The sequence below is a fragment of the Molossus molossus genome, unplaced genomic scaffold (assembly GCF_014108415.1).
Source record: "Molossus molossus isolate mMolMol1 unplaced genomic scaffold, mMolMol1.p scaffold_m16_p_1, whole genome shotgun sequence".
Classification (NCBI taxonomy): Eukaryota; Metazoa; Chordata; class Mammalia; order Chiroptera; family Molossidae; genus Molossus; species Molossus molossus.
In genome coordinates this window covers 206,105,660-206,168,274 of record NW_023425344.1, presented here as the reverse complement: position 1 = coordinate 206,168,274, position 62,615 = coordinate 206,105,660, and the positions used below count along the sequence as shown (strand labels likewise).

At 46.7% G+C, this 62,615-nt stretch overlaps 1 protein-coding gene across 1 annotated transcript; it reads right to left on the bottom strand.

Annotated features, from left to right (window-relative positions):
* Positions 1-10,210: 10,210 nt before the first annotated feature.
* Positions 10,211-53,912, bottom strand: PAQR5 (progestin and adipoQ receptor family member 5). Its single transcript, XM_036268329.1, has 7 exons — positions 53,748-53,912; positions 29,503-29,630; positions 26,473-26,678; positions 22,384-22,510; positions 15,632-15,728; positions 13,632-13,773; positions 10,211-10,625 (listed from the first exon to the last, which is right to left on the bottom strand). Exons 1-7 carry the CDS (start codon positions 53,796-53,798, stop codon positions 10,384-10,386), a joined length of 993 nt encoding a protein of 330 aa, XP_036124222.1. The 5' UTR covers positions 53,799-53,912; the 3' UTR covers positions 10,211-10,383.
* Between the last annotated feature and the right edge of the window lie 8,703 nt (positions 53,913-62,615).

Genomic DNA, 62,615 nt, shown 5'->3' with positions numbered 1-62,615 from the left:
AAATTTGGTCTTTAGGAACGTCCAGACCATTCTTTTCTACAATGAACTGGTTGGTTCTATCTCATTCTGACCTCTGCCCCTAAAGTGATGATTATCAAATATACATCTACATCTGTGTTCTCATGGAACTCTAATCCCATCTCTTTCGCTTCCTACAGGACCAGACACCAGTAAGGATAGATATAGTGTAATATGCAAGGCCCATATTTTTTGACACAAAGATGGTTCTGATCTTTGCCATTGCATAGTTACAGTGAATAAGCTTGGAATTCATAATTTTACACAATGCAAGTAAATCTGGAGGCTAAATTCCTAGAAGCATAATTGCTGCGTCAAAGAGTATATACATGTATAATGTTTTGAAGATATTGCCAAATTGTCCTCTATGAAGATTGCCCAAATATATAATCCCATCAGCCATATATGAAATTGTGCCTGTTTCTCCACAATTCTCAGACAACAAAGTTAATCTAATAGGTGGGGGAAAAATCACAATGTAGTTTAAATTTTCTTATTGCTTATGATGAATGAGGTTGGGTGTCTGTTTATATATTCTTTATAATTTAATTTTTTTATTAATTTATTTTTGTTACAGATGTTTCTCCTTTTCCCCCCACTGATTCCCTCCTCCTTCTCCCACCCCACCCTGTCCCCAGCTCTGTTGTCCATGTCCATTGTTCATGCATACATGCATATAAATTCTGTGGTTTATCTCCCTCTTCTGGGGATTGTCAGTCTGTACCCCACTTCCACGTCTCTGGGACTACCCCATTCCTCAGACTGTTATGTTCATTATATTTCACAAATAAGTGAGATTATATGATACTTGTCTTTCTCTGTTTGGCTTGTTTCGCTTAGGATAATACTTTCCAGGTCCCTCCATGTCGTCTCAAAGGATAAGAGATCTTTCTTTCTTACAGCTGCATAGTACTCCATTGTGGATATGTACCACAGCTTTTTTATCCATTTGTCTATTGATGGACATTTAGGCTGTTTCCAGATCTTAGCTATTGAAATAGTGCTGCTACGAACATGGGGGTACATATATTCTTTCTGATTGGTGTTTCAGGCTTCTTAGGGTATATTCCTAGAAGTGGGATCACTGGGTCAAATGGAAGTTCAATTTTTCATTTTTTGAGGTAACACCATAGTGTTTTCCACAGTGGCTGCACCAGTCTGCATTCCCACCAGAAGTGTACTAGAGTCCCCTTTTCTCCACACCCTCGCCAACACTTGTTTGATGATTTGTTGATGGCGGCCATTCTGACAGGTGTGAAGTGATACCTCATTGTTGTTTTAATTTGCATCTCTCTGATAATTAGTGATGTTGAGCATTTCTTCTTATGTCTCTTAGCCATTTGTATGTCCTGTTTGGAGAGGTGTCTATTTAGTTCCTTGCCCATTTTTTAATTGGGTTGTCTTCCTTTTGTTGAGTTGTATGAGCACTCTATATATTTTGGAAATTAACCCCTTATCTGATGTATCATTGGCAATTATGCTCTCCTATAGAGTGGGTTGCCTTTACATTTTGGTGGTGGTTTCTTTTGCTGTGCAGAGCTTTTGAGTTTGATGTAGTCTCATGTGTTCATTTTCTCCTTTGTTTCTGTTGCCTTAGGTGATGTATCAGTGAAAATTCTGCTGCGTATGATGTCTGAAATTTTGTTGCCTACATTTTCTTCTGTTTATATATTCAAGAGCCATTTGTGTTTACTTCTCTATGACCTGTGTTCATCTCCTTTGCCTCCTTGTTCTATTGAGTTGTTCATTTTTCTTATTGAATTGTAAAGCTCCTCATATATTCGAGAAATTGGTCCTCATCCAAAAATATGAGTTCAAACATTTTTATAGTTCATAATTGGTTTTTTTAATCCTCACCTGAGGATATTCTTCTGTTTATCTTCAGATAAAGTGGGAGGGAGGGAGAGAGAGAGAAGCATTGAAGTGAGAGGGACACATTGACTGGTTGCCTCCCACACAACCCAAACCAGGGCTGGGGACAAGTTGCAACCGAGGTACGTTCCCTTGACTGGAATTGAACCTGAGACTCATTTCATTGGTCCATGGGCCAATGCTCTAACCACTGAGAAAACTGGCCAGGGCCATAGTTTGGATTTTATTTTATGTTGTTTTGTGACAGCTTAGAAAAATATTTAATTAAGTTAGCCAGATCTAACAGTCTTTTCTTTATTGTCTTATGTTTTGTGCCATACAAGGAAGTCTCCCACTGAGAGAATTTTTAAAGTATCTTGTATTTTCTAGTGCTTTTATTGCTTTGTTTTTTTTTTTTGTTTTGTTTTTTTAATGTTTAAGTCTTTGAACCATTAGAATTTTATTTGTGGTCAAATGAAAAGTTGGGATCTGTATCATTTAGGAGTTGGGCTTTTCTGCTGGCTTACCTCTTAGTTACTCTGCAGTCTGGCTTTGGCTTCAGTCTCTCCATTGGAACTCCTCTCACTAGGATCACCACCTCCTTGATGCTAAATCTAATTGACCCTTCCCCACCCTTATCTTACTTGACCTCTTAATAGCACTAAAACATATTTCTCATTCATTTCTTTCTGTTGTTTTTTTAGAGAGTTTCTTTTTTCCTTCATTGATTTTAGAAAGAGAGGAAGGGAGAGGGAGAGAGATAGAAACATCAATGAGAGATGAGAGAGAACATCAATTGGTCACCTCCTGCATGCCCCCCACTGGGGATTTGGCCCACAACCCGGGCATGTGCCCTGACCAGGAATTGAACCGGAGACCTCTTGGTGCATGGGTTGACACTCAACCACTGAGCCACACAGTCTGGGCTCATTCATTTCTTTCTATGCCTTTGTTTTTTCTCCTAGCTCTCCATCCCCTCTTTCTTGGCCTCATTTGTGAGTTATTTTTTTCTCCCTTAAATGTTGTGACCTAGGATTTTTACCTGGTTACTAGCTGGGCACTCCCTGGGCACTCCTAACCATGTCCATGGCTTCACATTACCATTCATATTTGCTCTTCTAGGCTCGATTCATATATCCAACTACCTTATAAATTCTCCACTTGGGTGTCCCACAGGCACCTCACACTTAACACATCATAATCTCTTCCCTTGCACCTGCTCCCTCTCAGTGGATGACATCAGAGTCTACCCACCCACCCACCCACCCAATCCAGAGTCCAAGGTACCATCTTTAACTTTTGCCTCCCCTTCTATTCCAACATTCAGTTACCAAATCGTGACAGTTCTACATATAGCCTTCAAAACTCTCCACGTCTCTTCATCCCTTTAGCCACTACCATCTCTCATCTGATGCAACACTATCCTAACTGCAACATTATCCTAACAGGCCTCCCTGCTGCTCCCCTCCAATCCAGGATCCATTTTGCAGCCAGCTCACCTATAGATCACAGATCTGATCATGCCACTCCTGTGTTGGAACACCACAGTAGCTTCTCATTGCTAGAGACTCTCAGAAGGGCCCTAAGGCTCTTCCTCTTCAAGCTCATCACCTACCACTAACCCCTGCACCAACCCCCCCAGCCACATTGACCTTCAGTGTCCCGCATGCACTGGGCTCACACACCATTCCCTCTTGCTGTCAAGCTCTCCTTCCTCCCTTCCTCTGACAATGTCTCCTTATCCTCAGTTCTCAACAGATCTCTTGCCACCCACCGTGTTCTGGATGCTGGCCCTTTGCACTCCCCAGTCACTGCACCTGCTGATTTGCTTTGGCGTTCACTTCCCCGTTTAGTTTATTACTGTCTGGTCTTCATCTTATCCCTACAATCCACTAGATGGCACTGTTGCATCCCCAGTGTTCATCAGTGGCGGTAACTCAAAAGTTGGGAATCCAACCCTTCAGAGAACACCCCAGTCAGGGACTTAGTTAAATTGCACCAACCCCAGTTTTTCTTCAGGCCAGTTTTTTCTTCCTCCCTCACTTTTATCCATATTAAGTTATCTGGCTTATTAGTTTTCTTTAAAATGTCAGTTCATTATATAATTTCTCTGGGGGTCCCACAGGTACCTCACACCTACCATATCCTAATCTTTCCCTCCAAAGGGCTCCCATAACTAGTAAAAGACTTGCATTTAACCCTAGATTAGAGATCCAGACCAAGGTGAGGGTAGGAGAGAGTAGAACTGGGAGGCTGCTTAAAAAGAAAATAAATAAGATTTATGGAGGTATAATTTACACACAGTAAAATTCACTTTTTAGTTGTACTCTCTACATATTTGACATACACCATCCTGTAACTACCGCCACAATCAAATGTATAAAATTCCCATCACACAAAAACTCCCTTGTAGTCAATCACCCCCAAGCCCATGGCAACCACTTTCCTAACTTCCTTTGAGTTTTGTCTTTTCCAGAATGTTTCTTCGTTAATTCGGCATAATGCTTTTGAGGTTTTTCCATGTGTTGCATGTACCGGTAGTGTGCTCGTTTTTTTTATTTTTTTTTATCCTCACCCGAGGATATTTTTCTTTTCTTTTTTTTTTTTTTATCCTCACCCGAGGACATTTTTCCATTTTTTGCTCAGGTAGAGTGGGAGGGAGAGAGAGGAACAGAGAGAGAGAGAGAAACATCGACGTGAAAGGAACACATCGAGTGGCTGCCACCCGCACAACCAACCAGGGCCGGGGACAAACTGCAACCGAGGTACGCGCCCTTAGCGGGAACCGAACCCGGGTCTCTCAGGACCACAGGCCGACGCTCTAACCGCTGAGCCAAACCGGCCAGAGCCCGAGGATATTTTTCCATTTTTTGTACAGATAGAGTGGGAGGGAGAGAGAGGAAGGGAGAGAGAGAAACATCCACGTGAAGGGACACATCGAGTGGCTGCCACCCGCATGACCAACCAGGGCCGGGGACAAACTGCAACCGAGGTACGTGCCCTTAGCGGGAACCGAACCCGGGTCTCTCCGGACCGCAGGCCGACGCTCTAACCCCTGAGCCAAACTGGCCAGGGCGTGTGCTCGCTTTTTATTGCTGAGTAATAATCCTTTGTATGAATGCATGACAATGTATGCATTCACTCATTAGTTTGATGGACATTTACTTGTTTTCACTTTTTGGCAGTTATAAATGAAACTGGTATAATTATTTGTATAAAGGTCTTTATGTAGACATGTGTTTTCATTTCTCTTGGGTGAGATTACTGGTTTTGAAAGTTTAACTTTATAAGGAACTGCCAAACTGGGCTGGGAGGGTCTTACGCAAATCACTGAAGAGGAACCGCCACTATACAAATTTGAAATCGTAATTAATTCAAGCACCCAGATAAGCAATTCCAGCTACAGAAACTGAATAAACACTAATGACCAGAATCTGTCGAAGCCCAGAGTTTTGAGGGAAGGTGGTAAAATGGAGGCAGGACCACTGTGGGAGCTGGGACACACCTGATTCCCTAGGGAGAGAGTTCTTTCCCCACCTTGCTGTTCACTCAGTGGCCTTGGAAACATCATCTCACACTCCCGGGCCATTTATAAAATGAGTGATTGGAAGTCAATGTTTTATAAACTCAGAAAACAAATTAATAAAATCAACAAGCTTGGGGGGAAACTGTAAAACTGATATAAAATGAAACAAATGATCTGAACGATGTTTCAAATAAATCACATACACAGAAAGGGTGCTATAACTAATCAAGTAATGAAGACTACTTACTGTATGCCCTCAAGCTGAAGACAAAAAAAAATCTTGAATTATATATTGAATTCTAATCACTAGGCTTTTTTCAGACTTAGGTTAGTAATTTTGAAAAGACATTGTGTACATCCTAGAATTAAGCAAGTAAGTACATGCATTGTGGACAATAGGATCAGAGTTTCTCCGTTTATATAAATATAGAGAGGAGGAAGGCTAAAAATACCTGGGGATTCTTTGTTCTATTTGGCAATGTTTTTCTAAGTCTGAATTTATGTAAAAAAAAGAAAAGAAAGAAAGAAAAGAAAAAGGGAATGGTTGGACTAAATCAGTGCTTTTTAAACTCCCCTATATTAAAAATCATCTGGAGCTTTTTACCAAAATGTAAAACTCCAACACTCTCTTTCCAACCCTCTGGGTATTCATCTGATCATTTGGGCCTGAGAATGTGCATTTTACATAATTAAAAATACAGTTTTGAAAGGCTGGATTAAATTATCTTTGAGGTCCCTTGTTCTGTGCCTTGGAGGACACAAAAGTTAAGCCAGTTTTAGAAACCTCTTGCTAAGATGAAGAGAATGGGCATGACAACTCTTTGTCTGAACTACATTTATTACAGAGTTGAAGCATCATACAAGTACCAACGGGCATAGATAAGCCCCATTGGCAATCTCCCAGGAGAACATTCAGGAGAAATTCCAGAATTCTTCAAGTCAAGTCATCCAGACATCTCTCAGGAATCAGTGGCCAGAGTTCCATCCTTCCAACAGGACAAGTGCCTACTGGCCTTTGCTATTCTTGCTACCTCTACCTGAAATACTTCCTCCCACGCTGGCACAGCTGACACCTCTCTGCCCAGCAAGTCTCTCCTCAAATGTCAGCTTGTGACAGTGGCCATCCACTCTTACCTGCTTTACCCCACCCCACCCTACCCCTTCACCAGGCTTATTTTTCTTTATCACACTTACCATTATCTGAGTTTCTCATTTGACCGATCAGAACATCAGCTCCATGAGGGAGGGACAGTGTGGGTTTTGTTCACTTCTGTATCCCCAGTTCCTACGACAATATTTGCTCTATATACACCAGGCACCGAATAAATATTCATTAAATGATTTAGCAATGCACACATGTACAGGACTCTATTTCTCATGATGAATGAACATGTTTGCACTGTGGCAGATGAGATATAACCAAATCAAGTGGGAAACAGGACAACTGTATTATAATAAATAAAATTTATTTATTTCTCCCACACAGTTTAAGATAACCATACATTGGAAGAACATCTGAGTTTGGCAACGGTTTTTTGTCTTTTCATCCACAATGGATGTTAATTAGAAAATCAGAGGCTGGCCTTCAACTAATATGTCATAAAATGATGTTATACAGTATTAACTGGTGTTTCATATGAGAAGGGTATCATGGCCAAAACAAATTTGGGACACAGTAGATCCAATCTCCAAAGCAGCTGACAATACCATTCTATTCTACCCACCTTCCTCAGAACCTCTCCTATGAGCAGGGTTCCACAAAAAGCCCTTTGAAAAAGATTGCAGCAGATTACATATTTAAATCACTTTGTACTCAAAAGTTTCTGAACTTTCCACTTCTAATCCTAATCGACAATGACAAATTCATTTCTTTAAGAAAAAATATGGATCGTAACTCTCTAAAAACTGAGCAATGGAAAATGAAACTCTACAATGAATCAAGGGAGATGCAGTTGACTAAATGGCCTCATTTAAACACATTCAAGTTTTATCACAACTGTAAAGTATGGTAAATTTCAAAGTTACGTTCCTCAAGCAGGGGGAAGGGGAAGAGGGACATTCCATTGGGAGACAGTACCAGGGTGAGGAGTTGACAGCAATGAATATGGCACATCCCTTTAGCGTATTGAGTCACTAAAAATATTTTGAGAAACTACATTAAAAAGCATCTTCCCAGTGAGGTCTTCCTTCAACTGACCCACTGCCAACCTTCCTGACTTTCTGGAATGACTTAGGCAAAACTATACCCACATCAGATTTAATACTTAGTGATAATTCATTCATATATTTGAACTCATTCTCACTACATAGTAGAAGCTTCCAAATCAGTGTATTGCAAATTGTTATAAAATTTTAATTTGTAATACTGTCCAAAAATACATAATGGGACAAAATTTACCACACTTATAAAAACATTATGAAACACTTGATCTTATTTTGTTGATTTCACATTTCATTTTCATCATTAAGCATGACAAAAGTAACATCACCACAGATTAAATAATCTAAAAGCCTTCCAAATTAATCACTCAGTATTTTCCAACTATTTCTAAGCTAAATGAAGAACATGATTTTACTGTTATAAACAGAATTTGAAAGCCTTCATATCTTTGGCATTACTAAAATAGGGTATTCAAATGTTGTATCTTCATTTTCACTATAAAATTAAAGTGACAACAAGATGAAATGGAAGCCCACTTACCCAGCTGAAATAAAATTTCACTAATGATTTTAGATGGTTGCTAAAAAAGAGCAAATTGTGTCATGTAGTTTGTAATTAATGCACCAAAAATTTACCAGCCCATATAATTTTATCAGTCTACTTTCTCCAGAGGAAGTAAACAGATAATAAAACTAATGAAATCATATTTCTTGACTACTCTCATCCAATATAAATTTTTCCTTGTCCTCAGAGGATTGGACAATGAGCTCTTTACAAGGCCATTCAACCTGGGCCAGTAAACCACAAAGGCTGTGTTCTAAGATATGGGGGTGTTCCTGAGTCAGCAAGAGGATCCTGCATTTGTAGACAGCCCTTTAAGTCATTAGCAAGTGCAGATCAAGGGTTGATGGGCCTCCGTTAACAATTGCTTTGTGTCAGCATTTCTGTATGCTCCGAAAATACCATGAAATACTGAACTTTAATTAGTAATGCAACAGATGAGAAAATGCTCAGTGTTCTAGGACTAAGCAGAGTTGAAAGAGGGAACATCCTTAGGTGGTGAGTTACTGAAAATTACATCAATGAAAACAAAGCTGATAAGCCCAGTGCCTTTTGGAATTCCTGACACCAGCATTTTTTTCAAGTCTGGCCCGTGGCCCTTCTGCACTAAAATCATGCGGGGACTTGCTCCAGTGCAGATCCCCTCTCAGAAACCTACAGTTTACGTGAGGAAAGCAGAATCTCCTGGTTTCCCTGGGAATCTGCGATCGTCACAAGGTCACCATGTATTTCAGATTCTCAGGAAAGCTTGAAAAATCACATCTGACCAAACCTGTGGCAAGGTCTTTAGCATCCTCTGTACCTGAACACTAGAATTTGTAGCATATATGAAATGCTGAAGTAGCATCAAATGCATGACATCCCTAAATACAGTGCTGTCACTGATTTAAAAGGTGACAGATGAGGAATTAACTGGGCCAACTCCCACAGTGTGACACGTTTTACCTGCACTGCCTAATACAGTGATACCTCGGTTCTCAAACATAATTCGTTCCAGGAGGACGGTCGAGAACCGAACTGTTCGAGAACCGAAGCAATGAAACCAATAGGAAAGCGTGACTCCACAAAGCGTGACTCTCTCTCTGCACCCACACTGATGACGCAAGCAAGGCGCGCTGGGCCGAATGAACGCCATTCGGCTCAACTCGGCTCATCTCGGAAGTTCGAATTCCAAATATTTGTTCGGATTCCGAGACAAGTTTCTCGAATCTCCTGGTCGAATACCGATTTGGTCGAAAACCGAGGCGTTCGAGAACCGAGGTATCACTGTACTTTGCAGTATCAAACTGGCAACAAGAACACAGAGCAAAACAGAACATATGACACCCAGCCATAGGCTGAGGACTTTTAAAAAGTACAAATTCACAGTCCAAAATCTAAATCCACTGAAATAGGAATTTGCACTTTTTTTTTTATCCTCACCCAAGGACATTTTTTCCTTTTTTTTTTGTTCAGATAGAGTGGGAGGGAGAGAGAGAGAGAGAGAGACATCGATGTGAAAGGGACACATCGAGTGGTTGCCACCCGCACAATCCAACCAGGGCCGGGGACAAACTGCAACTGAGATACGTGCCCCTAGCGGGGGCTCAACCCTGGTCTCTCTGGACCGCAGGCCGACGCTCTAACCGCTGAGCCAAACCAGCCAGGATGGAATTTGCACTTTGAAGCAGAATGGATTTGAGGAAAAAGAGGGCTCTCTTTTTATTCATTCCCTTCACTAGGTGGGAGAAGAAAGAAGACCCCCTCCTCAAACCAGGTCTCTTTATTCTGGAATGCCTTTCCTGTCCCCAGGGCTCCCACAGACCCAAGTTCCTTTCTAAGGTCCCCCCTGACCTTTCTGGCTTATTCTCCTCCCACTGTGGGAGCTCTTGGGAGAGGCTTTGCTGCATGAAACTTACCAAATGAAGCAAGTTCCATTTTTAAAGAGTAATACTACAAGGGTAATATCCTTAACCCAACTGTTTAAATAGAAGTGCAAAGCTCATTTTAAATAAATTTAACTTAATTAAATATTAATAATTTGCCTGAATGAGGACTTGCTTGAACCCATGTTCCCCTTTTAAAACCACACATACAGAATCAGTGCACAGCTAGAAAAATTTCCCAAGTTAAATACCTCATTGATATGAGCCCACTCAAAAATGCCAAGATGCCAATCATTATGAATATTTCAGGCCACTGTAAACCGGTACCACGCCACTGGCCTATGGTGGTTAGGATACTGCAGCTCAATGTTGACATGTGGCACAAAAAGCTCAGGGTCCGATCATGTTTCTTTTTTATGTAATTCTGGCTCGGGCATCCGATACAGAGCAGCTGAGAAATAAATTATGTTGCTGAGGCTGAAGATGAGGCACAGAAGTATGGCGCCGGCTATCTGAGGGAAAGACAGGGCCCTGGAGTTGGCCAGGAGCCATTCCTTCCTCAGAGTCTTGTCCAGAAGTATGGCCTCCATCTGCATGTGCGTAGCCAGGATCACACACACGTGGAACAGCTGGTGACTGTGACCTACAGCAAGTATACAAAAGGCCACCAAGATCAGCAATAAAAAGGGAACGACATGCTGAGTGAAAGAAGCCAGACACAAGAGACTCATATCATGTGTCGCTTGTCCAGAAAAGGCAAATCCAGAGACAAATGTAGATTAGCGGTTGCTCCGGGCAGGGGGTGGGGTGGGCATGAACAGGATATGGGCAGGAGGGATCTTAATGGCAGGATTAAAATGTTCTAAACCTCATTTATGGTGATGGTTGTCCAACTTGGTCCATGTAACGAAACGTATCATTAACTTGTATCCTTGAAATTAGGAAATTATGTGATGTGGAAAATATGCTTTTCCACATCAATAAGTTTATTAATAAATTTATTTTGAAAATGTAATGTGAGAAAAAGAAAAAGGCCAACAGAGCAAACCAAATTCACTGATCCTGTTTTTCACATGAAAAAGTTAGGTATCATGTTCTGTCAGAGGTCATCTCTTAAGAGCCTGCACTAGTGAGCTCAGACTGTGACCTCAATGCCAAAGGAGAAGCCAGCCAAGGTCTCTGTTGGCCACTTACGAGGTGGTCCACTCCCCACTGCTGGTTAATCCCAGACATGACCAGGAGCTCTTCCGCCCCATGACCGGCAGGACCCCAGCTCCCTGGAATGCATCCTCGGGGGGTGGGGCTCGGCAGAGGGTGATGGAGTGAGCAGGGTCATGCACATTTGTTGTTGGTGAGAGGAGTACATTGCCCAGGGCTGAGAACTGCTTTGCGGCACAGCTTTCAGAAACCAGGAGTAAGATGAGAAGACCACAGTGTCATGGGCTGACCTATGTCTCCCTCTTCCAAATGAAGTCTTAACCCCTAGTACCTAAGAATGGGACCCTATTTGGAGATGGGGTCTTTTAGAGACAAGTAAGTTAAAATGAAGTCACTAGGGTGGGGCCCACTGTGACTGGGGTCCTTATATGAAGAGAGGAGATGCGGACGGGGACAGGCACAGTGCAGATCACAGGACGAGAGATGGAGGAAATGGCCGTCTGCAGGCCAAGGAGGGAGGGCTCAGAAGAAACCAACCCTGGCGACAGCAGGACGTGACTTCCAACCTTCAGAACTGTGAGAAAATAAACGTCTGCTGTTTAAGCTACCGAGTGTGTGGTTCTTTGTTATGGCAGCACCAGCAGACGCATACAACACAGGAGTTAAATAAGATTCTCCTTCAGTTAAAAAAAAAATTCAATGCTGTACCCCAGGACTTAGCCAGAGTAAGTATTCAATAAATGTGCCCCGGGAAGGGGCAGCCTGGCCACCTGCACAGCTGGGCAGGAGCAGAGTCAGGAATGAGAGCGTAGGAGAGTTAGGGCTTCTCAACAGGGTGGCCAGTGAGTTCCTTACGGCAGGGAGCATCCGTGAGGAAGACTGTGTGTTTAAGGTACCACCCCTGCCTCACTCATGCTATACTAATGGGCTGTCTACAGTTTCCAAAATCTGTGGGTGATGCAGGGAAGGGCTTCTTGTCCAGCAGAGAGCCGTGTTCTCCAATGACACAGGGCCACTCAGGGAGAGATGACCAGTTGTTGTCAGCGGAGGCTCAGACCTATCTCCATCAGGACAGGACAGAAAAAGACAGAAGAGCCGTGAGCCCTGGACAGACGCGGCATGTGGCTGCCGCAGCAATCCCACCGGACAGGAACAAGGAGGAGCTTCCTGTGGGCCAGTGCTAACCAAGCCAGCCAGCACTCCCCGCTCGGGCTGGTGGACAGGGAGTCCCATACCCAGCAGACTCTGATTTAACATCTGTCATTAGTGCTGTCTGGCAAATTTCTCCCCATAGGGGTGTCTTTCTGCTCTGTACCCCTAGGCCAAAAAGGATGGTATAGAGATGAAAAAAAAAAATGTTATTAAGAAGCCAGAGAGTTGGCAAAATAAGACCCAGGGTAACTTTTCTTGCAAATACCAGATTTCATACACAATCACAGCTACTTCCTCCAGCTGGGGCGGGGGAGGTGAATGTGGTCGGTGGGGGCAGGTATGCCTAGCCCTCCTGTCTCTCTCCGTTTTTGAAATCTGCGCTCTCAGCTTTTGCTTGTTGTAATCTCTCCAGTAGGAGAGAATAAATAGGAGATGAAACTCTAATCAAAACGAACAAAGCAAATCTGGACATGGGACTTCAGGGGGACGAGATGGCAAGTTACAAACAAAATGGGCTTGGAAAGAAGCAGAGTGCCACCTGCACACGGAGACAAGGATGACCCCTTGGATCCTGTAATAGCTTATCTAAGGAGCTCTCCTCCCAACACACATCAGCCTCACCAAGAGGGACCCAAGGGCCTCCAGCCAGTCCCAGAGCCAGGGAGGGGTCGCATTCTGCAGTGTCTGCCCTACTTCCCGAGACAGAGAGGGAAGGAACTCTACCAGCAGGTGTAAACCCACATCACTTCTCTAACTTGAGTGAGCTCAGGCGCACCTAGAGAATCACACAGCCTCTGAATGAGTCTGGGCCCCACGCCCCCAGCTTCTGGTTTGGGATGTCTGGGGCAAGACCCGAGAACCTGCCGGTTCCTCGGTGATGCTGAGACTGGTCTGGAATCCATACCTGAGAACCACTCCTCTACCCTGACTCCTGGCCCCATCGCACCCACCTGAACAAGGCAAAGGCAGAGCCCTGCACAGCATTTGGTACCCTCAGAGCTAGGTATACCCTGCCTTTCCTCTTCTTCTTCAGGGATGCCCTCAATGGTCATTTAATAAGGGATTTCATGTTCTAGGTAATAAGAGGGCACCCAGGCCCCATACCCCATAGGAATGCTTTACAATCTTAGACCCACCTGCTCTCCCATCCTCCCTGGCCATTCACTGGCCACGCACATCGTGGCCTCTGTTAACTCACAATTTCATTCCCCTTGGCTTGCACCTGGAGAACCGATTCACTCCTGCCCCCTATCTCCCTCTCCAGCTACATCACAGGTGTCAGGGATGGCAGAGCTCCCTGGGCTGGAGGGCAAGGGCAGCAGAGTCACCACACACTCACCGATGTAGTCGAAGCATCCAGGAGCCAGGCGCTCCGGCAGGTGCGCAGAGTAGAAGAAGGAGGCCAGGAGAGTCATGGCCATGTGCTTCTGGTGGTACAAGGTGGCTTCGTTCTGAGTACTCTCCCCTGGGAACACGAATAGCTGCAAGTATTTAAAGAAACATCCAGTCTTGAGAGGAGGCCCCCTTCCTTGCCATCACCTGCATCTTGGCACACATGTGGGACTCCTTGGGCCAAGGCCCCCACCTCCGTGGGGCTGTGGCCTGGAACGGGAACTCAGGGGTTGTGTGAGCAGAATTCCTGTCGAGAGGGATCAATTGAGACCCAAGGCAAATGTCTTTTAATGCCCTGGATGCTCATGAGAGCCTTTTGGGTTATTTAATTACCAAAAAAAAAAGAAAGAAAGGAAAAGAAAAATCCTATCAGATACATTCCCACTCTTTTGTCCAGAGGTAATGTGTAAGTATAGTAAAAAGTGATCATTTCACACTTAAACTAGTTTCTAACTAGCACATCCTCTGAATTAATGCTCCTAACTAAGGCTTTAAGGCTTAGCAATCCCTCCAAGGCCTTCTGAGTCATCAAAAAGTATTAATTACGGCCATGACACTGTTTCAGAGTTATGTATAGTTTTTGTGTTATTGTTATAAATACCGACAGCAGCCACCACCTTCAGAGGGCACAAGGCCAGGTGTCATTTCATGGGCACCTCAACAATTGCCACAAGGCAGACTCTTATTTCCCCGTTTTGCAGACGAGGAAGCTGGGCTGGAGGGTGACTTGCAAATCACTAATCAGAAGTGAAGTCAGGATCTGGATCCAGGCAGGCTGCTTCCAGAATCCGTGCACTCGTCAACATCACCATTTAGGGTTAGGCCTCCCTCCCCACTGCCCACCGTGCACTGTGCTCCTAACGCCCGGACCTGTGCCGTGTGTGGTGTGGTGGCACGTGGGGCTGGCTTGGTCTCTGCTTCAGCTTCAGTGTGTGGTCTGTGTTGTGTCCTCGAGGAAGGAGTGGGGGAATGGACTGCACCGCCATCTCTGGGTCTCCCCCAGGCCCATACAGGCCAAGAACAGAGCATGTGGTCACGGCTCCAGCTGGGGAAGCCAGCTCTGCCCCTCCCCTTACTCCTTGGCCCTGCCATTTCGGTGTCAGGAATCAGACCCACAGGCTGCCTCTGGGAGCGGAACGCCATCCACTGGGTGCTGACCAAGGGCCAGGCATCGCTGAGCCCAGCAGATCTGTTGTTTTGATTAATCCCCTCTACCCCCTGTGGAAGAAGGGATGTTAATCCCACTTACAGATGAGATAACTGAGGCTCAGAGAGGTTATGTGCACTGGCTAAGGTCACAGAGCCAGTGAGCAGTGGGACTGGGATTTGAACTAAGGCCCATCTGTTTTGAGAGTGCATGGACTTCCTTCCTTCCTGTCTTTCCTCTTCCACCCTCCTCTTATTTTGTGTTATTCATCTAATTCCTCTCTCTGCTTTCAGATCTTCATTCATACTTTTCCCATCACTGCTAGTACCACATTAACTGACGATCGTATATAATAATGCTTTCTTTGGACTCTTGCCCCCATCGCATGTAATTCTCTCACAGCCTGATGAAAGGAGGTGTTATTACCAGGCCCATTTTACAGATGAGAAATCAAGGCACAGAGATGATAGATAACTTGCCCAAAGGCTCCCAGTGAGTAACTATTAGAGTCTGCTCTCCTGGTCGCTCTACTGAACGCCAGGCTGCTTCCCCTGCCCAGCCCTCTGGGATTGCTCCTGAGCCCGCAGTCAGCCGCTGGCTGGCATATCTCCTAAGGTTCCTCAAGGCCTCTGTGTCGTACTGTCTCCTGACTGCTCTGTGAGTGCCAGGCAGGAAGCACCTGGGTCTCCACTCCTGTGTGTCCTGTCGTTACCAGCGTGGTGCTGTGACCCTCAAGAGCTGAGGAGACAACCGACTTCCTCCTGTTGCCAATAGGCAGAGGAGACGGAGCAGGCCCTTACCCTGTAGAAGATGGGGAGAGAGTCCCAGGTGTAGGGATACGCAAATGCGAGGACACGGAGCATCTTACAGAGCCTGGGTGTCTGGAGCTCCAGAAACCTAAACGGGGAAGAAAAGAAATGACAGGGGTGTCAGTAAATCACACACACCTGCAAATGAAAACCAACTAAGGGCAAGCCATCAACGGGAGCAAGCATTCTGCACAACCCCTCCGGCAACTTCTCCACCAGCCTTTTCCTTCCTCCCCCTCCACCCTCCATGGGAGTGGCTCAACCTCAGATGTGGGAAGATCGCAGGGGAATCCATCTCCAGGCATCAGGAGAAGCAATGTATCCGGGCGAAGCCGGGAGGAGTGCTCGGCACAGCCCTGCAAACACCACGTAACCTAACTGCCAACAGCCTTTTGGGAGAGCGGTGACCATCAGGACGGGGGGTGTGGGCATGGGCGGCCGCAGTGGCGCAGGCCTGGGTGAGCGCATCTGTGAAGGCTGAGATGCCTAACTAGCCAGAACCACTCCAGTGTTTACCAAGGGAAAGCCTTGGTTCACTTAGCTGTTTAACTGTTCTGAGGGACTCCTAGGACATTTAATACCACACACAGGGATTCTACCGGCCTGGGGAAACTGAATAAATGTGGACTTTCCTTCTCTCCTTATCACCATCCCCGCCCACCTCCAATCCAAAGACATGTGAGATCAACATTAACACGAGTTGTGCTGATTGTCACAGACAGGCAGGCCCTCTGAGACAGAATGGGTGGTCGGCAACCTTCTCAAGGGCTGGAGCAGCGTCTGCTCAGGTCTGGATACCCCACACCCAGCTCAGCAGCACGTATGGGGTCCTGGGCAGAAGGTAGCATGGGGACCCCTGTTCAGGGGAACAGGCAGCCCTATGGAACCTGAGAAGCCTCATAGACTCCAGAGACAAGCTCCAGCTTCACTCAAGTCCACCGGCATATCTCTCCTTCGTTTCTGACTCTGCCTGTCAATCAGAGAAGCATGTGGCAGCCACGGGATGGGGAAGAAACAGAAACTCAAGGAGAAAGAGGAAGAGAAATAAGGGACCTCAATTCATCATCCCCCCAAACAAGAACCCCAGCCTCAGGGTAAACCACAAACCCCGGGACAGATGAGGCAGCACAGTGCTGTGATCGCAAACGCAGTGTTTGACCTGGACAGCCTGGGTTCAAGTTCTGCCTCTGCCCTTTGTGACTGTGTGAGCCTGCAGGTCATATAACCATTGTGTACCTCAGAATCTTCATGTGTAATACAGAGATGACAACTGTATCCCCTCATGGGCTTGCTGCAAAGATTTAAAATATATATATATATATATATTTTATTGATTTTTAGAGAGGAGAGATAGAAACGTCGATGTGAGAGAGAACCATTGATCAGCTGCCTCCTGCACGCCCCCTACTGGGGATTGAGCCTGCAACTCAGGGAATCGAACTGGTGATCTCTTGGTGCATGGGTCGACGCTTGATCACTGAGCCACACGGGCCGGGCTTGCTGCAAAGATTTGATAAAATGATACTCACAAGGAGCTCATAACTGCATAGCATAGTAACACTCACTAAATGGCAGCTTTTACAACAGGTATGTCAGGGGACCCATTCTCTCCCTCTCCCCATCTTGTAGCCACATTGTACCATAAAATAGGAACAGGAGGGAACAGACAGGTGCTGGGTGATTTGTCTAAAGTCAAATGGTTAATAAGAGACAAAACTAGGATTTAAACCCAGGCTGTCTGGCTCCCATTTCACACCCCCACTCTCCAGAAGGCTGAGAAGGCCCCTAGCCAGCCTTTGTTTGTCCTTATCTAGGCCCCTCTACCCTTGATATCCCAAGAATGAGGACTGGTCTCAACAGCCTCCTCTCCCCGGCAAGCCTGCTCCCTCCTTCCCCATGCACTGCCGCCACCTGTCATTTCTGGGGTAAAGGGGGCCCCCTGCGAAGGTGCGCTCTTCTGTGGCCACTTACACAGGAAGAAAGCTGGCTCTGGCTGGCGGGGGCCATCTCCCAAAGCATGGATTTCCTGCGACTGGAGACAACATTTCACCCAGCCCGATAAAGTGCTTTCCTGGGGGCAAACGAATCAGCCTCTCCAATAGCAAAGCTGAGTCTACAGGGAGAAAAGGGAGAAAAAGCAGAACAGAAGAGAGACAGCAACAGAGAGTAAAAGGCAGAAAGGTCAGCAGCCAGAGTGGGGCTTCCCACCACCAAGGTGCAATTCCAGGCCAGACCACATGGTGTTGCCACAGTCAGAGGTTTTGAGAGGGAAGGGTCCGAGCAAAGAATCCTGCTGAGCACCCCCCACCTCAAAACCCACCCTGCTAGAGTAGTCTCGGTACCACGCCAGGGTTGAGGGGCCAGTTTACTGGGAGTCGGGCCTCTTGGGACTAGAACCACGTTGGCAGGAAACACCAAATTTTAGGAGAAGCCTCCATCAAGAGGATCAATGCAATATCGGTCTGTTTTAAAACCTGATCAATCTTGTTGCAACAGAGCTGGATGGATTTGCCAGCGAATTCTAGGATTAGTGCTTGAAACTAGTGGGCCCTTGGAAACATCATTCTAATGCGGAGAGGTGTATGTGGGGGGCGGCTACGACTGTTTTGTTGTCTGGGGGATGGTGCAGGGATGTGGACATGTCCATGTACTGGCCCAGCTGCAGCAGCACTTTGTCATCTGGCTGAGCCCTCTGGCGGCCAGTGTATCTGAGAACCACTGTCGCTGAGCCTCCGGCCTCCGCTGCTCTGACCTCCACAGCACCACGGTCACGGCTCACAGCACAGCTCACTTTCCACCGGGGATGACAAGCCCTTTCTGTCCCTGACAGCACTGATCACAAAGATTTTCACTGAACAAGTATATGTCAAAAAACCCAACGGGTCGGATGCTTCGGACGGACAAGCAAAAAGGTCCCTACGGGGATCTGCGATGAGAACACTAACTCGCACTCCTACGGGAGTGATGCCTTCTGGGCTGTGGGTGGCTGCAGGCACGAGCAGGCCGAATGACCATCAGCCCACCGGCTCTGAGAACCACAGGGAGGTCATGCATCCCCCTCACTTCCCCACTCACATGCTACAGGACGAAAAAGCGGTTTTCTGGAACATGTTCCTTTGAACTAAATCCCATGGTAGTAAGGACCGAATAACCAGCAGGGGAGCCCGTGGGTCTATGTGGGGCTTCACCTGGAGGACGTGCACTGTAATGGAATGAATGCCGTTTAGACCACGATAGTCTGGTAAGCATGTGAGCAGGTGAAAAGCTACTAATGAGGTTCATGTCTCCGCCCTGCTCAGGGAAGGAGAAGGTGGTTCCGCCGCTCCTGGCCGTACGTACCGGGACTCAGGGAGCAGAAGGGAGCGGCAGGAAAGAGATCTCAGAAAAGAAACTGGCAGTGTAGAATGCCCACACTGGGGAGAAGCCAGACGACATCTTCTCAGATGCCCTTGTTTAAGGTGCAGACACTGAAGCTCAGAGGGGCAGTGACTGGCCACACAGCAAGTCCGGGAGACGCCCCCCCAACACCTGCTGCTCCGAAAGGTAATCAGGGCCAGAGTCACTCCCTGCCCGTGTCATCTTTTCCACTCCTCAGCCACTGAAAACGATGACGACAGGGAATGAAAACAAAAAGGACAGGCCTTGTAAGATCAGGGACGCCACCAACACGGAAAGGAAAGAGGACAAGGGGAGGAGGAAAACTAAGGGCGCTCACAAGGGGACCCCATTCTCCCTCTGGCTCCGAGAATGTGGTGTTCGCCCCCTTTCTCCCCTTCTGCTGCAGCACAGACCCCTCGCCAGTGGTTAACACACTTGGAAGCCGCTCAGGGCATGGACGCTGAGTCCAAGGAATTCTCTTCCTGGGAAGATTACTGTCCTTCAGGAGCACAGGGCCAGTGCCCGGTAGGGCACACGCAGCACTGCCGATCCCCAGCCACCTTTGGGCCCCTCCCCGCAGCTCTCTCCCTCCCAGCCATCCGGGCTCTGGCGACCCGGGCGCTCCTGGCTGCCTCCAGTGCGTGCCTCCCCCCGCCCCACCCTGTCCAGGCGGTCTGCTCTGTCCAAAGGTCCCCTCTCCTCTCGGCGGAAGTGCTGAGCCTCCCTCAGCACTCAGTCCTGATGCCCAGAACCCTGGGTATCCGTGCAGGTGTCACTTTGTTTTATTATTTGTTTGTATTACATTCTGTAACGCTGCACTCCAAAGGCCATTTCCCCTTGGCCTTCAGAGGAAACCAGGACTCCATCTGGACTTTTGGAGGGGGCTGCATTTTGCTTCTCCTAATACACTGGGCACTCTGAGGGCAAGGACTGACCTCACTCCTCTTGGTGTTCCCAGATCTTAACATGATGCCTGCAGCATGGCAGGCACGTAAAGCATACTGATGGCTGGGTGGATGGATGGCTGGATGGACGGAAGGGTGGATGGGTGGGTAGTGAGTGGATGGATGGATGGATGGATGGTTGGATACATGGATGGATGGAATAGCCACAGGTGTGGCCCATAAATAAACACAAATAATCCACTTCATTGCTAAGGGAAAAGACCTCAACCATGGTCAGTCAATAAATTCCTGGCCAACCTGCCCTGCCAAACAAGTTTGTCCAAAGGTACCAGGCTTGCCACATGCAAAAGACCCATTCATTGTATCTGAACAACCAGGGGGGACTCCTGGCTAGAAGAAAACAATCCACCTTGATGGTTTACAGGTAACTCAGGAAACTTAAAAAAAAAAAAGCAGCAAATGTTTCAAGAATTTGCATTGGGAGTTCACGGGAAGGCAGTCCTGGCTCACAGACAATGCCACCCTCTGATCCGAATCCCAAACACAGAGCTGCATGGCCCTGCAGGAGCTGGCCAGACAGGACAGGGACTTGTCGAGGCCCAGGTCCAGGTGTGTCCGGGTCCCTGGACCAGGCCGCCAGTGAGCGCCCCCATCCCAGCACGCGGCCTCAGGGGCACGCTTCACCTCTGGAGGGGTTTTTAGCATCCTTGTCCTTTTCTGTGCTGTCCTCCTGTCTCACTCAAGACAGGGACCCGACCTCCTCTCTCCATCACCTCTGCAGCCCTCCCCGCTCTGGCCTGGCACAAGGGCTGCACTTCAGAAAGAGCTTTCAATCACCAGTGTCCTTGAGGAACGGGGTGGGAGGACAATCACCCCGTGATATCTGATTCTATTGATCCTGTGGGCAGGCCCTATCCTCGCTGCTTTAGCTCTGCCGTTTCCAGAAGGAGGAAAGAGAGAGTTTATCCCCGACTCCTACCTCAGGCCTTTCCACGGGGCGGAACCACAAACAAGACTCACACCCACGAAAAGCAACTGCTCGTTCCAACCTGTCCCCGGACAGGTAAGTGGAGGGCAAGTTGGAGCAGGTGTTCTGATGCTGTTGAAGAATCTACCTTTCCATTCTTTTTTCTTTTTAAATCCTCACCTGAGGACATTTTCCATTTTTTGTTCAGATAGAGTGGGAGGGAGAGAGAGGAAGAGAGAGAGAGAGAGAGAGAGAGAGAGAATTGACGTGAAAGGGACACATTGAGTGGCTGCCACCCGCATGACCAACCAGGGCCAGGACAAACTGCAACCAAGGCACATGCCCTTAGCGGGAACCGAACCTGGGTCTCTCTGGACCACAGGCCGATGCTCTAACCGCTGAGCCAAACTGGCCAGGGCTACCTTTCCATTTTTAAAGAAAACCAGTTTGTCAAGTTTGTGAAGCTTGCCTACCTCCACATCCCACAAAACCTAAGGGTCACCCAGAAAAAGCTGGAGCCACAGTCACTGTGAGGTTACAGAAGCACGCGCCCCGCCCACTTTCCCCTGCGGGGGGAGCACGGCCGCGGGAGCCGCCATTCCCTGAGGCCTGCACTTCCACAGGGAGACTCAGCTGGCTCACTGGAGCTGAGGCTGAGGGGGCTGAGGGCAGGCGTGACCTCAGACAACCTTGGCGCCATCGAAGGCACCCAGCCTAGGAAGCACCCAGCCACCCGGGCACCATCCACAAGGGCGGGTACCCGACACCACCATTCAAGAGGTTTCCTAAGTAATTTAGGGTACTGGAGCTTTGGGGCAGTCACTTTTACAAAGAGCTAAATATACTAGTTATTCTCAAAACAACGTCCCTTGCTCTCATTCCAATAAGCGTTCTTGAGTGAAAGGGGAAAAAAATCGAGGGAATTAGAGCGAGTGAGCTGGTGTGACTCATGGCCTTGGGGCTTCCCCCCGGGATGTATCCAACATCTGAGTATCATCTGTCACTCATCACACAGACCCAGAGGCAGACCCACTTAGTAAGGTAGCAGACTGCCAGTTTGCGGGAGCTCCTCTGGGCCAGGCTTGTACCAGGTGTTCTGGGGACATACGTACGTTACCTGGAATCCTTCCTTCCACCTCACCAGGTAGATGTTGGCCCCATTTATAGATGAGCAAATTGAGGGTCAAGAAGGATAAGTGACTGTCTAGCAACAAGACCAGCTACATAATTTGCAGGGCTCAATGCAAAGTGAAAATCATTAGGACTTTCAGGACAGCAATGGCAGAGCATTAAACCAAGTGTGGAGCCCTCTTGATTATGGGCCCTGAGCAACCGCGCAGGCTCTGTGCCCTTGAGGCCGGGCCTGCCCAGCCACAGGAAGTCCATATGGAACCGAGGCCCATGCTCCGAGTGCCTCTTGCACTGTCCCCTCCCACAGTCCATCGAGGTGCTGCAAGGCCCTCTCCCCGTCCCCCCATAGAGCGGCCAGGTACCTGGAGTAGCAGGAGAGGCCGGTGCTGAAGATGGTGTTCAGCACAGCCAGGGTCACGTAGTAGTCACGGAAGGTGGTGCACACCAGCGTGTCCGGGAACGAATAGGCAGAGTAGGCAATGGCTGAGCCTGGGGAAGAAAAATCAGCCTTGGGCAAGAAGCTACTACTCGGCACTGTCCAGACTCATTGGGAAGACCAACCCTAGCATGTGGCTGAGCCTCATCATCCCCACTGACCACTGGCGGTCCTGCTGCTACACCCTCGCATGTGGCCCCTGGCCCCATGCCCTCCCCTCTCTTCTCCGCCTACCCAGATCCTATCCTGAGAATCTACATTGCTCCATGGGCTGTTACACATAGTGACTTGCATAACCTTTACAACCACCACCCTGCACTGATCCTCATTTTACAGATGACCAAACAGAGGCACAGAGCAGTTTAGTAACCCACCCAGGGGCACACAGCTAGAAAGCAGCAAAGCCAAGCTTCGAGTGCAGGCAGTTCAGTGACAACCCCTGCTTTTAACCACATGCTTCAGTCCACGACGACACTCCAGGGTGCTCAGCTTTGGTCTGAGCGTGCACATGCGTCTGCCTGATGGCACAAGGTGCTCCTTGCGGAAAGGTCAAGGTGCAGGGAGAAAGGACCCTTGCCGAGAGCCGGGGTGCAAGAGGCTAGCCTCAGCATTTTAGGTCTCAGAGGTTGTGAGAGAAAGGTTAACTAAGGAACTTCACAAGACCTGTAGCTTTTAAGAACAGGGGACATCAGTGACTCTAGACACCCTCACCTGCTGAAGCCCTTCTGGGAGAGGCAGCCACCGGCCATTCAGCCCAGGGCCTGAGGGATTAGTCCTAAAGTCACTTGATATTCCAAAGGCAGAGAACATGAAATTCTAGCTCAAGGCTGAAACTGGGCTCAACCTCTGCCTCTGATCCCATTTGACAGATGGAGTCTAGTGAGGCCAAGTGGTATTCCCAGGGTCACACAGCCAGAAAGGCCTAGAACCGCCACCTGCTGGTCCAGTGTTCCCCACTCCAGCGGGCCACCTGTGGGATTTCAGCTGGACACTGCCTCCAGGGGACAATCTCCTCTCCCAGCCTGGTACTATGGGAGGTTCCCATCTGAACCAGGATGCATTTGCTCTGTGCATGTTGCCTGGGGCCTAGGTGCCAAGCTCTGTGGGTGGCACAAGAGCGAGGAGCCTCAGACGCTGCCAGAAACTACAGTGGGAAGCAAAATCGATCAGAGCCTCCAGGAAGGTCGCAGTGTGAGGTGGGCGTTCAGGATGGGCAGGCATCCAGCAAAGGGGCTGATCTGGGAAGCCTCCTTAGGAGGTGGGGGATTCGGACAGGGGCCTGAGGGCAAGAAGGGCTTTCCGGGGAGCAGAGCAGGAGACGGCTTTGATGCCAGACTAAGGGAAGCACATTTTATCTTTCAGGCAATGGGAGCAACAGGAAGGATTCCCTTTTTTTTTTATCCTCACCTGAGGACATTTTTTGCATTTATCTTCAGATAGAGCGGGAAGGAGAGAGAGAAACATCAATGCGAGAGAGACACATCGACTGGTTACCACCCACATGACCCCAACCAGGGCCGGGAACAAACTGCAACTGAGGTATGTGCCCTTAGCGGGAACCAAACCCGGGTCTCTCTGGTCTGCGGATTGACGCTCTAACCACTGAGCAAACTGTCCAGGGCAGGATTCTTTCTTTTTTTTTTATTTTTTTTTATCCTCACCCGAGGATATTTTTCCATTTTTTGTACAGATAGAGTGGGAGGGAGAGAGAGGAAGGGAGAGAGAGAGAGAAACATCGACGTGAAGGGACACCTCGAGTGGCTGCCACCCGCACGACCAACCAGGGCCGGGGACAAACTGCAACCGAAGTACGTGCCCTTAGCGGGAACCGAACCCGGGTCTCTCCGGACCGCAGGCCGACACTCTAACCGCTGAGCCAAACTGGCCAGGGCTTTTTTTCATCTTTTGTTCAGATAGAGTGGGAGGGAGAGAGAGAGAGAGAAACATCGACATGAAAGGGACACATCGAGCAGCTGCCACCCACACAACCCAACCAGGGCCGGGGTCAAACTGCAACCAAAGTATATGCCCTTAGCGGGAACCGAACCCAGGTCTCTCGGGACTGTGGGCTGATGCTCTAATTGCTGAGCCAAACCGGCCAGGGCCAGGATTCTTTCTTTAAAAATATTTTTTATTACATTTTACATTTAATATTATTTTGTACTAGTGTCAGGTGTAACTGGAAGGTTTCTGAGTGGGGGATTAAGGTGACCAAAATTGAATGAAAGTGCACAGGATGGTCTGGGCAGGGAACAGCTGGAAACCAGGGGAAGCTGGAGCAAAGCCACCTTCCAGGGGTTGGAGGAGAGGTGGCTGCAGACCTGGAGCTGGGTGTCCCGGTGACCCCACAGGCTCTCTCAGCCACTAGGCCTTCCTTCCTGTTTACTAAACACCCCACGTCAGGCACTGGGCTACAGGCTGGAAGGCCAAATGTGAAAGGTCTCTTTGTGTTTATGTGTATCTGTGTGTGCATGTGTATGTGTGTCTCTATGTGTGTATGTGTGTAGTTTGTGTGCGTGTGTGTACATGTGTATGTATACATGTGTATATCTATGTGTGTGTATATGTGTAGCTTTGCGTGTATCTGTAACTTTGTGTGTGTATGTAAATTTTTGTGTGTGTATGTGTAACTTTGTGTGTTATGTGTAACTTTGTGTGTTATGTGTAACTTTGTGTGTGTGTGTGTATGTGTAACTTGTGAAGAAAGAGAAAAGAGGAAACAGCATAGAGGGGCTCCTCATGAACCCCCTCTTGGGGAAGGGAGACCTAGAGCAGGATTAGGAAGGAGGAGAGGCTATGACTGGGATGTGAGGGGACAGATGATGCCCACAGTGGGGAGAGGAGAGGCGACAACAGGAGGGGGTATCACAGTTAAAGGAAAACACAAGCTCAGCGGGGGTGGCTCAGTGGTTGAGTGTTGACCCCACGCAGTGAGAGGTCACTGGTTTGATTCCCGGTCAGGGCACATGCCCAGGTTGTGGGCCCGATCTCTAGTGGGGGGCGTGCAGGAGGAGGCCAATCGACATTCTCTCTCATCGATGTTTCTATCTCTCTCTCCCTCTCCCTTTCTCTCTCTCCAAAATCAATAAAGAAAAAATAAATAAAGGAAAACACAAGAAGATTGGAGCTTCAGGTTCAGCACACAGTCCCCATGGCACTTTGAGAAAACTGCTAACTCCTCCAAGCCGCTGGACACATGTGGTGTGTGGCCACCCACTTCCCTGCCAGCGCTGATGTGTGGGGTGGCTCACCCTGGCCTGCAGAGCAGATGTTAGTTTCAGAGGACTTGTGAGCCAATTGCTAGACACAGCTTCATTAACAATTAAATGACATAAAGTTATAATTAAATGAATCATATTAACCAAAGTAATAACTATTCAATTAATCCATCTACTGTGTTAGTACAGAGGAATGACTAGTAATGGTGTGCCACTGGGTATCTCTCCCCACCCGTGTTCGGTGGCGTCATGGTGGTGGCTTGAAGTCTTACATGGGGGAGTATGTATACCAACAATCAGCAAACACCACAGACCAGGGCTTTTGTCCCCAGAGAGCCAGCTGGTAAGTATTGCCAGCACACTTTGTACAAGTTGCTATAAAATACTCATCGGGCCCTGGCCGGTTTGGCTCAGCGGTTAGAGCGTCGGCCTGCGGTCCTGAGAGACCCGGGTTCGGTTCCCGCTAAGGGCATGTACCTCGGTTGCAGTTTGTCCCCGGCCCTGGTTGGTTATGCGGTGGCAGCCACTCAATGTGTCCCTTCACGTCAATGTTTCTCTCTCTCTCTCTTTGTTCCTCTCCCTCCCTCCCACTCTACCTGAACAAAAAATGGAAAAATGTCCTCGGGTGAGGATAAAAAAAAGAAAGAAAAAATACTCATCGGGAACCTAGACAGGGCACTGCATTCCCATGACTCTTCTGCAAGCCCTTCGAAGGTTAATGGCGACTCCAGCTCCCAGGGGAAGGGACAGGTAGCTTGGTCCCAGTGGAGGGAAGTTGAGAGCGAGGCCTCACCTACCCAGGCTGAAAAGGTTGACAGCGCCATAGTCCAGGAAGTAGCAGATGTGCCGGGCATTCTTGGACATGGAGCTGAAGGTGTGTGCACAGCTGGACGCAAGGGGGTACACGCAGCTGGTGCTCATGTACACAAGCAGAGGCCAGGAGTAGCTGTCATTCTGGACGTCTATCACATACAGTGCTGTCACGAACCTCCACATGAAGAACCTGGAACACAGCATGGCCCACTCAATTCCCGTGGCTGGGGGTTCCTCTTCTCCTCAGCTGACTATTTTCTGCCTTCCGTTACCCTGGGGTGGCCAATCCCTGTGTGTTCTCACTTTGGTGAAATGCCACGAGCAAGGGAGGGTGAGCAGGGTCCCTTTTTGGTTAGAAATGAGCAGGAGGAGCAAGAAGAGAGCCTTTATCTAGCCCAGTCCCCTCTCCCTGCTTGTGGTGGTCGATGCCTCCTGCAGCATCTTGCCCAAGTGAACCTCCAGTCTCAGCCTGCAGGCTTCCAGGGGTGGGGCATCGGGAAGTTCTTCACTAAGCTGTCATCGGTCTCCCTGGAATCTGTCTCCATCTGATCAGCCCTAGTGTTTCCTGACAGGACCATAGAAAACAAACCCATCGAACATCTTACGGCAGTCTCCATAACCCTTCCACACCTCTCTGAACTTCACCTAAATAACTCTGGTGCATTCAACCACTCCCCATAGGCTCCACATATGACCTGGTCACCATCCCTGTGGTTTGTCTACGTCCCCCACACAGGAAGGCTCCTCAATCAGAAGCAATTCCCCAGGGGGGCCCTGGAAGTCTAGAGGACAACAGAATTTTTTTCTCCCTTCTCTTCCACACGATTCCTCCACTAACACCACACTTTTCTGAGCGGCCGAGGCCCATGCTGAAGCTCAGCCGAGCCTGGGTCTCTGGGTCCATCTCTGCACGGCCCTATCACACACCTGCATCAGGTCTGCTTGACCTATAACCCACGCGAGGGGTCTTGCCGCCAGAGCTGCCCACTTCCACACACTGCTAAAGAGCCAGCCCCCTTCCCCTGAACTCTCCCAGGGAAGGAGACCGCAAAGCTTTTCACGCAGGAACCCAAGGAGCATTGCTATATCCTCTGGCTGTACCTGGGATCTTTCCCCTCCTGTCCCGGCAGAAATAAAGCTTAAGCTATTTGCTGCTTCTCAAAACATATCCTTTGATCATCTTGAGATTGTTCCCTAGTCCCCTTCCGTAGGGCATCTTACTCCCGGCTCTCCACGCCCTCCTGCCCCTCTGTGCTGTGCAGCTGGGCCTGGCAGCGTAGGGTGCGTACGCAGCGGGCGCCCCAGCCAGCGCGGCTCAGCTGCCCAACAGCTAGGAAGTCATCCCACAGGATCTGCACAGGGCTCAGGCCTCGCAAACAAGGACGGCCAGGCCAGCACCTTTGTAGAGGCACAAACTTCAAAACACCCCAAAGCACCTGCGGTTCAGCCGTAAAACGAACACTGTGCAGCTGTTCCAAAGCCGGAGGGACTGTGGTCAGAGCTCCCCGGGGGAAGCAGAGCAGGGGAGGACAGTGGAGGGAAGAACAAGGCTCTGGGGGGACACCCATGTCATGGCTGCTCCCATCCCAGGGGAGCTCTGGGGGGACACACAAGAAGCAGGTCACTGGCGGCCCCAGGGAGAAGAGGGGCCGTGGAGATACACTGACTTCCCTTCTGCAAGTTATCACTTGTTAGCATCTAGACTTTTTACCTAGTTTTACTTAAAACAATAAAAGCCTCCTTGGGCAGGATCATGCTGTCACCCCGACCCATTAGCAGTCCGTGGGCTTCTTTACAGATCACCCTAGTCTACCACAAGTCCGAGTGCTCTCTCCTCCCCTGGGAACGTTTCTGGCACCTTCCCCTGCGTCGTGGCTCCAGGTCCATCTGTGCCCTTGATGGAGCACATCCTTGGGCCCGTCTCCACCCGTGCCCACTCAGGGTTCCTCCTCCTCTCTTGGTTTCTCAGCATGGCTGGAGTCCAGAGACCAGCCGGTGTCCTCGTGGTGCCGTGTGAGCAGGCCATCCCTTTCTCCAGGCCACATCTCTGCCAATGGCAGCCGGAGTGGGACGGTGGCCAGCACGACCTCTGAGGTCCTTCCAGCTCGGATATCCTATGACTCAGCCTCTGCCCCCACCTCCATTCTCCCCTCATTACGCACAGGTATGAGGTGTGTGAAGCTGCTCTGTGGACCCCTCCTCCCTCCTTCTCAGCAGGTCCCTCCTCTCTTCACCTTCCTGGCATGTCCCGTCTGTGCGTATGTGCCCGCCCCAGAGCTCTGCGCTTGGCTGCCTACGGCTGCTGCGCTTCCCGAGGGATTACAGGGCACCCACGGCTCTGAGCCGGTGCCTTCCAATGTCTCTGCCGTGATCCTCAGCACCCCGGGAGGTGTGGACTATCCTCCTGCAGATGGAAGAACGTGAGCCTCAGAGAGGTTAAACAACCTGCTCAAGCTCGTGACATTTTTTTTTAATCTTCACCTGAGGATATTTTTCTATTTATCTTCGGATAGAGTGGGAGAGAGGAAGAGAGAGGGAGAGAGGGAGAAACATCGATGTGAGAGGGACACATCGACTGGCTGCCTCCCACAGGACCCTGACCAGGGCCAGGGACGAACTGCAACCACGGTATGTGCCCTTGACCGAAATCAAACCCACAACTCATTGGTCCACGGGCCGACACTCTAACTGCTGAGCCAAACCGGCCAGGGCAAGCTCATGATGTTTTAACTGGGGCTTTTGGGGGACCCAGAAAGCCCCCAAGTTTGAGGAGATAAGGTCAAAGCAGGCCTGGGAGCAGGGGAGCAGAAAAAAGTGAGGACCCACCAGGAGCCCCACAAATCCTGCCACAATCCATGATCTGAAGCTCACCTCAGCTCCACACCCACACATCACGAAGCGTTCCCACGATCCCAGCACAGCATCTCAGCCCTCCCCACCCCAGATGTGTTTTAAAGAAGCCCTGGCTGCAGGGCTCCTGAACGAGATGGCTGGTTAAGGGGGCTGGAAGGTACCAGAAAGGCAGCAAGTGAGTCCAGATGTTGAGGGTCTCATTGGTCATTTGGAAAAGGCTGAGGACACAGGCAGTGGCGGAACTCTGTGGATGTCGGTAGCCAAAGAGGATGCCCTGTTCATGGAACACCTGTAAGAGGAGGAAGAGGGGAACCGAGGTGAGACGAGGGGGTGGGGACAGAGGAATACTTCTGGCAGCATCTGGTTTTCTCCCAGGCAGTGCACGTGAACACTTGAACCTGGAACATTTGACCTCTGTCAAAAGGCTCCCATCCCCCTTAGCTTCAAAAACCCCATGTCCTTGAAGAGGCCTACAGCCAGCTGCAGAGAGAATTCAAGGCCCTAGCTCCCTTCAGAAATCCAGCTTGTCTTCCATTCTCAGAACACTTACTCTTGTCATGAATATTGTTTAGGAGTCCGGTCTGGCACCCTCTGCCTGGGGCCTATAGCCTGTTCTGTGGGTGCCTCTGTGGCTGGCTGACATAGGTGCTGTCTGTCTGAGCCCACATGACTGGATGTCAGGGGCTGGTGGGAAGATCTCTGCAGAAGATCCCTCTTGGATATATTCACCAAGGTGCTTCATAAAGGCCTTTTGATGATGAAGACCATGATGGCATCAGCCCGGGCTGAGGCAGAGGAGAAGGCTGGCCACGGCAGGCCCACACAAGCCACCCCCACCTGCACAGCCCACTTGGCAAGTCTCTCGGCAACCAAGCCCCCATGAGAAGCTGGGACTAGTCGGGTAAAACATGGGCATTAGCCCCCCTGAAGGACTATACTACATCCATTGAATGGTCACTGTGAAGACAATGAGGCAAGAGGGACATAAGCTCACGAATTAAGTGAAAACAAGTAGAATGTAAGTTGTATTCCCATGACGGTAAGAACCATAGACATTTCAGTACACGTGGTGGGGCAGAGGCTGGGAAGAAACAGAAAGTGATGAGTTTTATTTGCTGAGGTAGCAGGATTTGTAGGACACTTTTCCCTCTTTGTGTGGGTTTAGATCAGAGTTTCTCAATCTTGACACTATTGACATTTTTGGCCAGATAACTCTCTGGGTGGGGGCTGCCCTAGGCATTGCTTAGCAGTGCCCCTGCCGCTCCCTAAGAGATGCCAGCAGCATCCATGGTGCCCCCTCCCAAGTTGTCACAACTCAAAATGTCTCCAGATATTGCCAATGTTCTGGGGTAAAACCTCCCCCAGTTAAGAACCACTGATTTACATGAATGTTGTTATAACCTTCAGGAGGTAAATTTAAAATGAGTAGAATTCAGGGGCGGGGAACCTTTTTTCTGCCAAGGGCCATTTGGATTTTTCTAACATCATTTGTGAGCCATACAAAATTATCAGCTTAAAAATTAGGCTGCGATATTTGGTCGGGCTACTTTGGTGCGGTGTATGATGTTAGCTGGTATTGATCTCGTGGCCTTATACAACCCAAGGGCTGGACGTTCCCCACCCTGGTGTAAATAATTGAGGCAAATATTAATAATATCAGTAATCATGACACAGATCAAGTCACAGTACATTTTAAATCTTTCCCTTTGATTTCCTAGGGCTGTGGGAGGAAGGGAAGGCCGGAGAATCCGACCAAGCCACGCACCTCCCATCTGAGTTACCAGCTTCTTATTTTAAGAGAGGATCCTGACGCAGACACACTAACAGAGAACATAACTCGTATTATCTTTTGAGGTTCTGAGTCAAGAGGTCACTTGAAATAGTAGAGAAAATAAGGGGGAATTAAAGAAGCAAATGTGGGCCCTGGCCGGTGTGGCTCAGTGGCTGAGCGTCGACCCAGGCACCAAGAGGTCACCAGTTCCATTCCCGGTCAGGGCCCAGGCCCAGGTTGTGCGCCCGAGCCCCAGTGGGGGACTTGCAGGAGGCGGCCAATCAATGTTTTCTCTCATTGATGTTTCTATCTCTCTCTCCCTTTACCTTTCTCTCTCTCTCTCTCTCTCTCTCTCTAATATCAATAAAGAAAAAAACATTAAAAAAAAAGCAAATGTGGGCCAATGAAGTGACACGTGACCTTGCGCTGGGTCACACTTCTCAGGGCCTCACTGTCTTCACCTACGAAATGGGAGGTATTAGCTAGCTGGATGGTCAGTACATTCCCTTCTTAGTTCCCTTCTGGGTTAAACCAGTCAACTGGGGGAGGAGGGTAATGAAGTCGGTCCACGGTTCAGTGAAGAAATACTATTTGAATTAGATTTGGGTCTTAGCTAATTAAAGCGGTTTGTTTCAGATTCACCGTTCCATTCTGCTGACATCCTGGTTTGCAGAGGACAGGCTGCTCTAATGGGCGGCAAGGACCTTGGCGTGCAGCTGCCCACCCCGCCAGGGCTGCCTGCAAGGAGGCAAATGGGACAGGCATCGGCCTTTGGTCCGTGTGAGGAGGATGGTGGGCTCGGCGCATGCTCAGAAGACCCTCCCGTAGAAACTAGAGGTCATTCATCCTACCTCTGATGATTCTTTCTTTCTTTAAATTAAAAAAAAAAAAAAATTAAAGCTTTGTCCACTTATTAAAATGCAAAGACTCTGGAAAGAGCAGTTGTTTCCACTCTGTCCCACCAATGAGTTTGGCGGATCCTGTCAGCAGGAGCTCTTGTGACAAGGGTCCTGCTCCTGCACGGCACTGGGCATGCAGCGGGGCGCACAGAGGGAGGAGACACGGTGGGGCTGCAGGACAGCTGCACACAGTGGATCACAGGTGGGCAGTGGATGGACACGAGCCAGAGAGAGATATCACCTGCACTTTTCCAAGGGTGACTTCAGGGTGTGACTACTGTCCTTCTTTCTTTGGGCCCCAAGTTTTGGGAGGCAAGAGAGGATGCTGACATAGTCAAAATCCAGAGGAGAACAGATGGGCTGGGAAATACACAAACTAAACATCTTGACCACACTTAAGAACCTGGCCCAGACCTGGGGAGATACCTACCATCAAAGCAAGGGCTGGGTCCAAATGGAAAGAACCTGCTTCCGTCTGAGCTGCTATCCTGATCCCAGATGTGGGTGGGAAGCTAACATGAACCATGCCACAGGGGCAGGATTTAAAGCACCCCTCCTCCCCAAAGTACAGATGGATAAAGGATGGATGAAAGACAGAGTCCTTCGGTCCCACAACAGTGATCTTCTGACCCCCCTCACTCTCCTCCCCAATTTGAACCATGATTAGGCCACATTGCCAGGCACACTCCATGGCTGAGCCCCTCTGAGCTTGGGAAGGGGACTCATTCTCCCCATCTTCCCATCTAGTCTTAGCAAAGTGCTTTGCACAGAGTAGATCTTAACAGAGTGCATGCCACATAAATCTAAACAAATGAAATATTTGAAAACAATTTTGTATTCACACCCAGTTTGACTCCAAAAGGCAAATTGCAATCACTGCCTCAATGCTCTGTAGCTGGGCCTCATTTCTAAGCACCCCCAGGTTAGCAGGCACCAGCTTATTTGCACAGCAGAACTGATTTGCAGGACTCCGCCTTGCATCCCTGGTTGCAGGCTGGGCAATTTAGAGCGAAATGAAATCAAATTGTGCACAGCCTATTATTTAGAAGTGAGAACCCCCAGGCACCGGGTGGAAGGGCACGTCAGCAGGTTTTCCTTTTAGTGTCAGCCACGGGCTTGGCTTCCACAAAAGACCCTGTGCACCTGCCAGCTGATGCCTGACATTCCACTGCGACTGTTTTAAACCCTTGGTTTCTCTAGCTATTAAATTGCAATCACCTGGGGAAAATAATCGGGCATTCTGGCTGGTGGCAAGTACGTGGATTTTGATAAGCAAGCGAAGGGGAGAGGCAGGGGGGTCAGGAGGCCGCAGGCACCCTCAGTGTGGAAGTCTGCATTTCCTGTCCAAATCTCATGGCATCCTCACAACCTTGTGAGAAAGAGCCTTCTATTGTCCCTACTTCACAGAACAGGGAACTAAGGCCTGAGGAGGTTAAGGCATATATCCAAGATCCCAGATATAGTGGAAGCAAAGTTAAGACTTAAATGCAAACATCAGACTCCATCTCCCCAGCCTCTTACACTATCATCACAGCTGCTCAGAAGGGCTCTGTCGGAGATGAAGCTCTCGTCTCTCGGCCCACAGGGTGATTTTGGACTGCCGCATACTTCTCTGAGCCTGTTTCTTCTTCTTTAAAGTGGTGTTTGGGCTGAATTGTGTCCTCCAGAAAATTCATATGTTGAAGCCCTAATCCCCAGTACTTCAGAATGTAATCATATTTGGAGATAGGGTCTTTATTTATTTAAATTTTTGTTTCTAATTTTATTTATTTTTATTTTTTTACTTTATTTTTCTCCAGTTTTAATTTATTTGTTCATTTATTGAACAAATATTTATTTTGGGCTCTACTGTGGTTATAGTGAGGTCCATATAGATACACAGTTTAAAACCACTATATATACATACAACTTTTTGCAAAATATAAAAACGCACCCCTATGTTCATAGCAGCACTATTTACAATCACTAAGATCTGGAAATAGTCCAAGTGCCCATCAGCAGATGAGTGGATAAAAAAGCTGTGGTACATATACACAATGGAGTACTATGCAGTTGTAAGAAAGAAAGATCTCTTCCCTTAGAGACAGCATGGAGGGACCTGGAGAGTATTATGCTAAGTGAAATAAGCCAATCAGAGAAAGACAAATACCATATGATCTCACTTATTTGTGGAACATAATGAACAAAATAAGCTCTCGACCAAAAGAGATCCAGAATCATGGAAGCAGGGAACAGACTGACAAACCTCAGAGGGATGGGGGAGGGGTGGGAAGAGATAAACTAAAGAACTTATATGCATATATGTACAACCAATGGACATGGGCATTAGGCTGGGGAAGGCAGGAGGTGGGTAGGAGTGGGAAGGAGGGGGGTTCAATGGGGAAAAAAGAGGGACATCTGTAATACTTTCAACAGTAAAAAATAAAGGGACAGTGGATTGAAGATAGGGTCTTCAAAGTGGTGATTAAGTCCAAATGAGGTCTCTAAGGTGGGTCTCAATCCGATCTGACCAGTGTCCCTCATAAGAAGAGGGAACTTGGACACACAGGTTGACACAAGGGGGGGGGTGCGTGCACAGAGGGATGACCACATGAAGAAGCAGTAAGAAGGTGACCATCTGCAAGCCAAGCGGGTGGCTCCAGGAGAACCAACCATGTTGGCACCTTGAGCTTGGACTTACAGTCTCTACAATGTGAGAAAATGAACTTCTGTTGTTTAAGCCAGCCAGTCTGTGGTGCTTTGTTATGGAGTCCAAGCGGACTAACTCACACGTGGTAAGGAAGGCTGGGTGACAAAGTCCCGAAGCCAGTGCCATTCCAACTTTCTTCTGCAGGTGCCTGCAGACCACCTGGGGGCCTTACTGCAATTGGGTGGGGCTGGGGTGAGAGTCTGCATTTCTTTGTTTTTTTTGCATTTTTTAATTGATTTGAGACACAGAGAGAGAGATCGATTCGTTGTTCCATTTATTTATGCATTTATTGGTTGCTTCTTGTATGTGACCTGATTGGAGACTGATCACACAACCTTGGCATGTGGGGACAATGCTCTATCCGACTGAGCTACCCAGACAGGGAGAAGAGCCTGCATTTCTGACAAGCTCCCTGGGCATGCTGACGCTGCCTCTGGCTTCATGGCCCAGGCTCTGGCCCCAGCATCCTGATGTCACCTCCCTGCCTAGAATCCAGTTCATCACAGAACAGGAGGTTCCCTTTAGGTAAGAGGATCAAAAATGAACCAAAAAATACAGGCATGAAGAGCCAGGTCAGGGACTAGAGACCAGTGCGAAGTCTAGTGAAGTGTCGTGGGCAGAAGGCCTGGAGAGAATGCAGGGAAGGCAGGGCGAGAACGGCTGCATCAGTCTTAGCCTGTCATTCAGTGAGTGCCTGCAGTGTGCCTGGCACTGGGCTGGACACTAAGCACTGTCTCATGCAGGACCATGGCAGGAGAGAACACCTAGGTTCCCAAACATCACTTGCACACAACCCATATGCAATCACTTGAGCTGTAAATATGTTGAATTAATAGACAACCACTGTTGTTCATACAACTCAACAAAAGGAAGACAAAGAACCCAATTAAAAAATGTGCAGAGAACCTAAATAGACACCTCTCCAAACAGGACATACAAATGTCCAAGAGACACATGAAAAAATGCTCAACGTCACTAATCATCAGAGAGATGCAAACCGAAACAACTATGAGATATCACCTCACACCTGTCAGAATGGCCGCCATCAACAAATCATCAAACAAGTGTTGGCGAGGGTGTGGAGAAAAGGGGACTCTAGTGCACTGCTGGTGGGAATGCAGACTGGTGCAGCCACTATAGAAAACAATATGGTGTTACCTCAAAAAATTAAAAATTGAACTTCCATTTGACCCAGTGATCCCACTTTTAGGAATATATCCTAAGAAGCCTGAAACACCAGTCAGAAAGAATATATGTACCCCCATGTTTGTAGCAGCACTATTTACAATTGCTAAGATCTGGAAATAGCCCAAGTGTCCATCAATAGATGAGTGGATAAAAAAGCTTGGTACATACACACAGTGGAGTACTATGCAGCTGTAAGAGAGATCTTTTATCCTTTAAGATGACATGGAGGGACCTGGAGAGTATTATGCTAAGTAAAATTAGCCAATCAGAGAAATACAAATAACACATGATCTCACTTATTTGTGGAATATAAAGAACAAAATAAGCTGATGAACAAAACAGACCCAGAGACATAGAAAAGAGTACAGTTCAGACTGGCAAACCTCAGAGGAGGGGGTGAGGAGGCTGGATGAGATAAACCAAAGAACTTGTATGCATGTATGTGTAACCGATGGATATAGACAACAATGCTGGGGGGGGGGCAAGATGGGGAGGAGGGTGTCTAGGGGGGAAAAGAAGAAAAATCTGTAACAAAAATAAATTAATTAAATATTTTAAAAAACAGACAACCATTGTTGGTATTAAGCAATTATAGGTAAATGCTAATTGAGAACACTGATGTGATACTCTTTAAAACGTAACTGCCCAATATCTAATAAGGGTGCTTGTTGTACATGCAACACAGTATCTATAAAAGATGGTAGTGATTTCTTCTGCCCAGACCCATATAAGAAGGATAAAAAGCAATGAAACAAATTATTACTATCTGAGATGGAGTATCTAAAGATTTGTATTTTAATGAATAAAGTGAAAAAAGAAGACATAAAATGTCTTTAAAAAGTCATTATTACTCAGTCCAGGTAGGGGGTACCTGGGTGAAAAGCCCACTGAATGACTAGCACCATACAGGGCGCTGCCCTGCAGAAGATGAATGTGAAGAAGCTGAGACAATGGAGCATCCCATCAGTTTTACGTTCTGCAAATATGCAGTCTTTGATTTAAGAGCTAGGAAAACGATTTTCAATTATAGGCATTGATTTAAAAATCTGCCATGGGCAAGCCTATGGTAACAGTATAACATGATTAGAAAGTCTGGGGCCCTCAAAGATGTTCACATCCTAATCGCCAGAACTTGTGACTACGTTAAGTTACTCAGCACAGGGGAGTTAGGGTCAAGGATGAAATTAAAGTTGCTAATCAGCTAACCTTAAAATAGGAGTATCATCTGGGCTTATCAGGTGGGCCCAGTTAGCCACAAGGGTCCTTACAAGTGAAGAGGGAGGCAGGAGAGAGGCAGAGGGAAATGTGACTATGGAGGGGTAGTAGAAAGAGGCAACATTGCTGGCTTTGCAGGGAGGAAGGGGCTGGAGCCAAGGGATGCCGGTGGTCTCTGATTTTTAGATAGAGTGGGAAGGAGAGAGAGAGAAACATCAATGTGAGAGAGACACATTGATTGGCTGCCTCCCGCATGACCCATTTGGGGGATGGAACCTATAACCCAGGTACATGCCCTTGATCTAAAATCGAACCTGAGACCCTTTGGTCCACAGGCCGATGCTCTTAACTGCTGAGCCAAACTAGCCAGGGCAATTTATCTTCTTTTTAAAGAAGTTTTGGGCAATTTTTATGGCAACAACAGAAAACTAATACAAGGTCAGAATGTGACCAAAAATCCAAAAGCAATCTTAGAGCTAGAAATAGCAGCACATGGTTTCAATTTCTTACTAGGAGAATTGATGACTTTCATTGGAACAATTCAAAGATTATGCAGAACATTCTCTGAATCTTCTCCAATATGGGACATCTTGTTGAAATGCATAACACATTTGACCATAAACTATTCCTAGTCACATGAAGGGAATGCCAAATAAATGTCATTAAACACTTAGATTTAATTTAGACAAGATACACCATAACCAGCAGAAATCAGTGAAATAACAGAAAGTCCTTGAATATAGAGCAAATCACATCTTAGGTGGAAATTGACATTAATTTTGAATCTGAGCTTTCCGCAGAAATTTGTTATGAGATGCTGTTAGCAAAAGCCTGCAAAAAGAAAATTCTAGGTTTGGCTATTTTACTTTTTAAAGAGATTAAACATACATATTTATTATTTTAAATGCATACAGAGCCCTGGCCAGGTTGACTCAGCTGTTAGAGCGTCGGCCTGCAGACCAGGGAGTCCTGGGTTTGATTCTGACCAAGGGCATGTGCCTTGGTTGTGGTTCGTCCCTGGCCCCGGCTATGCAGGTGGCAACCAATCGATGCCTCTCTCTCATATCGATGTTTCTCTCTCTCTCTCCCTCCCACTCTGTCCGAAGATAGATGTAAAAATATCCTTGGTGAGGATTTACAATAAATAAATGCATACAGAATTTTTCAAAATCAAAGGAGCCTCATGTAAAATATGTAACAAAAATGACATTCAGATAAAATAAAATTGAAAGAAAAAAACAAAAATGTCTTTGGACTATGAAAGAAAAGATGTATATACAAATAATCCTGAAATTAATTTCTATACAGATTATTTATCTGGATAATAAAAATTGAGGTATGATTTTCACTGAGCAAAATACTGCTAGTTTCAGTTTTCTTTATAAAATAATTTTTCTTGAAAAAAGAAAATTGAAATCATTACTGTATGGAAATAGATATTGTTTTAAGAGAGAATAAAAATAGCTATATAAAAGATGGTGATCCAGCCCTGGCCGGTTTGGCTCAGCGGTTAGAGCGTCAGCCTGCGGACCGGAGATCCCCGGGTTCAGTTCCCGCTAAGGACACGTACCTTGGTTGCAGCTTGTCCCTGGTCCCGGTAGGGTCGTGTGGGTGGCAACCACTCGATGTGTCTCTCTCGCATTGATGTTTCTCTTTCTCTTCCTCCCTCTCTCTTTCCTGCTCTGTCTCAAGATAGATGCAAAAATGTCCTTGGGTGAGGATAAAAAAAAATGGTGATCTATATGGAATTAAAATATTTCATTTTCTTATAAATTATAATTATGCAACTTAATTACAATGTTTAAACTTGATATATAAAATTCATAGTTCATTTCTGATTCTAAATATGGCTTTAAGGATATTTTTTTTGGCCCTGGCCGGTTTGGCTCAACAGTTAGAGCGTCGGCCTGTGGTCCAGAGACCCGGGTTTGGTTCCCGCTAAGGGCATGTACCTCGGTTGCAGTTTGTCCCCGGCCCTGGTTGGGTCGTGCGGGTGGCAGCCACTCGATGTGTCCCTTTCACGTCGATGTTTCTCACTCTCTCTTCCTCTCTCTCTCCCACCCTATCTGAACAAAAAAATGGAAAAAATGTCCTTGGGTGAGGATAAAAAAAAAGAATATTTTTTTGCCCTGGCCAGGTGCTCAGTTGATTGCAGCATCGTCCTGTACATCAAACAGGTTGCGGGTTTGATTATCAATCAGGGCACATACTTAGGTTGCAGTTTCAATCCTGGATTGGGGCACGTATGGGAGGCAACAGATCGATGTTTCTCACATCAATGTTTCCCCCCCACACCTTCTATCCCTCTCTCTCTAAAAATCAATAAAAAACATAATCTTGGGTGAAGATTAAAAAAAATTTTTTTTAAATATTTTCAGTTGTTCTACCTCAGCAGAACTGAGCAGAAACTCAGCAAAAATTTCTTCCAGATGAAATTAATGAAAGAAAACAAACTAAGACTAAATGATTCAAGAATAGTGGTGTAATTAGCCACCACTGTTACTAGAACACAGATTATGTGATAATGTTCATAACAACAATATAATTCATAATTCTGCTGAAATGAAAGCAAGAAAAATAAACTATGGAATAAAGATGTAATAATTTATAAATTATGTATGCTTTTATTTTATTACTCATCCAACCATCACTAATCCATCATTATAACATCCAGTCATGCAATAATTGAATTCAGTTGTCTTTGATATTTTGCTGACTTTAGCTATATAAAAATCAGAGCTTTACACATTGTTTTTGTCATTATGAAGGGATATTGTCAGGGTAGAAGCATAGTCTGTGGTCTCTGTCCGTTCTCCTAATTCAGACCCAGCACATGTTAAAGTTAGACCGTTTCATTTGATCATCGTGACAACACTGCAAGGCAGGGACGATCGGCCTCACTTTACAGACGAGGAAACTAAATCTCAGTGAGATGTCATTGTCAAGGCCACAAACCTCGTGGTGTCATGGTTAGGGTTTGACGCTCTCACCACTGCGGCCCTGGTTCAAGCCCCAGTCAGAGTTAACTCATGCTGTGATTGCAAACCGCAGTCTTGAGTTGCAAAGTCTCTGCTTGCTTCACTGCATCCAGCCTGGTGGGACCGGGGACTGCTACACTTTACGGAAATGCTAAGTGTTATCCAAGTTTTTCAGAAGGAAGGGATCGCTGGACCCAGAGTGATGAAAGAAGGACCTGGAAAAATGGCTGGGGAACTTCTGGTTCTGGCAAAATGATAGTCGATGAGATGTCATAAAGGATCCTTCCGACTAAAACAATTCAAATGCTGGATGAAGTATGCATTGTATGCTGGAGAAATGTATCAGCGAGACAGCGCAAAAGCAGGAAGCCACAAAGCCGCCACACAAAAGGAATCCAGGAACCCCAGAGGTGAGCTGCTCTCACGTCAGAGATTCTGCCGTCAGGCTTGGTAAATAAGGGATGAAACCCCAGGTCCACCAAAGGCAGAGAATCAAATAGGAGGCCTCAGCAATAAGGAAGGCTAGGACTCCAAGGATAAGTGAATGCAAAATAAGTCCCACCAGGCAGGAGACAACAAGGAAAGTTGTCTTTCTGGGGGTGGGGTGGGGGGATCTTTCCCAAGAATTCAGAATCATCAGCTTGTTTTCATATAGGTTTCTGATCCAAATTCATACTACGTATGTGGTCCAAGAACTCTCAAGTGGAAAATTAAAGTGGTTACAAACAGAGGTCAAAGGTTTGTAGCTCCCTTCAGATATGTAGCAAAAGCAAACGCAACTCTCTCTGCCGGACTCCTGCCTGAATACAAGCATGCGCACACCTGAAACCAAACACCACGAATGAGGAGCAGCAAAACCAGCAGATGACAGAGAGCTCAAAGAACAGATGCTGAAATATAAAATAACTATGCTCAATATGTTTCAAAAAAAAGCTTACAAATATGAACAACAACAATAAAAATGAATGGATTTATGCCCTGGCTGGTTTGGCTCAGCGGTTAGAGCGTCAGCCTGCAGCCTGGAGAGACCTGGGTTCAGTTCCCGCCAAGGGCACGTACCTCAGTTGCAGTTTGTCCCCGGCCCTGGTTGGGTCATGTGGGTGGCGACCACTCGATGTGTCCCTTTCACGTCGCTGTTTCTCTCTCTCTCTCTCCCTCCCACTCTATCTGAACAAAATATCAAAAATTGTCCTCGGGTGAGGATAAAAAAAACACCTGAATGGATTTTAAAAGAACCTAAAATAATTGAAATAATAAGTAATTGAAAAGTACACAGAATGCCTTCCAAAGAGATGAAGAGAGAGAAAATATGAAAGAACGCAAGAGACATGGAGAACATTTCTCCAGAAGAAAAGCCAATGGTTGTCTTTGTGATATTTGAAGAGATAACTGATAAAGTTCTAGAATTGTTGAAAGTCACCAGTCCTTAGATCCAAGAATTAGGTATAGTAGAGACAGTTGGTGCTCACCAAATATTTCATGCACTTTCCTGCAAGTTTCAGACTTTCTTGCAGTTTGGTTGGGCCACATACCTACTTCTGGTTACTTCTAGGCCAGCGCAGTTAAAGCTGTACGCCTTCTAGCAGTAGATACCACGACGCACGCAGGAGGGCACTCTTCCCTCCTTCAGAACTAAGCCCCTCCTCCCTCTATGGGAATTGTTTCTGGCCAAAGGCTGCTACCTTGACAATGCCATACTCCCCGTCCAGGGGCAGCACACACCCACTGACGACGGATACAAAGTCCCAGCCTCCTTTCTCACTGGGGAAAAGTCTGAAGGGCAAACCCCACTCCAGAGCACTCTGTGTAATCAGCTGAGGCCTTGGATGCAACTTCTCCTTCTACACAATCCTCTGTCCCTTCCTTCCTTACAGGTGTTGTTCTGGGAACTCACCCTGATAAACTTCCTGCACACAAACCTTTGGTTCAGAGTCTGTTTCTAGGGAACCCAACCTAAACCATCGTCTTTTCTTCTGCTTCTGTGGCAATCCAGGAGGCCACATGTCCCAGACGGTGCAGCTACAAGACAGTGGATCTTCCATCTGCCTGGGTCCCTCACGGTTCCCCAACAAGCACTTAGTTATGTACTGCGGATGTGAAATAAACCTTGTCCACATTAAGTCAGTGAGCTATCTGGAGGATTTGTTAAAAATTTATTTAGCCCTGGCCGGTTTGGCTCAGCGGTTAGAGCGTCGGCCTGTGGTCCAGAGAGATTCAGGTTCGATTTCCACTAAAGGCACGTACCTCGGTTGCAGTTTGTCCCCAGCCCTGGTTGAGGTCATGTGGGTGGCAGCTACTCGATGTGTCTCTCTCACATCAATGTTTCTCTCTCTCTTCCTCCCTCTCTCCCTCCCGCTCTGTCTGAAGATAAATGCAAAAATGTCCTCTGGTGAGGATAAAAAAGAAATTTATTTTTTATTGTTGACAGTACAGTCATCCCTCGTTTGTCGCACTTAATCCGTTCCAGACTCCAGTGGTTGCACCTGGCATTGAAGGATTCCTGGGGTGCTCGAATACAGAGGTCTACAGTCCATACGTACAGTATTTTTAATTTTAATTGTAATACAGGGGTGTATAATTGACTCAGACAACTGAGTGTGCGCTGTATCATTTTCACTGTCTCTATCAACTTTTTAATGAATATATTTGAAAAAACCGCGACAGAGTGAACCCGTGAAAGTCGAAGTGCGAAGTGGCGAGGAATGACTGTATTACAGATGTCCCCCCCTTTACCCCTTTCACCCCAGGTCTTCACCACACTATTGTTTGTGTCCATGGGCTCTGCATGTATATATTTGGTTAATCTCTTTCCATCCCCCCACCTCCCTCCCCTCTGAGATCTGTCAGTCTGTTTCATGCATCCATGTCTCTGGACCTATTTTGTGTATCAGTTTATTTGGTTCATTAGATTTTACATATAAGTGAGATCATGTGATATTTGTCTTTCTCTGACTGGCTTATTTCACTTAGCATAATAATCTCCAGGTCCATCCATGCTGTTGCAAAGGCTAAGAGAGCCTTCTTTCTTTCTTATTTTTTTTCTTTATAAAAAATATTTTTTCTTTATTGATTTTAGAGAGAGGAAGAGAGAGAGAGATAGAAACATCAATGAGCAAGAACATCAACTGGCCGCCTCCTGCATGTCCCCATTGGGGGATCAGGCCCACAACCTGGGCATGTGCCCTGACCAGGAATCGAACCAGTGACCTCTTGGTGCATGGGTCGATGCTCAATCACTGAGCCACACCAGCCAGGTGAGAGCCTTCTTTCTTATAGCTGCATAATATTCCATTGTGTAAATGTACCACCGCTTTTTTCCCCACTCACCTACTGATGGGACTTGGGCTGCTTCCAAATTTTAGCTATTGTAAATAACTCTGCTATGAACATAGGGGTGCATATATTCTTTCTGATTGGTTTCAGGTTTCTTAGGATATATTCCTAGTAGTGGGATCACTGGGTCAGTGGCAGTTCCATTTTTAATTTTTTGAGGAAGCACCGCAGTGTTTTCCATAGTGGCTACACCAGTCCGCATTCCCACCAGCAGTGTACTAGGGTTCCCTTTTCTCTACACCCTCGCCAACACTTGCTGTTCAATGATTTGTTGTAGAAAGCCACTGTGGCAGGTGTGAGGTGATACCTCATTGTCGTTTTAATTTGCCTCTCTCTGATGATTAGTGACGAGCATTTTTTCATATGTCTCTTGGCCATCTGTATGTCCTCTTTGGAGAAGTGCCTGTCCTTTGCCCATTTTTTAATTTAACTAGAGGAATTTTTAAACTCAGCACAGCCTCGCCCTGGCTGGTTTGGCTCAGCGGTTAGAGAGTTGGCCTGCGGTCCAGAGAAACCCAGGTTCGGTTCCTGCTAAGGGCACGTACCTCGGTTGCAGTTTGTCCCCGGCCTTGGTTGGGTCGTGTGGGTGGCAGCCACTTGATGTGTCCCTTTCACGTCGATGTTTTTTTCTTCTCTCTCCCCCCCCCCCCCACTCTATCTGAACAAAAAATGGAAAAATGTCCTCAGGTGAGGATAAAAAATAATAATAATAAAATAAAATAAAGTTAGCACAGCTTAGCCCTTTCTGTCTAGTATAGTTACTCATGTTAAAGTAGCCTGAGTAGCCACTGAGCTAATAAATATAGAGCATATTTCTAGATAGAATTACAAAAGAAGTGAAGGGGAATATAGAATGTCAAAAGTAAAATAGAAAACAACAATGTAAAACTCAATCCAAAGAAAGCAAAAAGGAAAGGATAACTAAGCAGAGAAAACAGGACAAATGGAAAGCATATAAGATGATTGAAATAAATGCAATTATAACAATACTTGTTATAGATATAAAAAACCTAAACTGTCCAGTTAATAGCAAATCTTGTCAAACTAGATAAAATCCAACTATGTGTCATTTACGTGAGACACAGTTAACATATAAGGAGAGGGAGAAATTGAGAGTCAAAGGAAAGAAAGAAACCAGACATATAACGACAAAGCCGGAGGAGTGGCTTTATGACTATCAGATTCTAAGACAAAAACGCAACTAGACACAAAAAGAATTACTAGAATAAATAAGAAATTTACTTCACCAGAAGATATAACACTTATAAACTTGGATATACCTAAAAAAAAAATACAGGCTCAAAATAGATAAAGTACAAATTTACTTATCTACAAGGAATAATTCACAAATCTGCTATCATGGTGGAAAATTTTAACACATCTCAATTATGGTAGATCAAGCTGAACAAAATTAGTAATGATATAAAAATGTCTGACCTGAGCCACACCACAGATACTGGAGCCGCTTGGAGGCGGTGGTCCTGGCGGCTGCCCGAGCTTCTGGCCGTCGGTGGGTGAGGAGCGGGGCGCCCAGCGCCTCCCAAGAGCAAGGGGACAGGAGGCCAGCGCCCTGACGCGGCTGCCGATTGACGTATAGCTATACATTTTGTCATTTCTCTCACCTCATGATCTGTGTCAGTTGGGAAGTACAAATCATTTTTGGAATGAAATTGAACGAGATCCGATTCTGTGGAGGTTTTTTTCCTGCTGTGGGAGCTTCCTTCTTGGTCTTAACTGGACGTCTCTTCCAGATCTAGACATCTTTAAAAAACCTGGATGGTGCGTTTTATGACTACATGGCAGTGTGTTGGATCAGGAGTCAGTTTTCAGTTGAGCAACCAACATAAATTCAACATCCTGATATTATGTTCAACTACCAGAAAGGAAAGAGATAGAACAAGAGAAGAGCAAACAAGTGCAATTAACAAGATGTTCAGTATACAGAACCAAGGGGATGATCCACAAGGAGGCCAGTACAGTGTAATTCCACAAATCCAGAAAGTGTGGGAAGTTGTTGATGGGTTCAACTATGTTGCAAATGCTGAAGCTCAGAAAAGACAGGAATGGCGAGATGACTTTTCTCGTGTTATGGCAATGACAGATCCAGCTTTTGGATCATCAGGAAGACCAATGCTGGTTTACCTTGTATTTCTCCAGGAAATGTAAAAAGAATGCCCTGTTTTATTTGGCACATGAGCTGCATCTGAATCACCTAAACCACCCACGGATGGTCCAGGACACAAAGGCTGAAACTCTAAGAGGTTTTATGAATGGCATTCAGTGGATTCTTGAAGAAGTGGAGTCGAAGCATGCAAGATGATGCTTCTTTTAGACCTTGGAACTGAAACCATTTGAAACTTGCTACTGAGGTTATGATGTGATTATTTGCTCAGTCAGTTCATTTTGTCCTGCCTTTATGCAGTAGGCTTTTCATTGGACAGCTGTAGCTGCTGTGTTTTTAATTTAAGTTTTGCTTTTTACCTTGAATCAATTACAAGAAAAAGTTTCAGTGTAAGCATTTAGCTCCACAATGAACCTTTTAATATTTTTTGATAATTTTTATATTTTCTGTCTTTTTAAAAATATTAAATTTTTTTTTGGGGGGGGGAAACGTTTGACCTTATGGGACATATATGGAATATTGCCCCCAACAACTGGAGATTATACAATATTTTCAGATACACTTAGAAGACTTAAGAAAACTGATTATGTGTTAGGCCATAAAGCTAGTCTGAACAAACATCAAGGATTGCAGAAATGCTGAGGACATTCTCAGACAACAGTCAAGTTAAATAGATAACATAAAAACTCCACTTTACATTTGGGAATTAAAAAAATAAACACTTACACCCTGGCCGGTTTGGCTCAGCGGTTAGAGCGTCGGCCTGCAGTCCAGAAAGACCTGGGTTTGGTTCCCTCTAAGGGCATGTACCAGGGTTGCAGTTTGTCCCCATCCCTGGTTGGGTCGTGCAGGAGGCAGCCACTTGATGTGTCCCTTTCACATCAATGTTTCTCTCTCTCTCTCTCTCTCTTCCTCTCTCTCCCTCCCACTCTATCTGAAAAAAAAAAAAGGAAAAATGTCCTCAGGTGAGGATTAAAAATAAATAAATAAATAAACACTTCTAAGCAATCATAAGTCACATAAGAAATCAAAATGGAAATTAGAAATTAATTAGAATAGTACATGTGGGGTGCAGTTAATGTAATACTTAGAGGGAAATAGGTATGCTTAATTACATACATTAAAGGCAGTGATTAACTTAAGAAGGTAGAGGAGAAACAGCAAATAAACCCAAAGTAGAAAGAAAATAAAAATGACAACTGACACAAGAGATATAAAATACATAACAGAAGCTCCACTGAGTCCACATTTGCCTCTTTCAAATATTAAAAAATACAAACTGACAAGATTAATCAAGAAGAGAGAAAAACAAAAATCACATGGTTATGTCAGTAGATGCAAAAAAAGCATTTGACAAGATCCAATACCCTTTCATGATTAGAAAACACTCAGGAAAATAGGAATAGAACTTGTTCAACCCCGTAAAGCCCATCTATGAAAAACCCACAGCTAATATACTTTTTTCTTTGTGTGTGTCTATGAGTTTTATTTTGTTTTTTGCTTAACCCCCTTCACCTTTTTCACCCAGCCCCCAAACCAGCTGCTAACATACTTCCTGATGGAAAATGAAAAGCTTTCTCCTTAAGATGAGGAACAAGACAAAGATGTCTGCTCTCACCTCAAACCACTTCTATTCAATATCATAGTGGAGGGTCTAGTTGGTCAATTTGACATGGAAAAGAAATAAAAGGCATCCAGACTCGAAAGGAAGAAGCAAAACTATTTGTAGATGACACAATCTTACATATAGGATATCTTAAAGGATTCACTAAAAAACTATTGGAACTAATAAATGAGTTCAACAAGGTTGCAGGATATAAGATCAATATACAAAACTCAGTTTTCTTTCTATATTCAAGCAGTGAGCAATCTGAAAATGAAGTTAAGGAAACAGTTTCATTTACAACAGCATCAAAAACAATAAAATACTTAGGAATAAATTTAACAAATTATTTTAATGGTACAAGACCTGTACACTTAAAAGTTCAAAACATCACTGAAAGAAATTAAATACTTAAATAAATCCAAAGACAACCCGTATTCAGGGATTAAAAGAGTCAATATTGTTAGGATGGTAATGCTCTCCAAATAGATCAACATATTAATGCAGTCCCTATCAAAATTCCAGCTGCCTTTTTTTTTGGTGTGTGTGTGTGTAGAAAATGACATGGAAATGCAAGGGATCCTAAGCAGCCAAAACAATCTTGAAAAAGAAGAATGAAGTTGAAAGTCTCGCATTTCCCAAAACTTACTACAAAGCTACATAATCAAAACAATGTGGTGCTGGCATAAGAAAAAACAAATAGATCAATGGAAAAGAACTTCAAGTCCAGAAATAAGCCCTTGCATTTACAGTCAATTGATTTTCAATAAAGGTGCCAAGGCAATTTAATGAAGAATAGTCCTTCCAACACACGGTGCTGGAACTACTTAATACTAATACATAAAAGAAAAGAATAAAGTTGGACTCTCTTCTCACACCACATGCAATAATTAACTCAAATATGGATCATCAAAGAGATAAAACTTTAGAAGAAAATACAGGAGTAAATCTTCACGACCTTGGATAGGCCAAAGGTTTCTTAGATATTACACCAAAAACACAAGGAACAACAAAAATTAAATAATATGAAAATTTTAAACTTTTGTGCTGCAAAGGATACCATCAATAAAGTCAGATAAAGAACGACAACACATAGAATGTGAGAAAATATCTGCAAATCATATATCTGAGAAGGGACTTGTATCCAGAATATATAAAGAACTTTTACAACTCCACAGTAAAAACACAAAAATTGCCCGATTTAAAAATGAGCAAATGACTTGAATAGACATTTCTCCAAAGGCCAATAAACACAAAAAGATGCTCAATGTCACTAGTCATTAGGGAAGAACAAATCAAAACTACAGGGAAATACCACCTCGCACCCATTACGAGGGTTACTATATAATTAAAAAACAGAGAACAGTAAGTGTTGGTGAGGATGTGGAGAAAATGGAACCTTTGTGAATTGTTGATGAGAATGTAAAATGGTACAGCCACTGTGGAAAACAGTATGGAGGTTCCTCAACAAGTTAACAGAATTACCAAATGATCCAGCAATCCCACTTCTGGGTATATACCCCAAAGAACTGAAAGCAGAGTCTGAAAGAGTTATTCATACACCCTTGTTCATAGCAGCACTGATCACAACAGCTAAAACATAGAGGCAAGCCAGTGTTCACCAATGGAGAATGGATAAGCAAAATGTGGTGTATACATACAATGGAATATTATTCAGCCTTAAAAAGGAAGTAAGTTCTGACATATGCTACAACGGGGATGAACCTTGAGGACATTATGCTAAGTGAAATAAATAAGACAGTTACAAAAGGACAAATACTGTATGATCCCACTTATATGAGGTACTAGAGTACTTCAAAATCACAAAGACAGAAAGCATAATGGTATTTGTCTGAGGCTGGGCAGGGAAGGGAAAATGGGGAGTTATTGTTTAATGGGTATAGAGTTTCAGTTTTACAAGATAAAAAGAATTATGGAGATGAATGGTGATAATGATTGCACAACACTGTGAACATACATATTTATATATTTTATTATTTTTTATTTTTAGAGAGAGGAAGGGAGAGAGAGCTAGAAACATCAATTTAAGAAACATCAATCGGCTGCCTCCTGCACGCCCCTTACTGGGGACCAAGCCCGAAACCCAAGCATGTGCCCTACCTGGGAATTGAACCAGGACCTCTCAGTCCATGGAATAACACTCAACCCACTGAGCCACATCAGCTGGGCAACAATGTGAATATATTTAATACCACTGACCTGTGCACTTAAAAAGGGTTAAGACGTAAATTTTATGCTAAATATATTTTACCACAATAAAAAAAGTTAAGCATAGAGTTAACACATGACCCAACAATTCCTCTCCTTGGAGTGTACCTAACAGAACTGAAAATATGTCTACAGAAAAACTAGTACACAGCCCTGGCCAGTGTGGCTCAGTTGGAGCACCATCCCAAATTAGGTTCAATTCCATCAGGGCACATACCTAGGTTGTGTGTTCGATTCCCCATCAGGCACATATGGGAGGCAACTGAAGGCAACTGATTAATGTATCTTTCTCACACTGATGTCTCTCTTTTTCCCTCTCCCTGTCTCCCTCTCTTTCTCTCCCCTCCCTCCCTCTCTAAAATTAAAATTAAAATAAAATAAAAACAAGAAGAAAAACTAGTACACAAATGTTCAGAGCAACATTATTCATAATAGTAAAAAAACTGAATCAACTCATGTGTCCATCAACAGATGAATAAAACAAAAACTTTGGTATATCCATAGAATGGAATAATATTCAGCCATAAAAAATGAAGTTCTAATACATGCTACAGCACAGATGAACCTTGAAAACATTTTGCTAAGTTAAAAAAGGCATTCATCAAAGGCCTATGGTATGATCCCATTTACATGAAATATCCAAAATAGGAAAATCCAATGAGAGAGAAAGTAAATTAGTGATTGCCATAGGCTTGAGAGTGGGGGTGGGGTGGAAAATGTCTGCTAATTGACACAGAGTTTCTTTCTAAAGTGATGAAAGTGTTCTAAAACGGACTGTGGTGATGGTTTTGTGCAACATACTTTGTGTATGTAAACATACTAAAACCCACTGAACTGTATACTTAAAATTCTATTTTTCCATTGATTTTTTATTTTTTAGAGAGGGTGTAAGGAAGGGAGAGAGAGAGAGAGAGAAACATCGATGTTGAGAGAGACACATCGATGGGCTGCCTCCCACACAGCCCTGGTCAGGGCCGGGGAAACCGGCAACCCAGGTACTTGCCCTTGACCGGAATTGAACCCATGACCCTTTGGTCTGTGGGCTGATGCTCTAACCGCTGAGACTATATATAGTCTCTCTTGTACCTAAAAACAGGCCTGGATACTTTAACCAGTAATTAGAGATTGAACAAACAGCCAAGGGATGGAAGAAGTATCTAGGCGTTGATTCCTACACAGACCCCATTTAGAGACAACGGAGACATCTAAATAGCGAGTTCATATAGAATATAGCATGACACTTTGCCACAAAACAAGGGCATTTTGTGTCAAATTGAGAATCTTTTATTAACTACAGCCTTGGCCCGCAGGCTACAGGTAAACACAGGACATGGTCCTAGACCCCTTATTTCAGGGGCACAGGCAGCAGGGTTCCCTGAGGTGCTGCTTTGCAAAAAGAGAATGTCCCCGCCTTGCACTGCAGCTCAGCTGCTTACTGTGCGAATTCCGACAAGACTCATAACTCTCTAAAGCCTCAGTTTCCTTATCTGTAAAATGGAGATAGTATCTGATAGGCCAGTCTAGGAGGCATACACCCAAGTCCCACCTTCTAAGGGAAGGGAGAAATTCCCCTTTCCTGTGAGTAATCTGTCAGCCAGGAATGTGCCAGACTTATAACTCTGACAATGGGAGATGGTGTCCCTTACTCCTCACCCCATGCGTGAGGCTAAGAGAGGGTAGAGAAGGGCCCCAGGCCACACAGCTGGTTGACATACTGGGCAGAGGTTCTAACCAACAGCTGAAGGCACTCAGCGGGAGGACAGCTGCAGGGCCATGAAGAAGGAAGCAAAAAAGGGAACAGAGGCGGTGGGGGCAGGAAAGCCTTCAAACAGAGATCATGAGAAGTGAATGTCCAAGCTGGTGGGGAGACTAAAGAGACCACCAGTGTGGCCAGAGAAAAGGGTCTATGAATGGGAAATGGAGCAGAAGGTGGGGAGTAGTCAGGCCTGCCAATACCAGGGTAGGGAGCCTGGGTTCAAGTCTGTGAGAGGGGCTGCTCAAAGTCTGCCCACATGCTGCCCTGATCCACGTGGCCTGCAGGGCATAGGAGAGTTGATAATAATGATGACAGCCAACATTCATTCACCATATGCCAGCACTTCACATGAGTTACCTCATTTAACCCTCATCATAACCCTAGGAAGCAGATACGAGTATTACCCCATTTTACAGATGGGAAAACTGAGGTAGGCAAATTAAGTATCTTGCCCAAGTTCAGTCTGTAAACTGTCTTGGGACCCACAGAGTCCACCAAAAGTAAGCTTAACATTTGTATGAAGTCTCCTATTATAAGTATTTATTCAAATCATGCATTTTTCTCTTTAATATACTTACACCTGTTTTATTACCAAATAATGCCTTTCCAACTCCCCCACCAAATCCTCCTGGAAAACTACCCTCTAGCAGGGCGGAGCCACTTGGTTTTCTCAGCCTTGGCAGGAACCTTGGGCACAATGCTGAGAAGCCCAGTCGTGGATGTCGGAGCCCAAGGAAGGTTTTGATACTGGTTCTCTGCCTCTGACGAGTGCCATTTTACTAAAAAGGATACTGTCATCTCCATCATTTACAAAGACTGGGCAGAGAAGACACATTTGTCTTTAGCCTTCTGAAGTTTTCTGGTCCTCGTCTTTGGAATTCCAGCAGTTTACCGACAATACCCCTTAAGACCACTCTCCACCTCTTTCCTGCACATACTCTGAACCTGACTTTGACCAAAAGACCCAGGGAGATGTCCGAGCAGGTACCCAGGATCCCCACCTCAAGTCCCTACACCTGCCCTGAGGTTTCCCAACTCCAGGTCTTTGCTCACACCATTCCTTCCACTTGGAATGCTCTCCCCGCCACCCTCACAACCGTCTTAAAGGTGGCCCCCTTCGTTGGGCCATCTCTCATCCCTTCCTCTAATCTGATGGAAGTGACCAAGCCCTCCTCTGACCTACTTGAACACACCCTAACCCACTCTGCAACAGAACTGCTCATGCAAGGACAGGATTTGTGTGTGACTGTTCTCTGAGTCCTGCACAGAGTAATGCCTTGCACACAGCAGGCAGTCAATAAAAACGTCATGAGTGAATGGATCAAAGAATCACTTTGTGTTCCCACTAATCACAGGCACTAGTGCTTTGTGGGCAGAATCAACCACCGAAACGCACGGACCAGGAAGGCAAGTTTATGGCCCTGGGAGACCCGAGGCAGGAGCTCGGCTCAACAGTCAGGAACCCAGCCTCATTTTGAATTTGTCTGTCACCTCATCTCTTCCCACCAAACAGCTCCACATCGTCTTTGATTTCCCCTCAATGTCACCTTGCTGGAGTCGCCTGGCTTTGCTGGCTCTCAGGGACAGCATCTGGCAGTGGGTCTCTTAATCTCCCACTCACGCAGCTGTGAGCACGTGGCGGTCAGCTGAGGGCAAAGGAACTCTCCCTCCCTCTGTGACAGCCTCCAGATGGAAAGTCCCACCCTGCAATAACACTTCTGCAGTCAGAAAGCAAGGAAAACGGACACTGACACAAAGGTATCACGAAACGACGTTCTCTTCACAAGGGAAAGAGGGCTTGCACCAGTCGGCCAGAGCACAGCTCACACGACCAGCATCATCTAAGGCTCATTTAAAATGCAGACTGCCGCCCTGGCCGCTTTGGCTCAGTGGTTAGAGCGCCGGCCTGTGGACCAAGGTTCGATTCTGGCCAAGGGCACGTACCTCGGTTGCGGTTTATCCCCGACCCTGGTTGGGGTCGTGCAGGTGGCAACCAGTAGATGTGTCCCTCTCACATCGATGTTTCTCTCTCTCCCTCCCACTCTGTCTGAAGATAACTGCAAAAAAAGTATCCTTGGGTGAGGATTTAAAAAAAAAAAATGCAGACCGCCAACGAGTCCCAGATATTCTGGGATGACTGCCCTTGAGTTCCCAGGCCCAGAAGACCAGGGGCAGGGCCCACTCAACACTCTTCTCATCACCTCCACCCTTGCCTGGCCTGGGTCCCTGCAAGTGATGGGGACAGCCCCAAAGCACATCCTAAGGTATCTTCACCTCTGGCCTGAATTCAAGCACCTGGGTCCTAAAAAAACCTCTACCCAGCTAGAGGATGCTGGCTTCATCTCTTCAGCCTGAATCTGTAGTTTCAATGACTTCACTTCAGGATAAAGTACAGATGTCACAGGGAAAGGCTATATCATAAATAGATCTGGGAGCATTTCCATTTCCAGGTTTGGTGTAAGTGAAGGAACAGGCACTTCCAACCCCGAGGAGTCTGGGAGGAACTCTATGGGAAGAGTGGGCCCGCGCGGAGCAGACTGGCTGACGACAGAACTGTCACCTGTGGCAGAGGCCACAGCCTCGTCACCACCTGGAACTCAACCAGTGGAGCGAGAGCACCTACCTGGGGCATCTGGTCTATGTGGAACAGCCTGGGGAGCTTCAGGCTCAGCATCGTGAAGCCGGGTGGGGAAGGCCAGAGGGTGGCAGCTGCTCTGTCACCAGGCCTCACTGAAAGTTCTCACATGGCCTGGGGGGCCTCTGGCCAGCGGGTGCCCGGGCTGTTTCCCTGAAAGAGGACAGCGGGAAGAAACCCAGTTAGTCTCAGCCGAACTCCAGCTGGATCAAGACAGTCAGATGGTTTATGGAACATACCTTGCTTGTGATGGCAAAATAATCAGGTTTTCTTAAAACCAACAGCCGAACTATCAGACTGCGGAGTCACTCCAAAAGTGCTGGAGGGAAGTGATTAAATCATACCACAGGCAATCATTAAATTGTAGAACTGGAAAGGGCCGCAGGGGTCCCCCAGTCCCCTCGTACTGCACGAGGGTCGGGGGGAAATGACTTCTGCAATGTTGCACAGCCAGGAGAGGGCTGGGACTGCACAGCGTGCTACCCCTGGGCAGATGGTGTGCTGCTAAGTCTGCACCCACCCAGGGGCAGAGGAGGACCAAGAGCCTTGCTCCCAAACACCCAAAGAGAAGGAGCTCTTCCAGAAGGCTGACCAGGGTGTGTTTGCTGTGAGACACAGAAGAACCAGGCCAGGCAAATCCCTCTCCCTCGCTGGAGACAGAGCAACTCAGACTAGCTAGATTGTTTAAGTGCAGGATTAAGACATTTTAACAGCTGTGATTAATGTGAAGCAGAAAAACCCAAGTCCTCAGGACAAGCCCAAGAAACAGAAAAATACAAGCTGGGTTTAGCAAAGAAAGAGCAGAGCCCGTAATGTACCATAGTCAACGCCTCCTCTTCCCCCGTTATCACTGGGCCAAAATCTCCTGCCTCCTCAGAGTTCCCCAGAGGGTTCTGTCCCTGTCTCTGAACACCTGAAGACCCTGCCTGTGCCCCTCCTGCGGCATGAGCCACAACTACCTGCAGGGAGAGCTACCTGCCTAGGCCCAGTTCCCCACTGCTGGGGAAGACCCTCCGGGATGCTTGGTAACTCAGGTGTGTGCCTGGCTCATCCTGGCCCTTCATCAAATACTTATTTAATTTTTTTTTTAATCCTCACCTGAGGACATTTTTTGATATATTGTTCAGATAGAATGGGAGAGAGAGAGAGAGAAAGATCGACGTGAAAGGGACACATCGAGTGGTTGCCACCCGCACGACCCAACCAGGGCCGGGGATAAACTGCAACCGAGGTACGTGCCCTTAGCGGGAACCGAACCTGGGTCTCTCTGGACCGCAGGCCAATGCTCTAACCGCTGAGCCAAACCGGCCAGGTCTATTTAATGTTTTTTTAATAGATTTTTTTAGAGAGAAACATTGACCAGCTGCCTCCTGCATGCTCCCTACTGGGGATTGAGCCCACAACGCAGGCATGTGCCCTGACCAGGAATCGAACTGGGACCTCTCAGTCCATGGGACGCTGCTCTACTACTGAGCCACACTGGCTGGGCCAGGCGTCAAATATTTATTTAATTCTGTTAATTAAAGCAATGCTGTTCATCCTCTGAACTTAAAGTGTGTTTTAGTTTTTCTGGTTTGTTTATACTTTTCCTTCTTATAGTTCTTCATGTCTATGTGTCACCTGGAACTATGTAGTAAAATCTATTGTGTTATGTTTCATTGTCATAAATTTGCTTCTTTGTAAAAATACGAATGTAAGCATTACTCACAATAATCAAAAGGTGGAAACAACACACATGTCCTTCAGCAGAATAGCTAAGCAAAATAACATAAACAAATAAACAGCTTGGGGAAGCGCTCTCACTTCAGGGTGGGCAGTCCCCATACTCCTCCAGACTCAGCTGGGGCCTTGCGGGCAAAGGTCAGGTGTCCCATCATAAAGAGAGAGCTAGGGTCTTAGAGCATCATCTCCCAGGGCCTGGAAAATGGCGGCCCCCATGAAGAAAGGGAAGATGACGAGGGTAGCTTTCAGACGAGTTGAGTTTGATTTGCACAGGTTTGCAGTTTAAAAATATGTGGCCGCCCAGCCAGTGTGGCTCAGTGGTTGAGCATCAACCCATGCATCAAGAGGTCACCGGTTCGATTCCCAGTCAGGGCACATGCCCAGGTTGTGGGCCTGATCCTCAGTGTGGGGGCATGCAGGAAGCGGCCAATCGATGTTCTCTCTCATCGATGTTTCTGTCTCTCTCCCCCTCTCTCTTCCTCTCTCTCTAACAATCAATAAAGAAAAAAAATTAAAAAAAAAAAAAAGATGTGCGATCACATCTTGGAGGTGAAGTGGAGGCTACAGATCAATTTAGGAGGCCAAGAGACGTGAATTTCAAAGCACTGAGGTTCCCCGAGGGAGAGGAGCACAGAAAGGACTCAAGAGATGAGAAAGAGTCAGGGTCATGCGGCTGATGGAGCAACAATGACAAAGGTGGGGTGGGGCAGAGGGGTGGCATAAGGGATTCACCCAGTATCTCAGTTTCCCTGGAAGGGAAAGAATAGGTACTGTGAGAGAAAGGGGGGCAGGGATTGTGGGGCAATGTTGGGGAACTGGCCAGGTGAGCGGCAGGGAAGCAGGGAGTGGCCCTGGGGCAGGGCACTCGTCTGCTCAGGCTGAAGCAGTCCCTGCGCTCTCCCGCTGCCCGGGCTGGGCACAGAGATGGAGAGCGGGCTCGGATGTGCTCCATCACTTACTCATTCACAGCACACACTGCTGAACTCCTGCTACATGTCCAAGGCTGTGGCAGGGTATGGGGATGGAGAAGCAGATAAGACAGTTTCATCCCTTACGAGCTCACATTCTAGGGTAGGAGATTGGCACTAACAATTGACACAGAGCACATCTGATTAGCTGTTAGAACCAGATGCTTCTGGGGTAACCCAGAGGAGGGACATCACACTAGAGCCTTCTTGAAGAAATGTAATTTGAGCTGAGTCTTGAAGAATAAACAGGAGCACGACAGCCACGGAAGAGAGAGGGCATTCTAAGCCGAGGGTGCAGCTGGAGCCAGGCAGGAGGCTGAGAGAGAACAATTCTGGGAGCTGTCTGAAGGACAGCGTGGGCGTGGTGGAGGGTATGGAGTGGCGGGTGGCCAGGGTGGTCCTGGAGAAGAGCCCAGACTTAGTGTGCCCCCATCTGAATTTGGTGGGAATGAATGCCCTTGGGGGCTGGGGAGTTAGGATTGGGGGTGATGAGGAGAGGATGGTCACCCTAGGTCAGATAAAGAGAATTCTGAGGAGTGGATGGTGGTCAATTTCAAATCCTGGCTCCATCACTTACTGTGTGCCCCTGGCAGATTACCTAATCTCTTAAACCTGAATGTTTTTATCAGTTAAATGAGGATAATGAAAGAATCGATGGCTCTTGTGAGGGTGAAAAACCACGGGATCTATCAGAAAACAAGCACTCAATAAATGGTGGCTATTATCACTATCCAATACCAAATCACCGGGATTCTGCATTAATGCTTCCTCATGCTCCCTCTGCCCTTGGTGTGTAATTCTGCATAAAAACAGACTGTTTCCCTCTGGCTCTGACCCACCTCCCTGGCTGGAGGTGTGACTAATGGGTGCTCCATGTGCTGTGCGAAGGGGTTGCCATGGTGACCTTCCAGCTTAGCTTTTGGACTCAGTGAGCAACCCAAACCTTTTCTTTGTTCCAGCTATCCCAGCTATTTTAGATATTTACCACTAGGCGATTTGTGTATTTTTTTTTTTTTTTTTTTTGGTACGTGCCCCTAGCGGGAACCGAACCCGGAACTCTCTAGTCCGCAGGCAACTGCTGAGCCAAACCGGCCAGGGCGATTTGTGTACATTTGAAAAAGTGTGCATGATATTCTTTAGCACGTTGTGGAAGAAAATTGGTAACAATCCAAATTTCTGGCAAGAGAGAGCCTGTTGGTTGTTACAGTACACCCATGCAAAACTGTACTGGGCGGCTATTAAAAATGTTACAGGTCTTGGTTACTGACAGGAAATGGTGTCATGACACATAGTTAAATGAAACAAGCAGGTTATGGAACAGCATAAATTTTGTAACATCATCTATATAAAACTGTGTTACATTTAACAGGTTGTATTTATGGACAGAAAAGTGTATGGAAGGATGTTCCTCAGTGTGCACAGTGGTTCTCTCTTCACGGCAGTGGTTAGCTCTAGAAATTTGCTTTACCTTCTTCTTTCTACTTTTCTATAACACTGGTTTGCCTAATATGCATGTGTGTTATTATTATTATTTTTTAAGTAAAGCAACAATACTATTTAAAGGAAATAAATGAATCAATCTTGTAACCCTTGGCCAGTCTTAAAGACATTAACTACGTGAGCCAAACTATGGCAAGTTTGTACTGCAAACATCTGCACATCCACTGCAAAATAGTGGCATCTCTTTACACACCTACCTGGGCAGCTTGTCTGCCTCTGCCCTGCCAGGGTCAACAATGGGCCGGTAGTCCTCCATTCAGGGTAAATGGGACCCAGGTCTTAAAACCACATAGGTCATGCATTTTGGAAAAACAACCACCTTTCCTTTCCCAAGACAAAGGCTTAAGGGGACTCACTCTGTTGTGACCATGGTGAAGGCAAAGGTGGGCAGGAGTGTCCTGCACTGGGAGCCCTGGAAGGTCATCAGTCAACAGACACACACTGAGCACTTTCTGTGTGCCAGGCACATGCCAGCCTTGGAGATAATGGCAATGGAGGCAGAGAGGGGCCAGCTCCCACAGGACTCCTGGCCTAGTACATACAGGGCTCCAGTAAGGGCTTGAAAATCCAAACTCCTCAGAGTTCCTGCAAGGCCCTGCTCTCGAGACACATGGTCCGTACTTTGTGCTCCTACAACAAAATCGTTGGATCTCCTCTGGGAGGTCCCAGAAGACCCTGCTCCTTAACATATTTTCAAGCTTTCCACAGCCCACCCAGCCCCAGCCTCGCCTCCCACCAGTCTTGCCATATGGCGCACATGCCATCACTGGTCTCTGTCCTTGGACACACCAAGGGCTTTCATACCCCCATGCTTTTGTACTTGCTGTTTACTCGGGTGAGACACCTCTTCTCCACTTTGTCTTCTTGACGAAATTCTACCCATTCGTCTAAATTCAAGTATCGCTTGAAAGGGCCTATATCATCCCATCTGCAAACTTCACAGTGAGATCCCAGAGCCCTGGCTCTGCGCAGGACGAGACTGGCTGTCTGTCTGGCTCACCGCTGTGTCCCAGGCGCTCAGCCCAGGACGGACACGGTGATGCTGGACGAGTGCGTGTTTGCTGAACAACTGAACGGCCTCTGCTGCCTACCTCTCTGAACCCTAGAGGCAGGGTCTGGCCCGTTTCTCTAGAACCTTCCACCTCGTGGTTGCCATGCTCTACGAATCCTGTACTTCAGTGCCAAACTGGTGTGTTTGGCTTGCTTCAAAATTTTTATTTCAGAACTTTTTAGATCTGAAATCTCAAACCAACTATAAAACATGTGTGAGACAACTGGGGACGTCTGGACACTGAGTATTTTATGATAATAAGAAATGATCAGTTCTTCCAGTGCAATAATAGTACTCTGGTTACGTTTTTAAAGGGCTCTTTCTCTTAGGGATGTGTACTGAAGTAATTACAGATGAAATGTTACGAGGTTTTGGACCTGCTTCCTCAGAATCTGCAGGGAGCAGGGGTGGTGGATAAGGGGAGATGTGAAAGGACTGGCCGTGAGTGGATAACTCTTTTCTTCTTTTAATTTTTTTTTTTTTTTTGGTAGGTGCCCCTAGTGGGAACCGAACCCAGGACTCTCTGGTCCACAGGCTGACACCCCAACCACTGAGCCAAACCAGCCAGGGCTGATGACTCTCGAGGCCAGAAGGGAAGTTCATTACACTAATCTCTCAATTTCTGTGTATGTTTTTATTTATTTATTTTTTATCCTCACCGAGGACACTTTTTCCATTTTTTTGTTCAGATAGAGTGGGAGGGAGAGAGAGGAAGAGAGAGAGAGAGAGAGAGAGAGAGAGAGAGAGAGAGAGAGAGAGAAACATCGACGTGAAAGGGACACATCGAGTGGCTACCACCCGCATGGCCCAACCAGGCCAGGGACAAACTACAACCGAGGTACGTGCCCTTAGCGGGAACCGAACCCGGGTCTCTCTGGACCGCAGGCCGACGCTCTAACCGCTGAGCCAAAACGGCCAGGGCTGTATATGTTTTTAAAAAGAAACCACCATAATGTCAAACAATACCCTGAAACGTGAACTACGCCTCGCGTTTTTCCCGGACCGCGCCGGCAGAAAACAACGCGAAAGCCTGTTGCGGGAACGGCTCGCTGTGCTCAGACTCCCCAGCACGGAATACGGACGCGGCAGTTCCGACAGCGACACGGGACGCTCCCTCTGAACAAGACAAAACTACAGAACTTAAGGACAACCTGGAAATGCTTTAGAAAGATAAACGATGGCTCCTGATAAATTAAAGGCTGCAGTCCCCGGGAAAAAAAAAAAGCCAAACGGCCCTGTCAGCGGAAAATATTCAAAGATATCTGACAAATCTGTCTTGCACGGCTCCCCAGCTAGGCAGAGTCAGGAAAAGCTTTTTCTAGAAAATCTATGGGAGAAAACATACTTGTGGCAGACAGCATGATACTGCCAATGTCCTCTGAATTTAAGATTCGGTTTTAAAAGGGATCACATAATATTTCATCTTCAATTTCTCATGACTAAATTTGTGCTTTTGAAGTACGTAGATTATAATGTTTTGAATACTTCATCTACTTGATATTCTAAACTGTTACACATTTTTATATTTAAAAGTATTTAATATTTGGTTTTACTGATTTAAAATTTTAAATACCTTTTTATAAAATACAAAGATTTACTCTAGTACTATGTGATATGCAGAGTAAGATGACCCGGTTATTTTATCCCAGTGTAACTATTTCTACACACTCAGAGCTGGACAGATGGGTGCTGGGACTCTAGGCGAGGGTCCTGAACCCTGATGTACCCTAGAGTCACTTGGGGAACTTTAAAACATATTGTTTCGCCCTGGCCGGATTGGCTTAGTGGTTAGAGTGTTGGCCCGTGGATCAAAGACTTGTGGGTTCGATTCTGGTCAAGGGCACGTACCTCGGTTGCGGTTCAGTGTCCGCTCAGGGTCGTGTAGGAGGCAACCAGTCAATGTGTCTCTCTTACATCGAAGTTTCTTTCTCTCCCTCCCTTTCTCTCTCTCCCCCGACTCCTTCCCTCCCACTCTATCTAAAGATAAATGGAAAAATATCCTTGGGTAAGGATTTAAAAAAATATATATTGTTTCCCCAGATGAGTTAGGCTCTCTCAAGTTCAGGGAACAAGGAGGAGCCAGTGACCTGTAAATCACAGCCAGTGTTGAGACCGCTGGGAGCCTGGGCCAAGTTGAGAGCAGACCCCCCACCCCCGGCCCCCCGAGCTGGTCTACTGCTGAGCCCTGCAGAATGAGGACTGGGAGCCTATGCTATGGCTCCCTGGGCCCCAGGGTGGGTACAGTTGGTAGGTCCCTCTCCCAGGTTGGGAAAGGGAAGTCCCTGCCAGGTTGATGGAAGGTGAATGTAAGCCCTGACTGTCGGGGTTCCTCTCCCCCAGTAGGGAAATGTCAGGCAGCTGGAGTAGGCACGATCTTATCTCCACCCCCTCCCAAGCTTCTCACTCGATCAGAAACTTAAAGTCTGAGATAAGGCTATAAGCCTGTGAGAGCCCAGACCACAGGAGGAGGAAAAAGAGGAAGACCCAGTAAAGATGGGGCACCAGACACCTTCCCACATCCGGGGAAGCAGGTCTGGAAGCCTGGAGGAGCCATGCGGGCCCTGAGGGTAGAACCAAGGCCCCCAGATGGGAACTTCAGGGAGGCAGGCTCCATGAGGAAGGGCCGCTCCGTGGCACCAAGCTCCCCACGCGGAAAATGTCCAGGTGGAGTCTGGGTGCTGATCCTTGGGAGGAGGGTGAAGTTAGGGGTACGGGCATGGGCCTGGAAAAGCTCTGTAGCAATAAGTCCCAAACCCAACTGTGCAAACACAGAACTAACCAGGTGAACCCATCCCAGGCTTTCTTACTCAGAATCCCCAGGAGGCAGCCTGGTTATCGGGCTCTGATGGTGACTCCCACACCCGGCCCAGGTCCGGAACAGCTGCCCTGAGCTTCCGTGACTGTGCACCTTCACGCAGCCCGGAATTCACTCAGGAGACGAGGCCTCAGGGCCCAGTTGCACAGAAGTTCGCGAGCTAGGGATCTGAACCGGTGGGGAGGGGAAAAGCCAGTGGCGGGGGTGGGGTCAGAATGGGAAAGTCCAGTGATGGGCACCGCAGGAGGTGAGTGTGAGCTCCGCACCTCCTCAGTGCTCCATGCCCAGGTCCTTGGGGAGCAGTATAAGAAACCACGCTGCCCTCAAGGAGAACCCTTCTCTCTGAGGAGACAGACACAAAAGGTCTGAGCTGGCGGGAGAGCACAGCCACAACGCAAGGCCAGTGTAGAGCAAAAGGGCTTTATTGCATGCGCCTGGGTGCAGGCGGGCTGAGCCGAGAAGGGTTCAGCCTCGAATTGGGGTTGGGGTGTCGATGATATATCCTACTTTTAGATTCCGGCAGTTCCTGCTGAGGTACTTTATCTGGCCCGTTGTCCACCTTAAAGTAGGGCTGGTCTGGTATCTCGTCAGGCATCTGCTGGGTTATCCATTGCCTTGCGGACAATCCAGATAAACCCTATCCATACTCAACAAAAGGCTGAGCCAAAGTCATGCAAGCAACACAATGTCCAGTTTCTGCTTCTTGCACACTTTTACCCGTACCCTTTAAAACATTATAACCCTTTTAAGGCACAGCAATAAAACTGCAAGGGATCAACAGAAAAGGAGACGACTTCCCT

Excerpts from the sequence above, each read along its gene's own strand:
- PAQR5 (XM_036268329.1), bottom strand. The coding sequence starts at position 53,798 with ATGCTGAGCCTGAAGCTCCCCAGGCTGTTCCACATAGACCAGATGCCC. Across the intron at positions 26,679-29,502 it reads ACTCACTTGCTGCCTTTCTG|GTTCTTCATGTGGAGGTTCG; the intron begins GTACCTTCCAGC and ends GCTGTGTTCCAG. Across the intron at positions 10,626-13,631 it reads TGGATGCTTCGACTACATCG|GTCACAGTCACCAGCTGTTC; the intron begins GTGAGTGTGTGG and ends TACTTGCTGTAG.